The 70,008-nt window shown below is 52.4% G+C and overlaps 3 protein-coding genes across 3 annotated transcripts; all 3 read right to left on the bottom strand.

Annotated features, from left to right (window-relative positions):
• Window positions 1–11,572: 11,572 nt before the first annotated feature.
• On the bottom strand, window positions 11,573–12,561 carry LOC143692550 (olfactory receptor 14J1-like). The gene has a single exon (XM_077172795.1). It carries the CDS (start codon window positions 12,503–12,505, stop codon window positions 11,573–11,575), a length of 933 nt encoding a protein of 310 aa, XP_077028910.1. The 5' UTR covers window positions 12,506–12,561.
• A 9,811-nt stretch (window positions 12,562–22,372) lies between these two features.
• On the bottom strand, window positions 22,373–69,802 carry LOC143692435 (uncharacterized). The gene is made up of 2 exons (XM_077172667.1): window positions 68,562–69,802; window positions 22,373–22,589 (listed from the first exon to the last, which is right to left on the bottom strand). The coding sequence occupies exons 1-2, from the start codon at window positions 69,800–69,802 to the stop codon at window positions 22,373–22,375; spliced, it is 1,458 nt and encodes a 485-aa protein (XP_077028782.1).
• Window positions 61,424–62,356, bottom strand: LOC143692379 (olfactory receptor 14A16-like). Its single transcript, XM_077172614.1, has one exon. It carries the CDS (start codon window positions 62,354–62,356, stop codon window positions 61,424–61,426), a length of 933 nt encoding a protein of 310 aa, XP_077028729.1.
• Window positions 69,803–70,008: the final 206 nt, after the last annotated feature.

Raw genomic sequence — 70,008 nt, 5'->3', positions numbered from 1 at the left:
GGCCAGCTCAGCAGCTCTGCAGAAGCTCTCAGTGGTGTCACTTGGTTGTTCCTTTCTCTGGGGATTTTTCCAGCGCTGTCACAGCTTCAGCTCCCTCTGAGGATGTTCAACTTTGGGATGGAGGAGTCAGGCTGGTTTCTGCAATATTCACCCCAAAATCAGCGTGACCCCCCCCCCCCCCTTCATTTCCCACAGGGGCCTTTGCAAACAGGGCCTTGCTGGAGCTGTTGGAGCCCATTGCAGGCAGAGCCTCCTGCTCCAGCAGGAACTGCCTTTCCTGTGCCATCAGCAGGGCAGGTCCCGCTGCAGGAAAAGCCCCAGGCCAGCCCCAGCACAGGGAAGGCCTCGGGCACAAGGGCAGAGTGCCGTGCTGGGAGCTGTGCCAGGGAGAGCCTGAGGCACCAAAGGCACCTTGGCAGCAGCAGCTGCTTGCAGGCCATGGCCAGAAGCCTCCCTTGGCAGCCCGGCCTGGTGGCCACCACTGCAGAGCTGCTGCCTCAGGGCTCATTCCTGGCTGGCCTCTGAAAAGCCACTTCTGCTCCAGGAGCCTGACTAGGAAGTCATTGGCCCCAGCACCCTGGGGACAAGATATCAATGACAAAACTCTTCATGCCAGCAGAGCCAAGGCAGGGGCAGAGGAAAGGGGAGAGCCAGGCCCAGGGGACAGGGCTGCCATGGTGATGGCTGTGAGGGCACTGCCCCTGCAGCAGCCTGGCTGCCCTCAACAGACATTCTGGCCAGAAGCGTTGTGAGGGCACCCAGCACATCAGAGAACCCACACTACAGGAATTCTGTCACTGGGGAGGGCAGGAGATTTCACTGGGTCAGGCTGCCCAAAGCTCATGCTCTTGGACCGTTCCTGGGATGGGGCATCCACTTCTCTGGAAAAACAGCTGCAGTTTTGTGCCGCTGTCATTATTGTAAAATATTTCCTCTTCTAACAAATGCAAATCCACCCTCATTCAGTTTATTGACATTTACCCTTATTCTGTCATGGCAAGATCTGGGAGAAAATAACTTTGATGACTATTTTTCCATTTTCACAGACCTTGGAGAGGACTCAAAAATCTCACAAGATGGGGTTTGGAGGTCTCATCACAAAACCAGCAGGGACAGTCTGCAGGCTCTGGGGTCAGTGGTGTGGAGACTGAGGACAGAACAGGAATAGCCTGGGAGGGATGGAAGGGTGGTTTCAGAGGGGCTGGAGCTATTCTTCATAGTGGGAATGAGCCTGAAGAAGACAGAATAGCACCAAGGGCAGCTGGGGAGGCCCAGAGTGAACACCAGGAGAATGGAATTTCCCTGCCAGGGCAGGGCTGTGGTGCAGCACGTCCCCCAGCAGGAGCCTGGAGCAGCCCAAGGCTTTGTGTGGGCAGGCAGGAGGCAGGCAGGAGGCAGAGCTGTCAGCAAAGGAAGGGGCCAGCCAGGTGGGGCAGCCGGGGGATGCCCACAACCTGCAGGGACAGAGGCGCAGGTTTGCTCAGCACCAGAGACACCTTTGCCTTGCCTGTCCCCAGCTGTCATCACTGCCACCAGTGTTCTGCTCTGCCTGGATCCTGGGGACATTTTCTCAGTCCTGTCCCTCAGAAGGATCTATTTAAAGTATGAGAAACTTCAGTGTTTCACCCTCTGTTTGAGTCCCTGAGAAGTTCTTTGAGCACACTTTGAGGGACTGAGTTCGATGCAAAGATCACCAAAGCCCCAGAGGGTCATTAAAGCCCTTGTGCTGTGTCTGTGCTGCTGAGCTGGGCCAGGCTCCTGGCCCAGAGGCAGCTCCTGGCAAGGGCAGCAGAGCTGCAGAGAGACAGCTCTGGCCAGGAGCAGCTCCTGTGCACAGCCCAGCAGGGCTGGGCCACTGCCAGGGCCCCTCAGGGACACCAGCAGGGCACAGACAGAGCTCCCACGGGCTCAGTACTGGCAGGGGCTGTGGCATGTCCCAGAGGGGGCTGTGTCACAGCAGCTCCTCTGTGGCTGTGTCATGGAGGCACAGAGCAGCTGTGATGTCAGCAAGGGGCTGTGTGACAGCACAGAGTGGGCTGTGTGAGGTCACTGAGCAGCTACAGCATCATAGAGGGGATTCTGTGACATCACAGAGCAGGCTGAAAGATCATGGCATGGCTGTATGACATCATAGAGCCAGGTGCGAGGTCAAAGTGTGTGCTGTGACATTCCAGAGTGGCAGTATGACATCACAGAGGGTTTTGTGACATCACTGAGGGGGTTGTGACATCACCCAGCTGTTTGTGGCATCATAGTGTGAGGCCATAGAGCAGATCTTGCCATCATAGAGTGTGGCTCTGTGACATGAGGGAGTGGGTTGTGACATCACCGGGTGGCTGTGTAACACCATAGAGCAGCCTGTGACATCACAGAACAAACTGTGACATCGCAGTGTGGTGCTTTGACATCAGAGTCTTCTGTGACATCACAGAGCAGCTGTGTAACACCACAGGGGACTGTGTGACCTCACAGGGGCAGTGTGACATCACAGGGGCTGTGTGACATCACAGGGGCTGTGTGAGGTCCCTGGGGAGGTCACTCTGCCCCGGCCCCCCTCACAGTTCCCCCCAGAGCAGTCCAACCCTGCTCGTGCACAGCGGGGTCCCCTGTCCCCCCGGGTCCCCCCGCCCCTGGCGCCGCAGCCTCCCCCAGAGGATGTTCCACGAGATCGACCCCAGAGCCTGACACGGGGACGGGGGGCCGGGGCCCTGGGGGTGGCACAGGGGGACAGGGACCCCCCGGCAGCATCTCCATGTCCCCCAGGGCCAGAGCCTGGGCCAGGGCTCCTTCACCCTGGTACCAATGAGGCCTTGAGAGCACTGAAAAAATCCCCAGCAAGGGGATAATAAATATTAATAATAAACCAGATTTAATATCAAGGGACAGCAGCACAAAGTTCCTTGGCAAGAGTCACTCTGCTCCTTACTGGTCACTTCAGGCACAGCAGGGAAACAAAGCAACAACAAAACCAAACAAGATCCAGGCAATCAAACCAGAAATAGGGCAAGAACTGGGGCTTTTCTTCCTATGGAAAAGAACTGTCCTAGTCCAGGTGCCCATGGCCAGAATTGGGATTTCACCTGCAATATTGCCTGTTGTGAAAGACTGGAGGAGATTTTTGGATCAAAACCTTTTGTGTGTGGGGGAGGAAGGGGCAGGTCCAGCCTTGCCCTGCCCTGGAACACCAGCCCTGCCTTGCCCTGGAACCCCAATCCCCCCAGAGCCTCTATCCCAGCCCAGCAGTGGCTGCCAGTCCCTGGCACAGCACAGGCAATGCTCCACAGCCACCTCTGCAGCCCCCAGCCCAGCTCCTGAGGGACCAAATGAGCCCAAGCCCCACCTGGGGGAAGGGCCCAGGGAGACCAAGGGGTATTGAAGGCTGACCACAAGGCAAGCACACATCTTGACCCTACCTCCTCTTGGAATTTCCATCTGAACTCTGTTGGAATGCAGGAGTTGATAGCTGTGTGTGTGCCTCTCTGCATCTTTTTTGTCTCTCTCTCTTTCTGCATCTTCTTCTATTTCTGTGCTCCTGTAAATTGTTATTAACATGAAATTGAACAGCCCTAGAGTTTGTGAAGTTGAATGGGCCAAGTCAATGCTTTGAGAAGTGTTTTTTGTTGATTGAATATCTGTCCATATTTGACATGAGAAGAATTTTTAAAAGTAATACAAAACTTTTTGTGTAACTGACAATCTGTTAAACCACTGAGATACTGAACACGCCTCTGTGTCGCAGACATCTTTAATGAAAAATCTTTTCTTAAGATTTTTCCTTGTGAGAAGCTGCAGTTTCAGCAACCAAAAGTAAACAATGCTTATCTGCTGCTGTGGAATGCAACAGGTAGACCTGTGATTGGTCTCCTGTGGATGTTTGGATTTACTGACCACTCATGGCAGAGCTGGCTCTTGCTCTCTGTCTGAGACACAGATCTTTGTTGTTCATTCTTTTCTAGTCTTAGCTTAGCTAGCTTCTGAAGAAACCTTTTCCTTTCTATTTCTTTTTATTATAGTCTTAATATAACATATATCATAAAATAATAAATCAAGCCTTCTGATCATAAATTCAACGTTCTCGTCTCTTCTTCATCCTGAAAACCCCTGTGACCACGGTCGCACCTCTGTGAAACACAAATGCTAAAGATGAAAAAACCCAGGAATCTCCTCTTTCTTTTCCAGTCAACAAAGAAGCAGCGGGCCCCGGCCCTGGCCCCCATCTCAACCAAACCAAACCAAACCAAACCAAACCAAACCAAACCAAACCAAACCAAACCAAACCAAACCAAACTAAACCAAGCAACCCTGCCATGGGCTGAGCCCCTTCCCCCCTCCCCAGGCTGCCCCACCCCCATCAGCCCCATTCTGACCAAACCAAACCCCAACAACTCCCAAACAGGAAAACAAAAGAGGCTACAAAATCCCAACCAGAACAAAGCCAACCACAGCTATTAAAATCTCACCATGATCATATAAAAAATATATAAAACCATCAAATCAGTAAAGGAGAAATTAAGTCCCAAATAAAAAAGAAGAAAAAATACCTTAAGCTTAAAACTTAAATCTTCTTGTAAACGATAATGGAACAACTCTTTCTTTATAACACAATAAACTTTTTAAAAAAATTACAATTAATATCAAAAAAACCCTCCATACTAAAATAAACAAATGTTAAAATAACTGTAATTTCATGACAGGTTTAAACAGCAGGGAGAAAAATCCAACTAATCCAGTATTCCCAAGAGAAGATCTCTATTCCCAGAGATAAAAATAATTTTAAAAGTAAAAAATAAAAACTTTTACCCTTAAAGAACCCATCTTTAAAACAGGACCCCATAAGTTGACATGACCCATCTACAAGCTGTAAAAAATCTTGTAGCAATAAAAACAACTTCCCAAGAACAAAGTTCCCCTGACAACTGTTATCCATGAAAGAATTAAGAACCATAAAAAAATATTTTTTTTCTTGTAAAATAATCTCCATAACCTTAACAAGAAAAACTTCTCTCCCGAAGAAAACTAAAAAAAAGACTATTCTAGAAATAGTAAACCAACTAGAAATTTTAAATTTACTTACTTAACATTGTCAGTAAAAAGAAAAAGTTGTAAAGAAAAAAAGTGTTCGAGAGAATTCATTTTAATTCTTACTACCTTTTTTCTTTATAAATTTATTTTAAAAAAATTTTCTATATACCCTTTTAAAATTTTAGGCCTACTTTACTATTCTCATAATACAATCTCACAATAAAAGAAATAGATAAATAATTAACTGACACTAAAACCCCCCATACTCATCAATCCATTAATTAAGAAATGTCAAGAATAGAAAAATCTTAAATTAACAAACCAAAACCACTACAATGTCATAATAAACCTTTTGCCAAAGTTTCTCCAATTTTCCGAACTTCCCAGGGAAGGCTGTTTGGTTGTTTTGAGCTCCTAGAATCTCTTGTACTGGTATTTCTCCAGTGCACCTAACTCAGAGGACACAAACAATTGTAATTCCTTTTAAATGTCTCCTTGAGATAATTGTTTTAGGGATCGAGTCAGGGCTTGTGTGTCCTGCTTGGCCCAGCCCAGGCAGGGCTTTCCCAGCCACATTCCACACTCCATTGCCCAGCTGGAGCCGCTGGTGCCTCTGAGTTGTGCTGCCCCAGCCCCAGGGACGCTCTCCTTGTCTGCCCATTCCCCCACGGTCTCTGGGCAGGGATGGCCTCACTGGGGGCTGCTGACATCCTCAGCAACTTGGAGGCTGCTGCTGAATTTCACTGCTCCAGAGGCTTGTTCAGCCTTCAGCTCTTCAGTGCAGGAATTCAGTGTCCCAGGGCTCATGAACATTCAGAACAGCTGAACAAGCCAAGCCTCTGGGAATCATTTGATTTCAGTTTCCAAATCTTGTGTGGTTAATTCAACAGATTTCAAAAGCCTATTAAAAGTGAATGCATTATATATAAAAAGACAGCAAGTAAATATTTTTAGATCCTGCAATTTATTGTTTTTTTCCTCTTAATTCATTGATATGTGCAATCTCCAATTTACATTGAATCCAAGTACCTCCTCATGCAGTTTGAATGGATATGAAAATCAAGACCCTTCATGGCTGACAATCAATCAGACTCTGTCCCTACCCCCGCCCCACCATTTCCCCCATCCAAGCCCTGGCACTCAGAGCAGCCTTGTGCAAATCTCAGCTCCCTCCAGCCCAGGCTGCACCTGCAGCTTTCAGCTCCTTGGCTCCAACTCCCACCTGCTTTCCTTGCAGAAGGAGCTGCCCGAGACACAGAGCATTTCTTGTCAGCCAACAAAGCCAAGGGAAGGCACAGCCCCATCCAATGCCAAAAGTCATTCTTCTCCGTGGCTCTGCCCTGCCCCTGATTCCCACAGCCTGTCCGGTTTCATTCATTCCTCCTTTGCCAGGCACTTTCTGGGACAAGGGAGCTCTGCTCTGGGGATGGAGGGAGGTCCAAGTGCAGCCACTGGCATGGGAACCACAACTCATCAGGTTTGTGTCCTTTGGGGGTCAGGAACTGGTGAGACTCAGAGGCACAGAAAGGTTTCTCTTCATGGCCAGCATAAAAAATGTGAAATGATAAAATGTAATAAACATCAAAACACTTCTCCCAGCTCCTTCTGACATTGCAGCAGCATCTGACATGTCTGCCATCCACAAGGGATTTCCATACACTAAGGATTTTAGACAAAGATATAAGAAGAGGTGATATAAATGAAAAAACTACAACTAAGGAAATATTTAAACTTCTGAAAGATTGGGCAATTCCCTGAAGCTCAAAGCATGATGGCCATCAAGGGAGATGCATTGGCATGACCAGACAACATCTACAGGAGGCAGTCTTGGAGCAATACGAAAGACATAGGTCCAGCTGCTCTAAATGAAGAGATGTCCTAAGACATGGCCATTTAACCAGGAGGGACGGAAACCCCTAAAGGAAGGGGTTCATGAAATATTAGACTGAATGTTGGTGGCAAAGGGAGAGGGGAAAATCAGTATTTCTTCTTCTGCCATCAGTCAAAGAATCCAGTAGATCGAGAAAATTCCTGTTCCTGGTTGGAAAACTTTGCCATTTCTTAAGAATGCTCAATTGACACAGATAAAAAAGATTTGTTTGTATATTATGAAAAAAAAAAGGCATTAACACCTGTGCCCCTTTCCAGGCAGACATCAGCTGTGTGCCCATGAACAGGCAGTGCCACTTGTGCCCTGAGGGACTGAGCTGGGATTGGATCTCTCTGAGAGCACCTGAGGGAGAGCAGAGCACCTTGCAAGCTGCAGGTCCCTGACAGCCCCGCAGGGCTCCTGTCCCATCAACATCTGCTCTGCTCCAGTCTGAAACAGGGCCCAGCATGGTGCCAGGATCATCAGAGAGCTGAGATGTGTGCTGGAAGTCAATGGCCTCCCCATCCCGCAGCAGCCCTGCATTTCCCTCCTGCAGCCTTGGTCTCCAGCCCAGCCATGGAGGCTCTTTGGGCTCTGGAGTGTTGCTGCAGCCCCCAAGGGCAGCTGAGCTCTGCCTTTGGCACAGTCAGGCCTGGCCAGCGCAGGCCATGCTCAGCAATTGCTTGTGTGTGCCTGGCCTTGCTGTCAGCCCCGGCAGCGGCTGCGTGGCCCCTTTGTGGCCCTGTGCTGGCCCAGCCATGGTGGCCCAGCCCCTGTGCAGGCCCAGCCCAGGCCAGGAGCATTGCGGCTGGCAACGGCCCCTGTGCCGTGGTGCCCACAGCAGCCTTGGGGCTCTGTGCCCCATGGCCTCCCTGCTGGGCAGCCTCTGCCAGCTCCTGCAGAGCCCGTGGCACCTGTGAGGCTGCACAGACAGCCCTGCCCCGGGCTCTGCCGGCCTCTGGGCCAGCAGAGAGGCAGCCAGGGCTGGCCATGGCCGGGAACAGGCCCTGAGCCCCGCAGGAGGATGGAGCTGGGCCACAGCCAAACTCAGCCCAGGTCAAAGCTGGGCTCAGCAGCCAGGGCTGCCAACGCATGGGCACAGAGGCTGGCGCTGACAAATGTCCTGGGCCCCCTCCCTGCTCTGTCCATGCCACCAAGGGCACAGAGCAGCCTCCTCTCTGGGCCACTTGCCTGTTTGCAATGCCTTGCACAGGCGCTGGCCCTGCCCCACAAGGCCTGGCCTGAGTCCTGCCCCTGCACGCTCAGCCAGGCTGAGATGGACACTGATGGTTTCTGGGCCAGGCTCTCGGAGCCCAGCCCAGCTCCCTGCAAGCTCTGCCAGCTGCCCTGAGCTCTGGGCAGCACCAAGGGCCTCTCTGAGCCCAGCCCAGCCCAGCCGGCTCTGGCCCCACAGCTCTGCTCAGGCCAGGCTGCTCTGGGCACTGGCCCCACGGCCTCAGCCCCTGCCAAGGCCACAGCAGCAGCTGCAGCTGCCGCAGGACTCAGCCCCAGCCATGGGGGAAGGTGCTTGGCCAAGGCCAAAGGAGGCTCCCTGGCTGCCCTGCTCCCCTCGGCCTGAGGTGCTGAGAGCTCTGCAGCCTCTGCTGCCATCCCATCTGCCCAGGGCAGCACAAGAGCCCCGGCCTTGGGGTCCTCAAGAGCTGCTCCTGCTCCAGGCCCAGGGCCCATGCCAAAGCTGGGGCAGCCACAAAGCTGTGCCCATTTCTGTTCATTGCTGCTCTCATGGGCATGGATCCTCAGCCACTTGGAGGTTGCTGATGAGTTTTACTACACCAGATGCCTCTTCTTTCTTGAATTCTTCAGTTCAGGAATTCAGTGAGGAAAGCTCATAAACATTTGTGCAAAAACTCCAGAACAACAAAAGCCACAGGGAATATTCTACGTATTTATTTATTCTGTGAATAATTAGACAGATTTCAGAAGTGTATTCTAAGTGAATACACTGTATTGAAAACAATGCAGAAAGAAGTGTTTTGTCATGTTTTCTTTTCCTGTTTATGGTTTGGTATAATCAATGTCCAATTGATATTGACCCCCAGCACCTTTTAATCCAGTGTGAACAGATATGATAATCAAGACCCCTCCAGGCTGATAATCAATCAGACTTTGTCCCCACTCCCTCCCCACCATTTCGCTCATCCAGCCCCTGGAATTCCAATGGATCAGGAGTGGTGTGGCCAGCAGGGGCAGGGCTGTGATTCTTCCTCTGTGCTTGGCATTGGTTCTGCAGCACCTCAAGTGCTGTTTCCAGTTTTGGGCCCCCCAATTTAGGAACGAGACGGAGGGGCTGGAGTGTGTCCAGAGAAGGGCAACATGGCTGGTCAGGGGTCTGAAGCACAAGTCCTGTGAGTAGCAGCTGAGGGAGCTGGGATTGTTTATCCTGGAGAAGAGGAGGCTCAGGGGAGACCTCATCACTCTCTACAACTCCCTGACAGGAGGGTGCAGCCAGGTGGGGGTCAGGCTCTTCTCCCAGGGAACAGGGACAGGACAAGAGGACACAGCCTTCAGCTGCACCAGGGGACATTTAGGCTGGACATTAGGAAATATTCTCCACACAATGGGTGATTGGGCAGTGGAATGGGCTGCCCAGGCAGGTGGGTGAGTCACCGTCCCTGGAAGTGTTTAAGGAAAGACTGGATGTGGCACTCAGTGCCATGGTCTGGGTGACAAGGTGGTGTTGGGTCCCAGGTTGGACTTGATGCTCTCCAAGGTCTTTTCCAGCCTGGTTGGTTCTCTGATGATTGTGACACTGCAGGGCCCTGGGGAAGCAAGGAGCCATTGTGACACTGCAAGGCCTGGTGGCACTAAAAGGACCATGGTGACACTGTGTACAACATGGCAGCACAGAGCCAAGGGGCCATTGTGACACTGTGGAACTAAGGAGAGCATTGCTGCACTGCCAGACCTCATGGAACCAAGGATCCATTGTGACACTGCAAGGCCTGGGGGGATGAAGGGCCATTGTGACACTGCAGGGCCCAAGGATCCAAGGGACTTTGTGACACCAAGGGGTCCCATGTAACCAAAGGGACATTGTGACACTCGGAAACCTCATGGAATCATGGAGAACATTGGAACACTCAGGGGCCTCATGGAACCATGGTGAACCCAAGTTGGCTGGGAGAGTGGATCTGCTGGAGGGTAGGAGGGCTCTGCACAGGGCCCTGGACAGGCTGGATCCAGGCCCCAAATCCAACAAGGTGAGGTTTAACAAGTCCCGGTGCTGGGCCCTGCACTTTGGCCAACACAACCCCTTGCAGCACTACAGGCTGGGGACAGAGTGGCTGGAGAGCAGCCAGGCAGAAAGGGACCTGCAGGGACTGAAGGACACCAGGCTGGACATGAGGCAGCAGTGTGCCCAGATGGCCAAGAAGGCCAATGGCTCCTGGCCTGGCTCAGTAATGGTGCGGCCAGCAGGATGAGGACAGAGATGGGCTGTTGGCAGGGGAGGGAACAGGGCTGGGCAAGAGGAAGAAATTTGCACCAGGGAAGAGTAAAGAAGGCAAAGGAAAGGCAGAGGAAATGCTCAGGGCAGTTTGGGGGTGGCTGCCAGGCAGCCCTGGCTCTGAGCAACAGCGTCTGCAGTGGCACAGGAAACTCCCAGCTGATGGGAACAAACTTTCTGGCTGACTGCAGAGGCCAGGACAAAGCTGAGTGGTTTCCCTGGTGTCCCGCAGGCCTTGCTGGCCCCAGGGGCTGATGGCATTTGTGCTCCCTCAGGTTCATGTCCCCACAGCAACAGCATGGGGGTGCTGGCCCTGCTGTGTGCAATGCAAACAGGGGCTGCTGAGGCAGTGCTGCCGTGTGTGTGCCTGCAAGGATGGGGCACCTGTGTGAGCTGGGGGAGAGGCCAGGGCTGCAGAGGGGGGATGTTGTTGGCAGCTGCATGAGGACGCTCTGGGACGCTGCCCTGGGCTGTGCAGCGCACTGGGCATGGATCAGCCCCTGCTCTGCTGCTCCTTCCCGTCTGGCCCAGGGCCCTTGCAGAGCCCCAGCCATGCTGTTTGCCCCCAGCCTGCCCACGGCCAGCCTGGGGCTGCTGACGGGGGTTTCTGTGCTGAGCATTGGCCTGGCCGTGTTCTTGAGAGAGCCTGGGCAAGGAGCCTGGAGCCCCCAGGGCCTGGCCTGAGGCGTCAGCGCTGCCCCAGCAGTGCCCATGGCCTGTCCCTGCTGCAGCCCCGGCACTGCCACCCCCAGGGCTGTGCCCGGCCCCGAGAGCACTCAGGCCCTGCAGCAACACCAGGGCCACCAGGGCAGCGGGGCAGGGCCACGGCAGCAGCACTGGCAACACCAAGTGCTGCTGCTGCTGCTGCTGCTGGGCACAGCTGCTGGGCCAGCACTGATCTGCCCCAGCTCTGCACACAGACATTGCTGCTGCAGCTCCAGAGATGGCAACAAAAGAGCATCTCTGCAGAAAACTCTGCTGGGACATCCTTTAGTTCCTTTAAAGCCACCAAGAGTGCAGCCCCTCACAGACACAGTCTGTGGCCACAGGGAAGGTGGAGAGAAACAGAATGAGAAAGGGCACAAAGATTGACATTTCTTTTTGGACAATATGAAAATACGAAAACAAAGGAAAAAATACCTCCAAAATTAAATCAACAAGAAGTATCAAAGATAACTTTTATTACAAGTGATTTGTAGAAATTGGCCAACAGTTTAATGTTTCTGAAACCATCCAGTCATCAGTCTCCACACTGCAGCCTTGAGCTCCTGGTTCCTCAGGCTGTAGATGAGGGGGTTCAGGGCTGGAGGCACCACCGAGTACAGAACTGACAGGGCCAGATCCAGGGATGGGGAGGACATGGAGGGGGGCTTCAGGTGAGCAAATATGGCACTGCTGAGGAACAGGGAGACCACAGCCAGGTGAGGGAGGCAGGTGGAAAAGGCTTTGTGCCGTCCCTGCTCAGAGGGGATCCTCAGCACAGCCCTGAAGATCTGCACATAGGAGAAAACAATGAACACAAAACAGCCAAATGATAAACAGGCACTAAAAACAATGACCCCAAATTCTCTGAGATAGGATTTGGAGCAGGAGAGCTTGAGGATTTGTGGAATTTCACAGAAGAACTGGCCCAGGCCATTGCCATGGCACAGGGGCAGGGAAAATGTATTGGCCGTGTGCATAAGAGCAGTGAGAAAGGCACTGGCCCAGGCAGCTGCTGCCATGTGGGCACAAGCTCTGCTGCCCAGGAGGGTCCTGTAGTGCAGGGGTTTGCAGATGGACACGTAGCGGTCGTAGCACATGATGGTCAGGAGGAAATACTCTGTTCCAATGAAGAACATAAAGAAAAATACTTGTGCTGCACATGCAGTGTAGGAGATGTTGCTGGTGTCCCAGAGGGAATTGTGCATGGCTTTGGGGACAGTGGTGCAGATGGAGCCCAGGTCGCTGAGGGCCAGGTTGAGCAGGAAGAAGAACATGGGCGTGTGCAGGTGGTGGCCGCAGGCTACGGCGCTGATGATGAGGCCGTTGCCCAGGAGGGCAGCCAGGGAGATGCCCAGCAAGAGGCAGAAGTGCAGGAGCTGCAGCTGCCGCGTGTCTGCCAATGCCAGCAGCAGGAAGTGCCTGATGCAGCTGCTGTTCGACATTTGCTGTGCCTTGGCATGGGGACCTGTTCATTGAAAAAGGACAGTGAAGAGTTAGGGGAGATACCTGTAACCAAAATCAAAGCCATTTCCCATAGACCCTCTTCTGTAACACACATGGACATGGTTCTTTTTTTTAGAGTTCTAGAGTTTTCTTTTTAAGCTGTCCCCATGTCTCTCCTGGTATTCTAGGATATCAGAAACCCTCAGCATTTCTACTGCCCTCTGGTAGAACAGAGTGAGTTCACTGAGGAAAGATGGTAAGTGAAGACTGTGGGGAGATGGTCCCTCACTTGAGTCTCTCTGGAGTTTTTCTGGGCTTTCACTTTTCACAAATGGAGGATGTTCACACTCCCAAGTTTTCTGTAAAGATCAACAGGTACTGCTTAGAGCAGATGGATCCAGCTCAGCCCAGCTCCACTTTTGTTGCCAAGGACTCATGTTGCTCATTTCACCAACCCAGCAACATTTTCAGTGTCACAACACCTCTGCCTTTCCCCATCCATCTTATAACTCAGAGATGCTCTAGGACAGGTTTGCACCCTGGACTGAAGCTCCCAGCTTGGACTGAAATCTCAGGGAGACTCCCAAGTGTCCTTCTGATGGCATTGGATTGAGGGAGATGCAGCTCCTTCCCTGGCTGCACTGACAACATTGCCCAGAGCCGGGCACTGGGGACAGCGTCACCCTGAGCCAGCTGTGCCCCCTGCCAGAGCCCCCAGGGCCGGGCAGCTGCTCCCAGCCCTGTGCTCTGCAGAGGGAACTGGGCCCGGGGCTGCAGAGCTGCCCCACGGCTCTGCTGCAGCTCTGCCTGCACAGGAGGGGCTGCACGCCTTGGAGCCCCGGCCCTGAGGGCAGAGGCTTGGCTGGGGCACAGGAGGGAGGGGGCTTGTTCAGAGGGAGGGGCTGCACTGCAGGGGCTCCTGTGGGCATCTCTAAACTCTCCCTGCCACAGCATTGCTGGGGTTTGTTTTCTCTCATTGCCTGATCTTCTCTCTGCCTCCTGGAGATTTTCCTCCTGCAGGTGTTTCCCTGTGCCTGATCTCTCCCTGCCAGCACTCACAGACCCCAAATCTCTGTGCACTCTCCTTGGCCCTCAAGAACCCTGCCTATCTGCAGGGCACTGGCTGGGGGCAGGTTCTGTTTGCAGCTTGGAGAAAGGAGAGCTCAGACTGAGCCTGATGGCTCCAGCAAAGGTGATGCTGCTGCTGTCCATGGGCAGAGTGGCTGAAAGCACATTAGGGATCTCCTGTGAACCTATTGATCACTAAAAATAACAGTTTGGGTGTCTTGGGAACTTTTAAAATTTCATAATTAATAATTCATAAGCAAAATTTACCAGGTCAGATATTACAGGCAATTGTCAAAATTTATAATCATCCTTTAATATTTATCACCACCTCCCTACCATTCTTCAATAGTAGGAAACTGAATAAAAAGTCTTAAGAAATTTCTTATATTTTATCAAAGTCCTTGTCTTGGAAATATTCTATGACTGATCAGAACCCCTCAGCATGTCAGGGCTCCATGAGCATTTCACCTCCCCTGCACCGGAAATACCCAGAGTTGTACTCACAGGCTCTGCAGGCATTGGCATGTTCCAGCTGCAGGAGATGGCTCCAGGAGCTGCAGCTGCACTGTCCTGCAGCCAGAGGTTCCTGTGCCAAGGGCTGGCAGTGATTGTGCCCCAGGCACTTCTCAGCCCCTTCCCAGCCCTGACTGATTGAAGCTCTCTGTGCCTCTGGGCTGTGCCCGGGCTGGCTGCAGGCAGTGCCCCAGCCCTGCTGGGCTGGCACAAGAGCTGCTCATCCAGAGAAATGTGCTTTTGAAGCTCTTCCTGGTGAGCAGGAGCTGCCTCTGTGCCAGGAGCCCAGCCCAGCTCAGCAGCACAGACACAGCACAAGGACTTTAATCAGCCTCTGGGGCTTTGTGCTCAGGCCCTGGACATCAGTCCCTGAGAGGGAGCTGAAGAAACCTCTGCAGAACTCCAAGGCAGAATCCAACTCCAAAGTTTCTTGGACTTTTAATGGGTCCCAGAGAGGGACACGACTGAGCAAGTGTCCCCAGGCCCCAGGCAGAGCAGAGAACTGCAGGCAGTGATGACAGGTGGGGACAAAGAGAAGCCAAGTCTGGGTGCCCTGGGGCACAGCAGGGTCTGTGCCAGCAAGGGCTGGGAGGAGACACCTTGTCCTGAGGCCCTGGGGCCTCCTGGCACAGCCCCAGCCAGGCTGGGCACTGTCAGCCCCTTGTGCTGCCCTCAGCATCCCCCCCTAGCCCACATCCCAGTGGCCCCAAGGATCTGCTGCAAGGAGTCCCTGGGGAGCCTTGCTCAGCAATGGCCCTGGGGGCTCCTTCATGCTCCCTGCAGGGACTGCAGGTTTTTCAAAGGACTTTGGGTTTGGCTTTTGCCTTGGACTCTCTGAGAGGTTTGTGCAATCATGGCCTCCAATTATCTGCTGTAATTAGTCCCTGGAGAGGCTTTGTCAGTAACAACACTCAGTGGGGCTCATTAATACTTCAGGGTACTTGAGTTATTTGAAGGTACTTGGTGTTTCCCTTTTGATACAGACTCTGTGAGAGGTTTGTGCAATCATGGCCCCAGTTATCTGCTTTAATGAGTCCCTGGAGAGCTTTGTACTCACACTCAGTGTGGCTCATTAATGCCTTGAGATACTCAAGGTTTTTAAGGTACTTTATGGATTTAAGAATACTTTTAGGTACTTTTAACGATTTTCCTTCCCACACTGAGTCTCTGAGAGGTTCTTGTGCCATCCTGGCCTCCAATTCTCTCCTCCAAGGAGTCCATGAGGAGCCTGTGTTGGGTATCTTCCCCCTTTCTATTTTACAACAAAGATGGAACTGAAAGAATTTTGTAAGACTTTCTAAAAGCATCCAAACAAACATGGGACAATTAACAATACAACAACAACCACTAAGAGATTTAATAGTCCTGTTTTAGGTAGACATCATCAAACCCTTTAGTCCCTTGGATTGGAAGAGTTTATTGACCCAGTCTTTGTTTTCCACTTGAAGCTTCTTGCACCCTTCCTTCAGTACCTGAATGCTCTTGTGGACTGACTCGCTGTGGCTGGAGAGGTTCATGCAGCACATGCCCTCAGAGTCTACACAGCCATGCCCATGTGCCCAGAGTAAAAACTCTATCGCTGTTCTGCAAGGTGGCGTGTCTGATGGTCTCTGTGTCTGAGAGCAGCCACTCAATGTGAGGGAGGCAGCATTGGTTTGCTTACTCAACAGGCACCCAGGATGGTCTGATTGTCCTAAAGCTTTAGCTACAGCCACCCAAGGTAGTTCAAATTGCGGGTGCTACCATCCAATACCTGGATTCAAGCTTTCAAAGCCATCTCTTTGATATCATCCGATACTTCTCTGGGGATACCTGCTGCTTGATCATCTGGTAGGCTGTGTTGTCCTTCTCCAGCTCGATGGTTGATTGTCAATTCTACCCTTGCCTCATTATTAGCATAGTCTGCTATTAATGGATTTAGTAAACACTTCCATGCCCCTTCCCACAGGGTGTATTCTGTAGGTGACAACAACATGGGCATAATATATTTTAAATCATAGGGAGTTAAGACATGTGCTGTAAACATGGCCCTCATTAGGCCATTAAAACAAGGTAAGTCCTTCCTATGGTCTTTAGCTGCCCTACAGATCCTTGATTTCCCCATAAACCAATGGCTGATACCTGGAATTCTACCCCCTTCTTTCCTAACATACCAGGGCAATGAGGAGTTTCGAGGTTATTTGCCAGTCTCCTTCCTTAACTAGAGGCATGGCCCAGGGTGGAGGTGGAATGATTGACAGTGGGGGCGTGACCCACAGGTTTGGGGGTGGAGTCTGGAGGTTCGTTCAGGGCGGAAGAGAAGGTTGTGGTAGCAGGAAGTGGAGGAGCCAAGATGGAGGGAGGATGCTCCAGGTCCCGAGCCACATTCGGGGTCCTTTCATCTTGAGTCTCCAGGGCATAATACTCCAAGATTTTGTGGCCATTTCCATCTTGGACCATTGTGGAAGGTCTGAGAAAGGCAGGTTTGAGGGGAGGTCCCGAGTTAGGAGTGACCAATGGATTGAGTTTTCAACACACTGCTTGCTGGTGAAGGGTCTCAAGGATGGTGTGGAAGATGGGGAGCATGCAGGGTGCAACGGGGTCACTTTTAACTCCCACGGAGTCCCAAAATTCAGTGGTATGGATTTCATCATTAGAGTCGTCTGGAAAATTTTTAATGATCCACCTCATGATTGATTTATTGATTTTAATTCGTACTTTGAAAATATTGTGTCATGATCAGTGAGAATTAAAGCATCCATATATGCTCCTTTCTACTTTGGACATCTGACTGCCCTTTTTTTTTTTCTCTGCCTTATGGGGAAGAGCCACCAGAACACCCCAAATCAATTATGGGACATGGGTGCATATTGTAAAAACACAGTGGCAAAATGGGCAATAAATGTCTTGCATTTCCCCAAACCCACCTGCAATCCTATGCAGGTGAAACTGTCGTTGTCCCTGCTGATCCTGGGCAAGGTCCCTTGAAGCAACGATGAATCCACTGGGCCCAGCACAATCCAAAATCCCGGGGAGCCCTGGCCTATCCATCAGCTAACCCCAGCTGACGTGACTGACACAGGGAGCCCTGAGTGTCATGGTCCCTGTTCAGGCGCCAAAGGTCACAATGAGGGTGGCTGTGACAAACCTCTCTGGTTCCCTGACTTCAGGGCAAGGGTGGTGAAAATGAAAAGGTGCGGGTTTGATGGAGGTGCCCAAAAAGAACTTTAATAATAGGGTGAAAAACAATAAACATGGAGAAGTCGAGCACAGTATGAGGGGCAGGATCCTAAGACCTGAGAAAAAGGGGAAGCAACAACATAGACACTTGGGGCTAGAAAACTAGAACAATAACCATATAGAAGAAACAAGTAACCAATAGGGGAGTAGAACTTGGACAACTTAGCATAACAACACTAAAGGCTTTTTGGAGAACTTTCAAGCTCACCCTAAGTTAAACAAATGATTCCTAGGACTTGAAACTCATGCCTTCCGGGGTAAAATCTGTCTGACTCTGAGTTACAGCTGGACTAACTCCCACACTGCTGCTTTGCTCTGCCCCCTTGGGACCATGTGGCCCAGCAGAGCCACAGGGATGTCCTGGGTTCCACGAGGCCCCACAGTGTCACAATGGTCCCTTGGATCCATGGTGCTCTGCAGTGTCACAATGGCCCCTTCATTTCACAAGGCTCCCAAGTGTCACCTTGGTCTGCATAGGAAGGAAACCATGGAACCTCCATGTTTCAGGAGCTGATGAACAGCAGCGACCAGAGGCCAAGGCAAGCCTGATCTGTCTGTTCTGGCAGGTTTGCTTGGAGCAACCCTTGGATATTTGAAATTATGAATGTGGAGTCCTAATTTAAAACATTTGTGCCTGGAGAAGAGGGATGGGGGTTTTTTTCATAAAAAGAAAAGCACAGAGCCCTTTCCAGTGTTTGCAAAACAGGTGAGTTCTGGCACTCAGGAGTCAAAGACCAGCCAGACCTGTCTGTCCTGGCAACTTTTGTCTGGGAGCAATCCTTGGATACATAGAAATTTGGAGGTGAAATCCTAATTTTAGCCATGGATGCCTGGAAAAAATGGAAAGTTCTTTTCCATAAAAAGAAGAGCCCAGAGCCCCACTGTTTCAGGAGCAGATTGGAGTGGCCTTCCACATTCCAAGGTCAGCCAGACCTGTCAGGTGAGCCCTGGGAGACCAAGGCAGCCACACCTGTTTCATGTTCCCTTGGTTCCACAGGGCCCTGCAGTGCCACAATGGCTCCTTGATTCCATGAGGCCTTGCAGTGTCACAATGGTTCTCTTGCTTCCATGGTGCCCTCGGGTGTCATAATGGCCCCTTGGTTACACAAGTCCTTAAGGATCTTTATGGTCTCCATGGTTCCACAAGGCCCCACAGTGTCCTGATGCTCTATTGGTTCCATGAAGCCTGGCTGTGTCCAATGGCCCCTTGGTTCCATTAGGGCCACGTAGGGCAACAATGATTCCTTTGGTTCCACAAGTTCCCAGAGTGTCACAATGATCCCTTCCTTCCACAGGGCCCTGCAGGGTCACAATGATCCCCTTGGTTCCACAAGTTCCTACAGTGTCACAGGTTCCACAAGGGCCTGCAGTGTCACCATGGCCCATTGGTTCCACAATGCTCCACAGTGTCACAATGGTCTCCATAGGAAGGAAACAAGTGAGCCCCAGTGGTTCAAGGTCAGATGAGAGGCAGCCACCAGAGGCCAAGGCTGGCCAGACTTGACTGTACGGGCAGATTCTTTCTGGGAATAACCCTTGGATATAGGGAATTTTACACAGAATCCCAATTTCTACCATGGGAGCCGAGACAAGAAAGGCAGTTCTTTCCCATAGGAATAAAAGCACAGAGCCCCAGTGCTTCACGGTCAGATGGGAAGTGGCCCTTGACATGCCAAATTCAGTGGGACCTGTCAGACAGCCCCCAGGAGGCCAAACCAGGCAGACCTGTCCCATGTTCCATTGACTTCATGGGTGCCCACACTGTCACAGTGTTCTCCTTGATTCCATGAGGTCTGGCAATGTCACAATTGCTTCTTGGTTTCATGAGCCCCAACAGAGTCACAAGGGTCCATTGGCCCCACGCAGCCCCGCTGTGAAGCAATGGCTCCTTGTTTCTATTTTAAATCAATCACAATCAAACAGCAGTTTGATCGTTGATCCTTGCTTCCATAGGGCCCATGATTTGCACAATGGTCTCCTTGATTCCATGATTCCTGGATTCCACAGTCTCACCATCGTTTCCTTGGATCTCCATTGTCACAACTGAGCCATGGCTCCATGAGGTTCCGTAGTGTCACCGTGGTCGCTGTCAGAGGCTGGATGAGATCCATGTCCCGAGACACCTTGGGATGCTCGGAATGCCCGTGTGGGGCCAGGGCCGGGTCAGGCCTTGGTTTGTGGTGGGACAGAGCCCCACCCCCAGCCCTGGCCTGGCAGAGCTGCCAATCACACAGCAGGGGGTGATGTTAACCCAGCTCTGATTGGCCCAGGTGTCAATCAATCAATCAATCAATCACACACCAGCAGCTGGTGCTACCCTGTCTCTGATTGGACAAGCAACTGGCAGTCCCACCCCAGGGGCGGGGCCATGAAGGCCCAGGGGTTTAAAAGCTGGAGCACGAGGCCAGCCCAAGGTCTGGATCCTGCCTTCTGCTGGGGTTCCTCTGTTGGTGATGCTGGAACCCAAGCAGTTGGTACCCATGTGTGTGTCTTTCTCTGGATCTTCTGTCTTTCTGTTGTTTTCTATTTCTTCTCCTTCTAATCATACTTGCCTGGATCATTTTTGGATAACTTAAAATCTTTAAAGTATTTTACGTTAAAAGTGTGGGAATCCAGGGTACAGGGAATATTTCTCTGTCTGCTCTGAGGAATCCTGACCCCCAGAGAAACACTGCCTTTAACCTTCACCAATGGAGAGGACTTCCAGGACTTTGAGATAGATTGGAATTTACCAAAGTGTAAAATAGATTAGAGGCTAGTTTAGCATGTCACTTGGGTGAGAAATTTAGGTTTTGGGATTTTTATTATGGTGTAGATAGGAAGCAAGATGGAGGAATTTGGGTGCAGTCCCTGTCTTCTTCTTCATCTACTCCATTTTCTGCAGTGTTGGTGGCACAGGGTGATTGGTCAAGAAAAGCAAAGTGCAGAGGTTATGTGGACAGTTAAGGGATGAGTTATTGGTAGATAAATAGAAATAATGAAGCTTTTAAAAGTTAATTGCATGAGACAACTTTAAAGGACCTTGAAACCGTACATTTCAGAGCCATTTTGCGGTCTTTCTCCAGCACGCGGAGCCTGCTGTGCACAGCACGCAAAACTTTAGATAAGATAACAATAAACAAGAAGCTGAAGACTGAAAAAGTCCCATGCATCTCCTTTTACCTGGCACAGAACTGCTATAGGAGGTTTCTCCCATCCAGGGAGCCCCCAGAAGGGCCCAACATAAAAGAAACATAAATAACGGGTTCCCTGAAAATGTTTGTAATAAGTTGGCTCTTTTCCATAAAGTTGTTTACTGAAGGGTTTTTTATTAACTGGCCAATCATGTGAAATGCGTTGATTAAAGGACCAGTGAGGACCACCTGTACCAAACCAAGGCACAAAAGAAAAGGATAAAAAAAAATAGGTGGCTTTTAGCCCTTACCGTTCTGATCTGGGTCTGTGTCATCTCTGACTCCACACCGACATTTGGGGATCTGTGGGGGCTATTGGGGATCCTTTCTGTATTTTGTGACCCAACAGGAGCTCCTCTTATAAAATGTTGCCTGAAGCTCCCACTGTGCCCATGACAGGAACCCCTGTGAGTGTCTGGGACATCCCGGCTCTTTGGCAGCCTGGGGACTCCTAGGATGTCACCGTGGAGCCCCCATGAGTGCCTGTGACAGATGGGTGCCTTTGCAGCCCAAGGTGCCCTGGGATGTCACCATGGAATGGCTGTGACTGCCTCTGACATCAGGGCTCTTTACCATCCTAGAAAGCCCTGGGAGGTCTCCATGGAGCCCCTGTCTCTGCCTGTGACATTCCAGCTCTGGAACAGCCTGGAGACTCTTGGAAAGATCCCCATGGAGCCCCTCTGAGGGCCTGTGACAAATCTGATCCTTAGCAGGCAACCATCACCAGGCCCCTGTTGCTATGGTCAGTTTCCATGGCAACCATCACCAGCCCCCTGTTGCTATGGTCAGTTTCCATGGCAACCATCCCCAGCCCCCTGTTGCTATGGTCAGTTTCCATGGCAACCATTGCCAGCCCCCTGTTGCTATGCTCAGTCCCTTGGCAGCTCCATGGAGACCCCATGCCAGGGCTGGTTGCCATGGACACCAGCTCAGGCCTGCAGCCAGAGCCCGTTGCCATGGCAACCATTGGCAGCCCCATCCCCAGGCTGATGGGATCCCAGAAGCACAGAATTGGCTGAGCTGGGAGGGACCCATCAGGATCCTCCAGTGCAACTGCTGGCCCTGCACAGGACACCCCAACAATGCCAGCCTGGGCCTGGCAGCGCTGGCCAAACGCTGCTGCAGCTCAGAGAGCCCTGGAGCTGGGACCCTTCCCTGGGGAGCCTGGCCAGGGCCCCAGCAGCCTCTGGCCAAAAACCTTTTCCTGACATCCAACCTGAGCCTGCCCCAACTCAGCTGCAGCCACTCCCTCCACTCCTGTCCCTGGGCACCAGAGGGAAGAGGTTCCCACAGCCCCAGCCAGGGACCCGCTCCCAAGGCTGCTGCCATGGCCACCAGGGCTGGCACCAGCTGGGATGCTCGGTTTCCACGGGCCGGGCTTCAGGAATGGGATTCCCCAATTTCCTGCTCCCGCTAAAACCGCGCTGCCCTCGCTGCCCTCCCGCCTCCCATGGAAAGCACAAAAGGCAAAGATCCCGTGCTGGGATGAGAACAATTTATTGGGAACAGCAATGAGATAAGGAAACAAACAGGAGCAGAAACAATATTGATAACAGAAGGGATAGGTAAAACTATTTACAGAGAAAACTACAACATCAACAACTAGTTCTTCCTGGCAATGTATGGAAAGGACACCGTTCTCCTCAGGGAGAGAGAGAGAGAGAGAGTCCCTTTCCTGCTCCTGGCAATGACCTGATGTGGGCGTGAATGTAATGACACGGCCATGGCCAGACCCTCATGTTTTTCAATGCCACATCATGTCATTGGAAGGGGCAGAAAAAGGTACAGGTGTCTTCCCAGCATGGATCACAGGGAAAATGGAACACCAGGGCTCTTCCCAATGTGGATGCTCCCATGAGGGAAAAAGCTGGAGCAGTGCATGAAGCTGTTCCTTCAGTCGGGGCATTTGCAGGGCTTCCCTTGCTGGTGGCTCCGTTGGTGTCTTGTCAAATGAGAGCTCTTGGAGAAGCTCTTCCCGCACTGGGGACACTGGTAGGGCCTCTCCCCAGTGTGGATGCGTTGGTGGATGATGAGGGCAGAGCTGCAGCTGAAGCCCTTCCCACACTCCCCACACTTGTAGGGCCATTCCCCAGTGTGGATCATCTGGTGGCTGATCAGGCTGCTGCTCTGCCTGAAGCTCTTCCCACACTCCAAGCACTTCTGGGGCTTCTCCCCATTGTGAAGCTGCCCATGGACCACCAGCTCTGAGCTCTGGCTGAAGCTCTGACCACCTTCCTGGCTCAGCGTAGGTCTTTCCTCCTCAGAACACACTGGGCTGGGTTTGCAGCCCCTCCTCCTGTGTAATCTCTGGGGCTTTTCCTCCACGTTGGAATTCTGCACCGTGGAGCCACTCAAAATGGCCTCTTCCAAGATGTTCTGCTGTGGGGATTTGTCCTCCCTGGTCCCCATCCTCAGCTTCTTCCCTGGGGGAGGAAGGACAAGGAGAGGATGGGATTTGCCTCCATGCCAGAGGGAAGGGGAAGGAGATCCCCCCAGTGAATCCCCGGCAGGACAGGGTTGGCAGCAGGGTTGTCCTGCAGCCGGGGGCTGTGCTGGGCTGGGAGATGGAGCAGGAGAGAGGGGGAAAGGGGCACTGACTTCCTCCTCACCTGCCTGGCTGTCCCAGGGCATTGTGTCAGTTTGAAAAGACAGGTGTCTGCTAAGGAAGGCCGGAGACTCCCTTGAAATGGAAAATGTTAATCCCTTCACTTGGAATTATAATTTTCAAAACAAGAGGCTGTCAAGCAAAGTCTATGGGAATAGGAATAACAGTTCTTCAGAAGGAAAATTAAAAATACAAATGCAGTAGTACTAAAAACTACTTACAGAGTAAGAATATGACCTGACACCCTGTGGGTCAGAGTGTTGGTAGCACTCCTGTTAAATGGTGGCTGCAGTGCTCCTGCAGGGACAGGTGTGGCTCTGTTGGAGCAGTGATCCTGTCAAAAGGTGGAGTTTTCCTCTGAAGGTCCAGTTGTGGTGTCGATTGGCCTGGTCTTCCTCTGGGATCCAGTGGAGCTGAAAGCTGCTCTTCTGGGAATCCTGTGGGAGAAGGCTGACTCTGTTGTTCACATTCTCAGATTATATCCAGCTAGGAATGCTTGGCTCCTCCCTCTGGGCAGATCTTCTCACAATGGGATGATGGAATTTTTATCAGTGACACTCAATGGCCCATTAACAGAAGATATCTCCCTGGAGGGAGGATTCATGTGGAAGAGATAAAGTAAACTGCTCAATTAACAGATGATAATTTCCCCAGCTTTAACAGAGGGTAATTGAATACACACCCAGCTAAACCTGAGACACTGTTCCAGCCTTGGAAAGCAGGATTTGGTACCAGGATTCTTTAGGGAATGCAACCCTGATTGAAGGCAGAGATAGAATCTCCAGAGCCTGCAGCCAGAAATGGACAGTTGCGTGATACTCATTTCAACATCTTCTCTTTTGGAATTATTTACTAATGATTATTTGCTTTGCCTACCTAATATTTTTGTAATTTTTTGCAAATTTGCATTATCTAAATTACACTGTTCCTTAAGTTAAGTTGGTGTCTGTGTCTTTGGTGCGGGCCCTGCCCACTGGCGAAACAGGGCCCAATCCTGCCTAAGTGTTACCTGGGGAGACAAAACCCTGACTGCAAATGTGCCCCCTTCCTCCTTGTTCCCCACACTTCATGCACTGATCATGATGTCCTATGGTCTGGGCTATCCCTGGGGTCAGCTGGGATCTCCTGTCCTGGCTGTGTCCCCTCCCAAGCTCCCCCACACCCTCAGCCCCACCCCAGCGTGGCCGAATGAGGGGCAGGACAGGCCTTGGCTCAGTGCGAGCTCAGCAAGAACAAAACCATCTCTGCGTTCTCAGCCCTGTGCTCAGCCCCCGGGCCCAGCATTTCCTCCACTGCCACCCCAGACCCCCCTTTCCCACCCCTCTGCCCCACGGCCGCCGCAGCACCGGCTGACAATAGAAGCAATTCTGTGGCAATTCCAAGTTTCCTTGGTTCCTGCACAGCTCCAGCTCAGCTGCTGGCAGGTTACAATTAAAGAAAAGTGCAAATTTGGCCCAATACAGATATTATTAAAAGGAAGGGAAAGCTCTGTGTAGCTGTCACGAAGGTGACAGGGATGAAGAGAAAAATGATTCTCACATTTGGAAAAAACCCAAGCCTGGGAATTCAGTAGTTATTTGGGAATTTAGCTACTTGAGCTGGGCTTCTTGTGGGACTTTTAGCAGCCTTGTGTTCCTCACCATGTGGTGAATGAACCTTGTCAGTCTTGCTGGTATCATTTGCTCCATTTCCTCCAGTGATTTTAACAAACTTTTCAAGGAGGGACAACAAAATATTTTCTTTACACTCCAGTCCCAAAACAGCCATTTTCCTCATCAGTTCTCCCATAGGTCGCTCAGACGAAGCTGCATCCAAGTTTCCAAGAGTTCCTCCAGGGAGACCCACAACCTCCTCAGAGGAAGGAACCATGCTGTAGTCAAAGGCAACTGGGGTCAAAGGACAGTGCCCTGAACTCACTGTGCCAAAATAATTTCACAATCTGGTTAAGAAAATATTAGAGAGATGCCATTTGCCCTGGAGCAGGGCAAGTGTGACATTGTCCCCTGTGTGTGTGTGGCCTTCCAAGGGTGGGGGTTTTACACCTGAGCCAGTTTGGGTAAGGGGGGTGGTGTTCACCCCCTGAGCAGGGATTCCCCCACTGTTTCAGGCTGCAATGTAAGATGGAACCAAATGCATGTTTTCAATGCCCATCTTCATCAACTGCTCTAAACAGGTGGGGCAGTGTTCTTGATCTCCTCCATGACTCAGCCCTGATAACGCCCTCCAGGGGAGATATCTTCTGGGAATGGGCCATTGAGTGTCACTGCAGGACTGATCAAATTCCATCATCCCATTGTGGGATGCTCCGCCCAGGGGGAGGATCCAAGCATTCCTACCTGCATATAAGGTGAGCCTTGCAACACCAGGAGCAGCTTGCCTACTGGATTCCCAGAGGACAAGAGCTCCAGAACCACCCCTGGACCTTCAGAGGAAGACCAGACCCTTCTACAGGATCACTGCTTGGACAGAATCACGTTCATCCCTCCAACAGGACTGCAGACACCATTTAATGGGACTGCTGCCACCACCCTGACCAGCAGGGTGTCAGGTTATATCCTGACTCTGTCAGTTTAAGGCAGTGTTTCTGTATCATTGCCTTGATCTTCATTTTCTTATTAAATTGTAATTCTGGCTTAGACTCTCCCCCAGGTTTGCCTTGTAACCAGAAAAAAAGACAATGTGTGCACCCTTTGTTTGGTTCCCAGAACAGGATTTCCCATTCCCAAACCTTGACTGGATGGAGGAGGAGGCTGCGAGAAACAGAAGGGAGCCATGGGATACCCAGGCAGGTGAGGAGGATGTCAGTGCCCCTTTCCCCCTCTCTCCTGCTCCATCTCCCAGCCCAGCATGGCCCCTGGCTGCAGGACAACCCTGCTGCCAACCCCGTCCTGCTGGGGATGCACTGGGGGGATCTCCTTCCCCTTCCCTCTGGCATGGAGACAAATCCCATCCTCTCCTTGTCCTTCCTCCCCCAGGGAAGGAGCTGAGGATGGAGACCATGGAGGAAAAATCTCCATGGCAGACCCTTGTGGAAGTGGCAGTTTTGAGTGACTCCACAGTGCAGAATTCCAATGGGGAGGAAAATCCCCACAAATCCCCCATGAGAATGGGCTCCGAACTCAGCCCAGTTTGCTCTGAGGAGGAAAGACCCACCCTGAGCCAGGAAGGTGGACAGAGCTTCAGCCAGAGCTCAGAGCTGGTGGCCCATGAGCAGCTTCATGATGGGGAGAAGCCCCACAAGTGCTTGGAGTGTGGCAAGAGCTTCAGCAAGAGTAACCACCTGATCCGCCACCAGATGATCCACACTGGGGAATGGCCCTACAAGTGTGGGGAGTGTGGGAAGGGCTTCAGCTGCAGCTCTGCCCTCATCATCCACCAACGCATCCACACTGGAGAGAAGCCCTACGAGTGTCCCCAGTGTCAGAAGAGGTTTAGGACCAGCTCCAATCTCTACAAGCACAAGCGAATTCACTCAGAGGAGAGGCCCTTCCTCTGCCCTGACTGTGGGAAGGGCTTCAAGCGCAACTCCCTCCTCATCAGGCACCAGCGCATCCACACTGGGGAGAGGCCCTACGCGTGCCCCACATGTGGGAAGAGATTCCAGACCAGCTCCAATCTCTACCTGCATGAGCGCATTCACATGGATGAGAGGCCCTTCCGCTGCTCTGATTGTGGGAAGGACTTCAAGAAAAAATTCACCCTCATCAGGCACCAGCGCATCCATATTGGGGAGAGGCCCAATGAGTTCTCCACATCATGGGAAGAGCTCGTCCATGAGCTTTCACTTGATCAGACACCAATGGAGTCGCCAGTAAGGGAAGTTCTGCGAGTGCCCCAGCTGCAGGAAGAGCTTCATGCGCCACTCCAGCTTCTTTCCCCATTGGGGGTCCCATGTTGGGAAGAGCCCTGGGGATCCATTTTCCCTGTGATCCACGGTAGGAAGACACCAGTCCCTTTTCCTGCCCCTGCCAATGACCTGATGTGGGATGGAAGAACATGCGGGTCTGGCTATGGCTGTGACATTACATTCACTCCCACCTCAGGTCATTGCCAGTGGCAGGAAAGGGACTCTCTCTCTCTCTCCCTCCTGACAAAACGGGTGTCCTTTCCAGGCAGGGGAAAATTGTAGCCGGGAAGAGACAGTCAGTTGTGTTGTAGTTTTCCCTTTTTCTTATCACTTGTGTTATCAGTATTGTTTCTGCTCCTTTTTGTTCCGTATCCCGTTGCTGTTCCCAATAAATTGTTCTTATCCCAGCCCGGGATCTTTGCCTTTTGTGCTTTCCATGGGAGGCGGGAGGGCAGCGAGGGCAGTGCAGTTTTAGCGGGAGCAGGAAATTGGGGAATCCCATTCCTGAAGCCCGGCCCGTGGAAACCGAGCATCCCAGCTGGTGCCAGCCCTGGTGGCCATGGCAGCAGCCTTGGGAGCGGGTCCCTGGCTGGGGCTGTGGGAACCTCTTCCCTCTGGTGCCCAGGGACAGGAGTGGAGGGAGTGGCTGCAGCTGAGTCGGGGCAGGCTCAGGTTGGATGTCAGGAAAAGGTTTTTGGCCAGAGGCTGCTGGGGCCCTGGCCAGGCTCCCCAGGGAAGGCTCCCAGCTCCAGGGCTCTCTGAGCTGCAGCAGCGTTTGGCCAGCGCTGCCAGGCCCAGGCTGGCATTGTTGGGGTGTCCTGTGCAGGGCCAGCAGTTGCACTGGAGGATCCTGATGGGTCCCTCCCAGCTCAGCCAATTCTGTGCTTCTGGGATCCCATGAGCCTGTGGATGGGGGGCTGCCAATGGTTGCCATGGCAACGGGCTCTGGCTGCAGGCCTGAGCTGGTGTCCATGGCAACCAGCCCTGACATGGGGTCTCCATGGAGCAGCCAAGGGACTGAGCATAGCAACAGGGGGATGGGGATGGTTGCCATGGAAACTGACCATAGCAACAGGGGGCTGGTGATGGTTGCCATGGAAACTGACCATAGCAACAGGGGGCTGGGGATGGTTGCCTGCTAAGGATCAGATTTGGCACAGGCCCTCAGAGGGGTTCCATGGGGACTTTCCAGGAGCTGGAATGTCACATGCAGAAACGGGGGCTCCATGGAGACCTCCCAGGGCTTTCTGGGGATGGTAAAGAGCCCTGTGGTCAGAGGCAGTCACAGCCATTCCATGGTGACATCCCAGGGCACCTTGGGCTGCAAAGGCACCCATCTGTCACAGGCACTCACGGGGGCTCCACGGTGACATCCCAGGAGTGCCCAGGCTGCCAGAGAGCCGGGATGTCCCAGACACTCACAGGGGTTCCTGTCATGGGCACAGTGGGAGCTTCTGGCAAAGTTTATTAGAGAAGCTCCTTTTGGGTCACAAAATACAGAAACGATCCCCAATAGCCCCCATAGATCCGCAAATGTCACTGTGGAATCAGTGTTCCATGCTTTCTTTCCAATGGAAAACAACCATCCTTCTCTTCCAGGTGTCAATGTCTGAAATTGGGATTCCACCTCTAAAATTCTGGATATGCAAGGGTTGCTCCCAGGCACAATCTGCAAGTACCATCAAGCCTGGCTGCCCTTGGCCTCTGGTGGCTGCCCCTGCAACACTGGGGCTCGGTTCTTCCCTTCCCATGGAGATCACTGGGACACTGTGGGGACCCCATGGAACCAAGGGGATCATTGTGGCACCACTGGAGCCCATGGAACCAAGGAGCCATGGTGACCCAGCGGGGCTTCATGGAACCCAGAGACCATTCTGGCTCTGTGGGGCCTGATGGAACCATGGAGACCATTGGGACTCGTCAGGGCCTGGTGTCACCAAGGGGGCATTATGACTCCTCAGGGCCTCAGGGAAGCAAGGGACCATTGGGACAATGTGGGGCCCCATGGAACTGAGGGAACATGGAACAGGTCTGGCTGGTTTGGCCTCCCAGGGGCCACCTGAAAGGTCTGGCTGATGTCAAGGGCTGCCTCTCATCAGCTCCTGGAGCACTGGGGCTCCATGCTCTCCTTGCTATGGAAAGAACCATTTGGCTTTTCAGATGCTGTAAGAGATGGTCTGAAGTTTCCCTCATTTGCCTCATGACTGTCCCAAGGACAGAGACCAGGACCCTGAGGACCCTGACTGGAGCTCTGGCCTGGCTGCGGTGGATGCTCACCAAGGGATTGTTTGCAGGTGTGTTTGCAGTGCTGCCATGGTCGCTGCTTTGAGCAGGGGGCTGGCAAAGGAGCAGCTCACCCTATATGCTGGCACCTGCTTCATGACAATAGCCCATGAATTTCACCACCTCTTGGCCAAATGAACTTTCTGGGGTAACTTTGGTGGTCCCCCATGGAAAATCCTTCATCTGCTTCATGACCACCGTGATGGATGGAGATTGAAGCCCCCTCCCAAGGACTGAGACTGAGACCCCTATAACCCTAACACAGGGAGGGGTTGGCCTGATTGAAGTGAGATGTTTGCCCAGGTGTGGTCACTGGACCAAGAAAACAATTGCTCTCACTCACTGCTGAGATTGACTTATCCTGTTATGGAACATGGACTGTCTGTACCTGTTTTCAATAGACTTATTCTTCATTGTCTTTTACCTGTTCCCCCCTCAGCAGAGGACTATAATAGACCCCTGAGTTAACCAAGACTTTGAGATTCTCCCTGACCTGACAAGACAGATCTATTGGCTGGACCACATGAGGATTTAGTCTCTCTGTTTGGTAGCTATATCCACCCCCTCTCTTTCTCTCTCTCTCTATCCTTTATCTCCTTTCTATATCCCTCTATTGCATTTGCTGTGGGCACTCAATAAAAGGTGCATTTATTTGATTAATACTGAAATGCCCTTCGTGTTGTTTTTTGCACTCCGAGATCAGTTAACGAACCATCACGACCCCCACTTTTATGAGCGGATTGTGACCATTGCCAAACTTGGTACTCTCCCTAAACAATTTCCTTAATGCAATGGTATCTCCCAGAAAAAAACGTGCCAGCTCTGGCTGGCCTTGGCCTCTGGTGGCCACCTCTCATCTGCCCCTGAAACACTGGGGCTCTGTTCCTTCCTTCCTATGGAAAAGAAACGGATTTCATGTCCAAGGGCCATGGACAAAAATTAGCATTTGGCTTCCCAAATTCCATATATCCAAGGATTGCTCCCAGACAAAAGTAGCTAGGACAGACAGGTGAGGCTGGCCCTGTCGTCTGGTGATTGTCTTAGACTCTGAGCTGAATGTTTTCATTTGAAAACACCTTGGAGAGGGCCCAGAGATCTCCTAAGGAGGGGTTTTGAGGCCTTGGGCACATGAGCACTACATATGGACAAAGGAGCTCTGTGCTCTGTGCTGTTGTGGTGGTTTTGCATCACAGAAGTGATGTCCTAAGAGAAGCTGATAGCAGTTTCATCCATGTCTGACAAAACACCAATGAGTAATCAGCTTTGAGAATTGACAATCTGTTAAACCATGAAGGAAACTGTACACACCTCTGTGAAGACACATGTTCAAGATGAGAAAGCCTGGGAGGGTCTCTTTCCCTTCTGGCTGGCACAGAGGTAACAAGGCCAGCCCAGCTCCCCATCTCAGCCAGCGTGGGCCATGTGGGTTCTCTGCTTGCTTTTTCTACTTCTCTTGGGCTTGGGATTGAAGGCACTTGAGATGACAGTACGTGTTCAGACTCAGGTGCTTATTGTTTCTTACCCATGTTACATTCTTAAGGCCGTGAGTTCTGCACTCTTTCATTAGCAGGGCACAAAATGGCTAAGTATCTCTTGTTATAAGGTCTTTTAAGGCTAAACTATCCAATTAAGAAAAGATACCTAAATTATTTTCCCTTTTAACCCAATAATTGATCATTTGAAGCCTGCAATGCAGACTTTTATGTCCAATTACAAAATACCACCCAAACCCATGAAGAAAAAGGAAGAAGAAGGTGAAGAAGAAAGAAGAAGGTAAAGAAGAACAACCCATCTCCACCCTAAAACCTCCATCTGGCCTCATATTTATTATTATCTTCTAAAACCCAGAAGTCTTAAGATTTTTCTGTGATATTATACACTTCTAACCAACTACACACCCATAATCCCAATGCTATTGATCAATTTTGGAAGCCTTCTCCACAGCCTCAGGTCAAATGCAGTGTTCTCTTGCGGGTCTCTGCCTTTCAGCAGAGAAAGTTTAAATTTCTCAGCATCCAGGATTCCAGCAAGGCCGGGCGGCTCCTGCCGTGGGGCCGGGCCCCTTCCCAGGGACCCCGCCAGGCCCCATCGGCTGCCAGGCAGGGCAGGGGAGGCCGCGGGGCCGAGGCCGGGCCGGGCCATGGCTGCAGTTGGGAACATCTGGGCCCTGCTGAGCCCTGCCCCGCCGCCAGCCTGGGCCCAGCCAGGATCCGCCGGGCCCCAGGAGCAGCCCCGGGCCGGGCCGGCTCGGCCAAGATTCTGCCACCCTTGGGCTTCAGCCGCAAGCCCCGGGCAGGGGCAGGAGAAGCCATCGGCCCCGGCCGTGCTGCTGCTGTGCTCTGGCCTGGCTGCTGAGATCCTGGCCCTGCCCCAGCGCGGCCCATCCTGACACAGCCCCAGCGCAGCCGCTGCAGAAACCTCCATCGTAAAACAGCTCCGGCCGCAAGCACCGAGCCCGGCCGGGGGCACGGAACCATCTGCAGGCCCCGGGTGAGATATGAACTCTTTCAGTGCTTCCATCCTCCCTCCAGTGAGAGAAAAGGACAAAGTGCAGGCACACAGAGGAGCAACATCAAGACACCGAGGTCACTGAAGGGGAAGCTGAGTCCCAGATGGGAGGAATGAGGAGATGCCTTGATCTTGGGGCTGAAATCCTCTTGTAAAGCTATGAAGAAAAATGTAATTAATATTTCAGACTCTCTTTTTCCCTATAACTAATTGAAAATATGGACAGATGATCTGTTCAGCAAAGGCCTCCATGCTAAATTAAGCAAATGTTGAAGTAGCTGTGATCCTATGAGAAGTTTAAACAGAGAAAGAGAGTAGAGTAATGAGATGTGCCTGTGCCCTCAGGGAGAGAAGAAGAAGATCTCTGTTCCCAGAGATGAAGATGATTTCAGAAATAGATGAAGAGAATCTTTGCTCTTGAACAGCTCATCTTTAAACTCATACCCCATACATTGACATGGCCCATAAAAACAGCTGTGGGAAAAGCTATGAAAAATGGGAGGGACTTGACAATTGCAGATTTTCTGGGCAGCTGCTCTCTGTGGGAATTGAGAGCCATGGGAGAACTGTTTTCTTATGGAGAAGTCTCCATAGCATGAAAGAGAGACTCCTCTCCCTAAGTGAACAGCAGAAAGACTGTTCTAGATGGTGTAAACTGACTGAAACTTTCAGGTTTTGTCTCCTTGCATTGTCAGTAAGAAAGAAAAGGTTGTAGGGAGAGGAGAAGTGTTCAGATTCTTATTACTCTTTCTTCTATTTACTGGTAATAAACTTTTCTATATACCCTTTTAAAATTTTGAGCCTACTTTGCCTTTCTCCTAATCCCATCTCACAGCAGGAAATGAGTAAATATATTCCAGTGAGTGCAATGGTAATTAGCCAACACCAATCCCACTGCACTAATAGGTGCATTGGCTGAGAAATCTCAAATTAGCAAACCAAAATCACTCCAGATAGGTTCCTGATAAACTGCATAAGAGCAGAGGGAAATCAAGGCAGAGCCATGGTTTGTCAGGACTTGCTGCATCCTGATGAGCCCTGTGGTGCATTTGGAGCTGAGCCCTTGAACCTCAGGGCCTGAGAGGAGATTGCACAAACCTTTCCAGAAGTCAAAGTCAGAAGAAACACCCAAAGTGTCTCAAAGCATGAATGGGTCTCAGTGAGGTCCATGCCCAACACAGGCTCCTCATGGACTCCTTGGATGAGACAATTGGAGGCCAGGATTGACCAAAAACATCTCAGAATCTCAATGTGGAAAGGAAATTCCAAACTACCTTAAAAAATTTGAGTATCTCAAAGCATTACTGAGCACCACTGAGTGTCAGTACAAAGCTCTCCAGGGACTCATTAAAGCAGATAATTGGAGCCATGATTGCACAAACCTCTCACAGAGTCTCTATCAAAAGGGAAACACCAAGTACCTCAAAATAACTGGAGTACCCTGAAGCATTAATGAGCCCCACTGAGTGTTGTTCCTGACAAAGCCTCTCCAGGGACTAATTACGGCAGATAATTGGAGGCCATGATTGCACAAACCTCTCAGAGACTCCAAGGCAAAAGCCAAACCCCAAGTTCTTTGAAAAACCTGCAGTCCCTGCAGGGAGCATGAAGGAGCCCCCAGGGCCATTGCTGAGCAAGGCTCCCCAGGGACTCCTTGCAGCAGATCCTTGAGGTCACTGGGATGTGGGCTAGGGGGGGATGCTGAGGGCAGCACAAGGGGCTGACAGTGCCCAGCCTGGCTGGGGCTGTGCCAGGAGGCCCCAGGGCCTCAGGACAAGGTGTCTCCTCCCAGCCCTTGCTGGCACAGACCCTGCTGTGCCCCAGGGCACCAAGACTTGGCTTCTCTTTGTCCCCACCTGTCAGCACTGCCTGCAGTTCTCTGCTCTGCCTGGGGCCTGGGGACACTTGCTCAGTCATGTCCCTCTCTGGGACCCATTAAAAGTCCAAGAAAGTTTAGAGTTGGATTCTGCCTTGGAGCTCTGGAGAGGTTTCTTCAGCTCCCTCTCAGGGACTGATGTTCAGGGCCTGAGCACAAAGGCCCAGAGGCTGATTAAAGTCCTTGTGCTGTGTCTGTGCTGCTGAGCTGGGCTGGGCTCCTGGCCCAGAGGCAGCTCCTGCTCCCCAAGAAGAGCTTCAAAAGCACATTTCTCTGGATGAGCAGCTCTTGTGCCAGCCCAGCAGGGCTGGGGCACTGCCTGCAGCCAGCCCGGGCACAGCACAGAGGCACAGAGAGCTTCAATCAGTCAGGGCTGGGAAGGGGCTGAGAAGTGCCTGGGGCACAATCACTGCCAGCCCTTGGCACAGGAACCTCTGGCTGCAGGACAATGCAGCTGCAGCTCCTGGAGCCATCTCCTGCAGCTGGAACATGCCAATGCCTGCAGAGCCTGTGAGTACATTCTCTGCTTGTCTCTTGTGCAGAGCAGCCAGGGGTGCCCAGGGCTGTCCTGCAGAGCAGGGTCCTGCAGCCCAGGGCGCTGTGCTGGGGCAGGGACTCTGCTGCCTGCCAGGGACAGCTCTCAGCCAGCCCTGGCAGCTGCTGCCAGCACTGGGGGACAAGATCTGGGTGGGAGGAGACAGCTGGTGAGGCTTGGAAGTGTTCTCCTTGTGTGGGGAGGATGCTGCATTGTTCAGGAGTGCTCCCAGCATGGCATTTAACTGCAGAACATTTCCAAGTAGATTATACAGGGTGCACAGCAAGGTAGGGCCTGAATAAAAGGGAAAATCCTGCTTTATTAATCTACTGCTCTAGGTTGCATGGATGGGAAATTGCAAACAGATAATCATCCCTCAGTTCAGGTAGAGAAATTTTTTATATCAGATCTTACAAAACCAGGCAGTGAAAGAAATCCGCCCTTAGGGGCAGCATCAGTGTCACTTTTCCAATAGCTCAAGGTTTTTATCATGTTTCTAGCAGAGCCTGCAGAGCCAGAGCTGGCTCTGGGCAGTGCCTGAGCTGGGAGGGCTCTGCAGGGCAGAGCTGAGCCCCCAGGGCTGGGCTGGGCTCTGGCAGCACTGGCAGGGCCCAGCCCTGGGCACAGGGAAGCAGCTGCTGGCAGGGACAGCTCCAGGCAGCAGAGCCCTGGGAAGGCAGTGGGGGGAAAGTGCCCCCAGGCTGTGCTGGGATATTTTAAGTCCTCTCCAAACCCAACTATTTTATGATTACTTTTTTTACAGATCCCCATGCCAAGGCTCCTTAAATGTCCAACAGCAGCTCCATCAGGCACTTCCTGCTGCTGGCATTGGCAGACACGCGGCAGCTGCAGCTCCTGCACTTCTGCCTCTTGCTGGGCATCTCCCTGGCTGCCCTCCTGGGCAATGGCCTCATCATCAGCGCCGTAGCCTGCGGCCACCACCTGCACACGCCCATGTTCTTCTTCCTGCTCAACCTGGCCCTCGCTGACCTGGGCTCCATCTGCACCACTGTCCCCAAAGCCATGCACAATTCCCTCTGGGACACCAGGGACATCTCCTACACAGCATGTGCTGCACAGCTATTTTTTTTTGTGTTCTTCATCTCAGCAGAGTATTTCCTCCTGACCATCATGTGCTACGACCGCTACGTGTCCATCCGCAAACCCCTGCACTACGGGACCCTCCTGGGCAGCAGAGCTTGTGCCCACATGGCAGCAGCTGCCTGGGCCAGTGCCTTTCTCAATGCTCTCATGCACACAGCCAATACATTTTCCCTGCCCCTGTGCCATGGCAATGCCCTGGGCCAGTTCTTCTGTGAAATCCCACAGATCCTCAAGCTCTCCTGCTCCAAATCCTATCTCAGGGAACTTCGGCTTCTTGTAGTTACTGCTAGTTTATCATTTGTTTGTTTTGTGTTCATGGTTTTCTCCTATGTGCAGATCTTCAGGGCTGTGCTGAGGATCCCCTCTGAGCAGGGACGGCACAAAGCCTTTTCCACCTGCCTCCCTCACCTGGCCGTGGTCTCCCTGTTCATCAGCACAGGCACGTTTGCTCAGCTGAAGCCCCCTTCCCTGTCCTCCCCATCCCTGGATCTGGCAGTGTCAGTTCTGTACTCAGTGGTGCCTCCAGTCCTGAACCCCCTCATCTACAGCCTGAGGAACCAGGAGCTCAAGGCTGCAGTGTGGAGACTGATGACTGGATGGTTTCAGGAACCATTAAAATGATGGTCAATTTCTGCAAATCATTCATAATAAAAGTCATCTTTGATACTCATTTTGGTTTGGTTGTGGGTTTTTTCTTTTGTATTACTTTTATTAATATTGTCCATAACGAAATATAATTCCTTGTGCCATTTCTCATTTTATTTCTCTCCACCTTCCCTGTGGCCACAGACTGTGTCAATGAGGGGCTGTGCTCTTGGTGGCTTTAAAGGAATTAAAGGATCTCCCAGCAGAGTTTTCTGCAGAGATGCCCTTTTGTTGCCTTCTCTGGAGCTGCAGCAGCAATGTCTGTGTGCAGAGCTGGGGCAGATCAGTGCTGGCCCAGCAGCTGTGCCCAGCAGCAGCAGCAGCAGCAGCACTTGGTGTTGCCAGTGCTGCTGCCGTGGCCCTGCCCCGCTGCCCTGGTGGCCCTGGTGTTGCTGCAGGGCCTGAGTGCTCTCGGGGCCGGGCACAGCCCTGGGGGTGGCAGTGCCGGGGCTGCAGCAGGGACAGGCCATGGGCACTGCTGGGGCAGCGCTGACGCCTCAGGCCAGGCCCTGGGGGCTCCAGGCTCCTTGCCCAGGCTCTCTCAAGAACACGGCCAGGCCAATGCTCAGCACAGAAACCCCCGTCAGCAGCCCCAGGCTGGCCGTGGGCAGGCTGGGGGCAAACAGCATGGCTGGGGCTCTGCAAGGGCCCCGGGCCAGACGGGAAGGAGCAGCAGAGCAGGGGCTGATCCATGCCCAGTGCGCTGCACAGCCCAGGGCAGCATCCCAGAGCGTCCTCATGCAGCTGCCAACAACATCCCCCCTCTGCAGCCCTGGCCTCTCCCTCAGCTCACACAGGTGCCCCATCCTTGCAGGCACAGACACGGCAGCACTGCCTCAGCAGCCCCTGTTTGCATTGCACACTGCAGGGCCAGCACCCCCATGCTGTTGCTGTGGGGACATGAACCTGAGGGAGCACAAATGCCATCAGCCCCTGGGGCCAGCCAGGGCTGGGGGACACCAGGGAAACCACTCAGCTTTGTCCTGGCCTCTGCACTCAGCCAGAAAGTTTGTTCCCATCAGCTGGGAGTTTCCTGTGCCACTGCAGATGCTGTTGCTCAGAGCCAGGGCTGCCTGGCAGCCACCCCCAAACTGCCCTGAGCATTTCCTCTGCTTCACCTTTGCTTTCTCTACTCTTTCTGCTACAAATTTCTTCCTCTTGCCCACTCCTGTTCCCTCCCCTGCAAACAGCCCATCCCTGTTTGCCCTTTCCTCTCTGGCCCCACTCCCCATTGCAGTCCCTGACTTGGCCCCATGGGAACGTCCCTTGGGCAGCAGGATCATCCTACAAGTGCTGCAGGAATTGTCTGCAGGCTCCTGCAGTGCCTGCTGCTGCTCCCTTGCCAGAGGCACCCCAGGCCAGCGGGGCACATCTGGGCTGCTGTGTCTGCCTCTGGGGCTCCTTGTTCTGGGCAGTGAGGAGGAGCTGCAGAGGCTCTGCAGGACTGACAGGATGGGCTTTGGGGCTGCCAGGAGAAGCTGAGGGACCTGGGCTGCTGGAGCTGCTGAAGAGGAGGCCCAGGGCTCATCCTGCAACTGCTCCAGGGGTGCTTTCAGGGAATCCCAGATTCAGCAAGGTTGGAAAATCAAGGTTGGAGATCATCAAGTCCAACCTGTGCCCTGACATGGCCTGGTTTCTCCTGAGCCTCCTCTTCTCCAGGACAAACAACCCCAGCTCCCTCAGCCACTCCTCACAGGACTTGTGCTCCACACCCTTCCCCAGCCTTGTTGCCCTTCTCTGGACATGCTCCAGCCCCTCCATGTCCTTCCTAAATTGGGGGGCCCAGAACTGGACACAGCACTCGAGGTGCTGGCCAACCAGTGCTGAGCACAGGGGAAGAATCCCTGCCCTGCTCCTGCTGGCCACACCATTCCTGATTCAGGCCAGGAGCCATTGGCCTTCTTGGCCACCTGGGCACACTGCTGCCTCATGTCCAGCCTGCTGTCCATCAGTCCCTGCAGGTCCCTTTCTGCCTGGCTGCTCTCCAGCCACTCTGTCCCCAGCCTGTAGTGCTGCAGGGGTTGTTGTGGCCAAAGTGCAGGACCCAGCACTGGGACTTATTAAACCTCACCTTGTTGGATTTGGGCCCTGTGCAGAGCCCTCCTACCCTCCAGCAGATCCACACTCACACCCAGCTTGGTATCATCTGCAAATTTGCTCACGCTGAACTCAATCCCCTTATCCAGACCATGAATGCAGTTATTGAAATCCACGCTGGCTGGCTCTGATCCCTGGGCCATCCTGTGGGTGCCCTGGGATGGCACTCAAGGTGATCTGTTCCATAACCTTGCCAGGCACCCAGGTCAGGCTGACAGGCCTGGAGTTCCCCAGCTCCTCCTTCCAGCCCTTCCTGGGGATGGGCTCACACTGGCACCTCCAGTGCTCTGGGCCCTCCCTGCTGAGCCAGGACTGATGGTAAATGATGGAGAGCAGCTTGGGGAGCTCATCCACAGCTCCCTCATCCCCCTAGGATGGATCCCATCTGCTCCCAGAGACACCTGTGAGCATCTGAGTGGCTCAGCAGGTCAGCAGCTGCTTCCTCCTGGATTCCAGGGGGCTGTTCTGCTCCCTGTGCCCATCTACCAGCTCAGGAGCACACTTGTCCTGAGGACAGCCTGTCCTAATATTGAAAATTGACAAACAAGATATTAAGTAGCTTTGTCTTTTACTTATCTTCAGTTGCTCTATTTTTAACTGCATCCAATGAAGAGTAGAGGTTCTCCTTCTCCCTCCTTTTGCTATAATTGTTTTTATAAAAACATTTTTTATTCTTTTTACAAGCCGCCAGTTTAAATTCTAATTGAGCTTTCATTTCTTCACATCACTTTCTTCATAACCTAACAACATCCTTAAACACTTCCTGCATTGCTGGTCCTTTTTTCCCCTGAGTTCCCAGAAAAGCTCCATCGGCAGCCAGGACAGTCCTTTTCCTCTCTAGATCATGTTTTGGCACACTGGGACAGGTTGCTCCTTCCCCCTTAAGATTACTTTCTTGAAATTTGTCCATCCTTCCTGGATCCCTTTGTTTTAAAGGGCTCTTTCCTTTCAAAAAATCAGTACCAGATTTGGTACTCCCCAAAGTCTGGGGAGGGCCAAAGTCTGCCCTTCCTAATGCCAGTGTAGAAGTTTTGTTGCTGCCCCTCCTTCTTTCATAGAACATTGAAAACTTGATTATTTCATGGTCACTGGGCCCCAGGCAGCCTCCGTGTGAACAGCAGCAGACAGAGCTTTCCTTGGGAGTGTCACCAAAAATCCGGCAAAACAGAAAACTCCTTAACCCCAATGTAGCATTAAGAAGCAGCATTCTTTATTCAGCTGGATGCACGGGGGAGAGCTCCTCCCAAAGCTGTGCATGCTGAGTACAGGAAAGTTTCTGTTTATTTTCTGTATTTTGCTCACATATTCATTGATTGTCTTGGACTAAACACACATCTGATAATCATTTCCCCAAAATCATTAGCATATTTCCTCGCCCCTTTACCCATGTGTTCTTCTTTCCTGGGGGGTCTCTCTGGTGGTCCCTGGTGGTCGTGGACCCCAATGTTCCAGTGGGCCTGGCTGAGCTGGCAGGACACTGAGGCTGCTGAACTTCCAGTTCCCCTTCTCACACAATGGGCCTTGTGTGGTTTCCATAGGCCTGGGGATGTGGAGAACAAGCTCCAGGTGTCAGCTCACCTGGTGTAGGCAATTGATCATCTGGTAACATGAGGTCACAGAGTGGGCTATGACATCACAGAGTGGGTCATGTGACATCATTGAGTAGCAATGACATCATTGAGTGCCTCTGTGACATCACAGAGCCAACTGTGACATCACAGGGCAGATGTCTGACATCACAGAGCAGACTATGACATCACTGAGTTGGCTGACATCAGAGACCAGCAGTGTGACATTAGAGAATGGGCTGTGACATCCCAGAGGGGCTGTGTGACATCCCAGAGGGGCTGTGTGCCATCCCAGCAGGGCTGTGTCAGGTCACTGGGTTGGTCACTCGGCCCCAGCTCCCCCTCACAGTTTCTCCCAACAAGTCCAATGCTGTCCGTGCCCAGCAGGGTCCCTGTCCCCCGGGATCCCCCCGGCCCACCTGGAGCCACAGCCTCCACCAAAGGATGTTCCACAGGATCCACCCCAGAGCCTGACATGGGGACAAGGGGCCAGGGCTGTGTGACCAGGACATCAAGGACGGGGATTCTCCAGGTCACTGTGGCCTGGGTTGGGTTGCCCAGGGCAGGAAAGATGTCTGGCAGCTGGAGCAGGGTCTGGGAAGGGCCTCCAAGGTGGGGCTGGAGCCCTTGGGCTGTGAGCAGAGGCTGAGGGAGCTGGGCTTGTCCAGCCCAGAGCAGGGAAGGCTGAGGGGCTCCTCATCCCAGCCTGGCAGTGCCAGCGAGGAGGAGATGGAGAACACAGAGCCAGGCTCTTCACCGGGGGCCTGGTGGGAGACAAAAGCCAATGGGTGGAAGGGGAAAGAGGGGAGATCAGCCAGGACCAGAGGAGATGAAATGAGTCAGGCTGGTTTGAGCATTTCCTCAGCACCAAGAGCAGCCTGACCTCCCTTCTCCATCCACCACTGACAGCTTTGCAAATCAGGAATTGTTGGAGCTGTTTTGTCCCCACTCCAGGACGAGCATCCTGATACAAGAACATAATTGTGTTTATATCTATTACAGGATCATGTTTGTCTAAAATTAATTCTAGTATAGAAATCCCTTGTGGATGTTGGACTCATCAGGCACTGCTGGGACATTGCACATAGCTCAGGGAAGAGTGAGATTGTAATTAAATTGTGTCCTGTTCAACTGTGGTCTGTTGGCCATGAGGAGAAACTTTCTGTGCCTCTGAGTCTCACCAGTTCCTGACCCCCAAAGGACACAAACCTGATGAGTTGTGGTTCCCACTCCAGTGGCTGCACTTGGACTTCCCTCCATCTCCAGAGCAGAGCTCCCTTGTCCCAGAGAGTCCCTGGCAATGCAGGGATGAAGGAAACAGGACAGGCTGGGGGGATCAGGGGCAGGGCAGAGCCAGGGAGAAGAATGACTTTTGCATTGGATGGAGCTGTGCCTTCCCTTGGCTTTGTTGGCTGACAAGAAATAAACATCCCTCTGTGTCTCGGGCAGCTCCTTCTCCAAGGAAAGTAGGTGGGAGTTGGAGCCAAGGAGCTGAAAGCTGCAGGTGCAGCCTGGGTTGGAGGGAGCTCAGATTTGCACAAGGCTGCTCTGAGTGCCAGGGCTTGGATGGGGGAAATGGTGGGGTGGGGGTAGGGACAGAGTCTGATTGACTGTCAGCCATGAAGGGTCTTGATTTGCATATCTATTCAAACTGCATGAGGAGGTACTTGGATTCAGTGTCAATTGGAGATTGCACATATCAATGAATTAACAGGAAAACAAATCTAAACAGGACCTAAAAAATGTTTTCTCCCTGTCTTTTTAAATATCATGTATTCAGTTTCAATACACTACTGAGATCTACTTAACCACAAAGGATTTGAAAATTAAAATCAAATGATTCCCAGAGGCTTGGCTTGTGCAGGTGTTCTGAATGTTCATGAGCCCTGGGACACTGAATTCCTGCACTGAAGAGCTGAAGGCTGAACAAGCCTCTGGAGCAGGAACATTCAGCAGAAGCCTCCAAGTTGCTGAGGATGTCAGCAGCCCCCAGTGAGGCCATCCCTGCCCAGAGACCGTGGGGGAATGGGCAGACAAGGAGAGCGTCCCTGGGGCTGGGGCAGCACAACTCAGAGGCACCAGCGGCTCCAGCTGGGCAATGGAGTGTGGAATGTGGCTGGGAAAGCCCTGCCTGGGCTGGGCCAAGCAGCACACACAAGCCCTGACTCCCATCCTTGAAAAAACTCTCTCAAGGAGACATTTAAAAGGAATTAGAATTGTTTGTGTACTCTGAGTTGGACTCCCTGGAGAAATACCAACAAGAGATTCTCAGGAGCCCAAAACAACCAAACAGCCTTTACTGGGAGCTTTAGAAAATCAGAGAATCTTTGGCAAAAGGTTTGTTATGACATTGTAGTGGTTTTGGTTTGTTAATTTAAGATTTTTCCAATATTGAGATTTCTTAATTAATGTATTGATGAGTGTGGTAGGTTTTAGTGTCAGTTAATTATTTATGTATTTATTTTATTGTGAGATAGGATTAGGAGAAAGGTAGGCTTAAAATTTTTAGAGGGCATAAAGAAAATTTGTTTAAAAGTAACTAAAAGAACAAAGGTAGTAAGAATTAAATTAAAATCTTTGGAATACTTTTTCTTTACAACTTTTTTTTTCTTACTGACAATGTAAAGAAAGTAAATTTAAAATTTCTAGTTGGTTTACTATTTCTAGAATAGACTTTTTTACTTAGAGAGAGAAGTTTTTCTGCTTAGGTTTATGGAGATTTTTTTACAAGTGGAAAAAATAGGGTTTTTGTGGTTCCTGGTTCCTAATTTTTTCATGGATAGGAGTTTGTCTGGGGAACTTTGTTATTGTGAATTTGTTTTTATTGCTACAAGGTTTTTAAAGCTTGTGTATGGGCCATGTCAACTTATTGGGTATTATTTAAAAGATGAATTATTTAAAGGTATAAGTTTTAGTTATTTACTTTTAAAATTATTTTTATCTCTGAGAATGGAGATCTTCTCTTGGGGATACTGAATTACTTTTTTTTTCTCTATTTAAACTTTTTATGAAATTACAGTCATTTTAACATTTGTTTCTTTTAGTATGGAGGTTTTTGTTTGATATTAATTTGATTTTTCCTAAGTTTTAGGTATTAAAAAGGAAAAGAGTTTTTTCTTTATAATTTATAAGAGGATTTTAGTTTCCAAATTAAGGTATTTTTTTCTTCTTTTTTATTTGGGATTTAATTTCTTCTTTACTTACTTTGATGGTTTTATGTTGGTTTTTTTAGGTATTTTTTTCTTCTTTTTTATTTGGGATTTAATTTCTTCTTTACTTACTTTGATGGTTTTATGTTGGTTTTTTTATATGCTTAGATTTTTTTTTCTTTTACTTCAGGCAGGATTGAAGTATTGAAAGGGTTAACACCTGACCCGATGGTAACTTGTGGTGGAAGTTATGGTTGGGTTGTGTAAATTGGTTTTATGGCTGGTTTTGGGCTTTTTTGTGTTTATTTTTAGTTGTAGGGTTATTTTGTATGGTTGTAGGTTGTAGGGGTTTTTGGTTTTAGTTGTGTAGAGGGAGGGGACTTGATGGTGAGATTTTAATAGCTGTGGCTGACTTTGTTCTGTTTGGGGTTTTGTAGCCTCTTTTGTTTTCCTGTTTGGGAGTTGTTGGGGTTTGGTTTGGTCAGAATGGGGCCGATGGAGGGGGCAGCCTGGGGAGGGGGGAAGGGGCTCAGCCCATGGCAGGGTTGCTTGGGTTTGGTTTGGTTTGGTTTGGTTTGGTTTGGTTTGGTTTAGATGATGGCTGGGGCCTGCTGATTCTTTGTTGATTGGAAAAGAAAGAGGAGGTTCCTGGGTTTTTTCATCTTTAACATTTGTGTTTCACAAAGGCATGTTCAGTATCTCAGTGGTTTAACAGATTGTCGGTGACACAAAAAGTTTTACATTACTTTTAAAAATTCTTCTCATGTCAAACTATGACTGCTATTCAATCAATGAAACAACACTTCTCAAAGCATTGACTTGGCCCATTCAAATTCACAAACTCTAAGCCTGTTCAATTTTAAGTTAATCAAAATTTGCAGGTGTAGAGAAACAGAAGAAAAAGACACAGAATGTGAGAAAGACTAAAAAGATTTAGAGAGGCACACAGAGAGCTACCAGCTCCTGGATTCGAGCAGAGTTCAGATGGAAATTCCAAGAGGATGCAGGGTCAAGATGTGTGCTTGCCTTGTGGTCAGCCTTCAATACCCCTTGGTCTCCCTGGGCCCTTCCCCCAGGTGGGGCTTGGGCTCATTTGGTCCCTCAGGAGCTGGGCTGGGGCTGCAGAGGTGGCTGTGGAGCATTGCCTGTGCTGTGCCAGGGACTGGCAGCCACTGCTGGGCTGGGATAGAGGCTCTGGGGGGATTGGGGTTCCAGGGCAGGGCAGGGCTGGGGTTCCAGGGCAGGGCAAGGCTGGACCTGCCCCTTCCTCCCCCACACACAAAATCCTTTGAGCCACAATCTCCTTCAGTCTGTCACAAGAGGCAGTGTTGGGGGTGAAATCCCAATTCTGGCCATGGGCACCTGGAGGAGAAGGACAGTTCTTTTCCACAGGAAGGAAGGCACAGATCTCCAGTTTTTCAGTAGCAGATGAGAAGAGACCCTCCTCATGCCATGGTCAGCTGGACCAGTGAGGTGGCCCTGGGATGTCAAACAAGCCACACCTGTGCTATATTCTCCTGGTTCCATTGGCCCTGCAGTGTCACAATGGTCTCTGTGGTTCCACAGACCCCAAAATGTCACAATGGTCTCCTTGGTCCTATGGATCCCCCCAGTGTCACTCTGGTGCCCTTGGTTCCATGAGGCCCCATGGTATCACAATGGGTCCTTGGTTCCATGGTGCCACACAATGTCAGAATGCTCTACTTGGCTCCATGGGACCTCATTGTGTCACAATGGTCTCACTGGTTCCATGTAGCCCTGCAGTGTCAGAACATGCTCTTGGTTTCTGAGGCTCACAAGGGTCTCCATGATTCCATGGTGTCCCACAGTGTCACAATGGCTCCTTGGTTCCATGACACCCCAAAGTGTCAAAATGGTCTCTATGATTCCATGAGGCCCCACAGTGTCACAATGGTCGCCTGGTCTTACAAGGCCCCACAGTGTCACAATTGTCCCTTGGTCTCACAGGGCCCCCAGGGTCACAATGCTCCCTTGGTTCCATGGGCCCTGTTCTGCTGCATTCCCCCCTCCCCTTCTCAGGCCGCCCTGCCAGCTGAGAAATGCTCCTTGGGCCTTGGCCTTGGCCAACAGCCCCTGGGCTCAGCTCCTCTGCAGCTCATCACAAACACTGTCTGCTCCAGGCACTGCTGCTGCCCAACCAGCTCCCGCTTTCTGGAGGAGCAGCCCTGGGAACTGGTTTTGTTCCCTCAGTGGCACAACATCCCTGTTCTCACACTGCCAAAGAAAGCTGTTGGTGCCAGGGGTGGCCAGGATGAACCATTGCTGGGACTGAAGCCCCTCTCTTGGGGCCCTACAAACAGCACTCCAAAAGGAGCCCTTGGAGCTCTCCTGGGCCAGCGACTCCCTCTGAGTGGGGCCTCTCCCAGCCGGGAACTCTCCCGTTTGCTGCACTCGGGGATCCCCAACAACGACGGAGCCTGGGCCGATCCCCCCACTCCTCCAGGCTCAACCCTTCACCTGCTGGGGAGATACCAAAGGATGCACAGGGAGCATTTCCTGCCCTGAGGGGAATTTCTCCCAGGTGCCTTGCACTGACTCTTTGTGTCTGTGTGCACACAGGAGTGCCTGTGCTGGGGAAATGTGGCAGAAATGCTGCTCTCTGAGGGGTTTGAGTGCCTTGGATGGCTGAGTCACTCAGATATCCAGATATCAGTAAGTAAGGTTAAGTCAGGAGATCTAAGCTAAGTTAAATGCTGCTAAGAGTTGTTCTTTTGCTAAGTTGTTAAGTTTAATTCAAGTTATTAGCTAAGTTTTTTTAAGTGCTATTCCTGTGTTAAATTATTGTGTCATTGGTTTTAAGTTAGGGTAAGTACTGTTAAGTGCTGTTCTTTTGCTAAATTGTGAAGTTGATGGTATCAGTTAAGATTAAGTCCTTTTAAATTTCACCTCTGTTAACATTTCGGGCTGTATTCCTTTTATCCTTGCCCTCCCTGTCCTTATGTCACACACACACAAACAGGGACAGTTCTCGGCTCATTTCAGGTTTGATTGCCTGGATTTTATTTGGTTTTGTTGTTGCTTTGTTTCCTTGGTATGCCTGAAGTGTCCAGTCAGGAGCAGAGTGGCTCTTGCCAAGGAACTTTGTGCTTCTGTCCCTTAATATTCAATCTGGTTTTTTGCTGATCCCTTGCTGGGGATTTTTTCAGCGCTCTCAAGGCCTCGTTGGTAGCAGGGTGAAGGAGCCCTGGCCCAGGCTCTGGCCCTGGGGGACACGGGGACGCTGCCGGGGGGTCCCTGTCCCCCTGTGCCACCCCCAGGGCCCCGGCCCCTGTCCCCGTGTCAGGCTCTGGGGTCGATCTCGTGGAACATCCTCTGGGGGAGGCTGCGACGCCGGGGGCGGGGGGACCCAGGGGGACAGGGGACCCCGCTGTGCACGAGCAGGGTTGGACTGCTCTGGGGGAAACTGTGAGGGGGGCTGGGGCAGAGTGACCTCCCCAGTGACCTCACACAGCCCCTGTGATGTCACACAGCCTCCTGTGATGTCACACAGTCCCCTGTGACATCACAGCGCACTCTGGGATGTCAGACAGCACCCCTGTGACATCACAGAGCCAAATCTGGGATGTCACCCTGGAATGTCATGCAGCTGCACTGTGATGTCACAGTGATGTGATGTCGCAGTGATGCCAGAAAGCCACCATTTGATGTCACTGTCTGTTCTGTGATGTCATAGCCAGGTCTATGGTGTTACACAGCCAGCCAGTGATGTCACAACCCACTCTCTGATGTCACAGAGCCACCCTCTATGAACGCAGGATCTGCTCTATGACCTCATACTATGATGTCACAGACAGCTGTGTGATGTCACAACCCTCTCAGTGATGCCACAAAGCCCTCTCTGTGATGTCATACTGCCACTCTGTGATGTCACAGCACACACTTTGACCTCACAGCCAGCTCTATGATGCCATACAGCCATGCCATGATGTCACAGCCTGCTCTGTGATGTCACAGAACCCCTCTATGATGTCATACAGTTCCCTCTATGATGCTCTAGCTGCTCAGTGACCTCACACAACAAACTCTGTCTTGTCATAGCCCAATCTGTGACCTCACACAGCCCACTCTGTACTGTCACACAGCCCCATGCTGACATCACAGCTGCTCTGTGTCTCCATGACACAGCCCCAGAGGCGCTGCTGTGACACAGCCCCCTCTGGGACATGCCACAGCCCCTGCCAGTGCTGAGCCCCTGGGAGCTCTGTCTGTGCCCTGCTGGTGTCCCTGAGGGGCCCTGGCAGTGGCCCAGCCCTGCTGGGCTGTGCACAGGAGCTGCTCCTGGCCAGAGCTGTCTCTCTGCAGCTCTGCTGCCCTTGCCAGGAGCTGCCTCTGGGCCAGGAGCCTGGCCCAGCTCAGCAGCACAGACACAGCACAAGGGCTTTAATGACCCTCTGGGGCTTTGGTGCTCTTTGCATCAGACTCAGTCCCTCAGAGTGTGCTCGAAGAATTCTCAAGAACTCAAAGTTACGTTGAAACACTGAAGTTTCTCATACATAAAATAGATCCATCTGAGGGACCAGATTGAGAAAGTGTCCCCAGGTTCCAGGTAGAGCAGAACCCTGGAGGCAGTGATGACAGTTGGGGACAAGCAAGGCAAAGATGTCTCTGGTGCTGAGCAAACCTGGATGTGATTCAGGAATGCAAAGGACCAAGGCCTGAGCCCCAGCCCCTGGCCAGGCAGATCCTGTCCCTCCCTCATTGCTCAGGGCTCTTCCCGGGATGGGCACTGGGATGTGGGGATGGGCAATGCCAAGGGCAGGAGCATGGGACAGCCCCTGCCAGGCTGCTGAGCAGGGACAAGGAGGCAATGAGGCCCCAGGCCTGCAAGGGTCACTTGTCCCCTGCTGGCCTCAGGCCCAGGGCCAGCAGCCATGGCCAAAGTGCTGCCCAAGTTGGCTCTGGCAGGGCTGTCTTGCAGCTGCTGCCCATCCCTGTGCCCTGTGCAGCCCAGGCTGTCCTACGGTGTCCCTGCCCTGCGCCTCTGTCCCTGCAGGCTGTCGGCATCCCCTGGCTGCCCCACCTGGCTGGGCCCTTCCTTTGCTGACAGCTCTACCTCCTGCCTGCCTCTGCCTGCCCACACAAAGCCTTGGGCTGCTCCAGGCTCCTCCTGGGGGATGTGTTGCACCACAGCCCTGCCCTGCCAGGGAAATTCCTTTCTCCTGGTGTCCAGCCTGGACCTCCCCAGGTGCCTTTGGAATTAATGCTTTCTTTCGCTGGCTGTTTTCTATTATGTCAAAAGGATCCACCATCTCTGAAACCACCCTTCGATCCCTCCCAGGGCTCTCGTCTACTGTCCTCAGTCTCCACCCCACTGAGCACAGAGCTCCTGTGTCCCTATAGAGTGGTCAAGTGCTTGAGGCCAAGAGCACCTGGACAAGAGGGACAGTTCTTTTCTATAGGAAGGAAACCACAGAACCCCAGGGTTTGAAGGCAGATGAGAAGCAATCACCAGAGGCCAAGGCCAGCGAGACCTGTCTGTCCTTGCAGCTTTTGTCTGAAAGCAGCCTTTGGATATAAGGGGAGTTTTGGATGTGGAATTCCATTTCAGCCATGGGTTCCTGGACTGGAATGACAGTTCTCCACAGGAAGGAAAGGACAGAGCCCCAGTGTTTCAAAGGCTGATTAGAGGCAGCCCCAAGGAGGCCAAGGCAGCCAGATCTATTGTTAGGGACGTATCCTTGGAGAGACAGAATTTGGGAGGCCAAACCCCACTTTTATCTATTGGGCTCTGGACGAGAAGGACAGTTCTTTTCCATAGGAAGGAAAGTGCAGAACTCCAGTGCTTCAAAGGGAGATGAGAACTGGCCCTTAGGAAGCCGAGGGAACCTAGATAGTCCTGGAAACTTTTGTCTGGGAGCTATCTTTGGATTTAAGGAATTCTGGAGGCGAGTTCTCAGTTTTGGCCATGGATGCCTGGACTTGAAAGAGGTTTTTCTCCATGAGAAGAAAAGCACAGGCCCCCGGTGTTTTGAAGGCAGATGAGAGGTGGCCCCCAAGAGGCCAAGGCCAGCCAGAGCTGTCTGTCCTGACAGGTGACATATAGGAATAATCCTTGGATATAATCAAATTTGGAGGAGGAATCCCACTTTCAGCCATGAACCCCTGGAGGAGGACAGTTCTTTCCCACAGGAAGGAAAGCACACAACTCCAGGGTTTCAGGGGCTGATGAGAAGTGACCCTCAACATGCCAAGGTCAGCTGGACCAGTTGGGCAGCCCCCAGGAGGCCCAGCCAGCCAGACCCTGTTCCATGTTCTTGGATCCTTGGGGCCCTGCAGCACCACAATGGCCCCTTGGTTCCATGAGGCTCTGTAGGATCACAACAGATCTTTGTTTCCATGAGGCCCAGTGATATAACAATGGTCTCCTTGGCTCCACAGTGGCACAATGGCCCCTTGCTTCCATGAGGCCTTCAATTGTCAAAATGGTTTCCTTGTTTCCGTGGGACTGAGAATGCCACAATGGCCCATTGGTTTCACAAGATCGCAGAGTCTCAAAATGGCCCCTTGGTTCTATTGGGTTCCCCAGGATCACAATGGTCCCTTGGTTCCACCAGACCTGGATGTGTCACAATGGTCCCTTGCTTCCATGGAGACCCACAGTGTCACAATGGTCTCTTGTTTCCATGAGACCTTGCAGTGTCACAGTGGTTGCCTTGGTTCTATGAGGCCCTCTGGTGTCACAATGGCCCCTTGGTTCCATGGGGACTCAGAGTGCCAGAATGGTCTCATTGGCTCCATGAAGCCCCTCAGTGTCACAATGGTCTCTTTTGGTTCCACAGTATCACAATGGCACCTTGGTTGTGTAAAGCCCTGAAGTAAAGAATGGCCCCTTGGTTCCATTGGGCTCCTCACTGCCACACGAGTTCTCAGTTCCACGGAGCCCTGCAGTGTCACAGTGCTCTCCTTGGTTCCATGGTGCCACACAGGGTCACAAGGGCCCCTCAGCTCTACAAGACCCATAGTGTCACAATGGCCCCTTGCTCCCATGAGGCCGTGCCATGTCACAATGGTATCATTTGTTCCACGAGGTCCTGCACCTCCACAATGGCCCTTGAAGTGTCACAATAGTCTCAGCAGGTTCCCCGACTGGATCACAATGGCCTCCTTGGTTCCATGATGCCCCATAGTGTAACAATAGTATCCTTGGTTTCACAGAATGGTCCCATGGTCTCATGGAGCCCCACAGCCCCTTATAGAGCCCCACAGCCCCTTGTGGAGCCCCACAGGGTCATGAATGAACCCTTTTGGTATCAGCCCAAGGCTTTGTGTGGGCAGACAGGGGCAGGCAGGAGGCAGAGCTGTCAGCAAAGGAAGAGCCCAGCCAGGTGGGGCAGCCAGGGGATGCTGACAGCCTGCAGGGACAGAGGCGCAGGGCAGGGACACCGTAGGACAGCCTGGGCTGCACAGGGCACAGGGATGGGCAGCAGTGGCAAGACAGCCCTGCCAGAGCCAACTTGGGCAGCACTTTGGCCATGGCAGACACAAAGAGCACCAAAGCCCCAGAGGGTCATTAAAGTCCTTGTGCTGTGTCTGTGCTGCTGAGCTGGGCCGGGCTCCTGGCCCAGAGGCAGCTCCTGGCAAGGGCAGCAGAGCTGCAGAGAGACAGCTCTGGCCAGGAGCAGCTCCTGTGCACAGCCCAGCAGGGCTGGGGCACTGCCAGGGCCCCTCAGGGACACCAGCAGGGCACAGACAGAGCTCCCAGGGGCTCAGCACTGGCAGGGGCTGTGGCATGTCCCAGAGGGGGCTGTGTCACAGCAGCTCCTCTGTGGCTGTGTCATGGAGGCACAGAGCAGCTGTGATGTCAGCATGGGGCTGTGTGACAGCACAGAATGGGCTGTGTGAGGTCACAGATTGGGCTATGACAAGACAGAGTTTGTTGTGTGAGGTCACTGAGCAGCTAGAGCATCATAGAGGGAACTGTATGACATCATAGAGGGGTTCTGTGACATCACAGAGCAGGCTGTGACATCATGGCATGGCTGTATGGCATCACAGAGCTGGCTGTGAGGTCAGAGTGTATACTGTGACCTTACAAAGTGGCAATATGACATCACAGAGAGGGTTTTGTGATATCATTGAGGGGTTTATGACATCACACATCTGTCTGTGACATCACAGAGTACGGTGTGAGGCCATAGAGCAGATCCTGAATTCATAGAGGGTGGCTCTGTGACATCAGAGAGAGCATTGTGACATCACTGGCCAGCTATGTAACATCATAGAGCAGGCTATGACATCACAGTACAGATTGTGACATCACAGGGTGACTTTCTGACATCACAGAGTCTTCTGCGACATCACAGTGCAGCTGCATGACATTCCAGTGTGACATCCCAGATTTGGCTCTGTGACATCACAGGTTGCTGTGTGAGGTCCCTGGGGAGGTCACTCTGCCCCGGCCCCCCTCACAGTTCCCCCCAGAGCAGTCCAACCCTGCTCGTGCACAGCGGGGTCCCCTGTCCCCCCGGGTCCCCCCAACCCTGGCGCCGCAGCCTCCCCCAGAGGATGTTCCACGAGATAGACCCCAGAGCCTGACATAGGGACGGGGGCCGGGGCCCTGGGGGTGGCACAGGGGGACAGGGACCCCCCAGCAGCGTCCCCGTGTCCCCCAGGGCCAGAGCCTGGGCCAGGGCTCCTTCACCCTGGTATGAATGAGGCCTTGAGAGCGCTGAAAAAATCCCCAGCAAGGGATCAGCAAAAACCAGATTGAATATTAAGGGACAGCAGCACAAAGTTCCTTGGCAAGAGTCACTCTGCTCCTGACTGGACACTTTAGGCACACCAAGGAAACAAAGCAACAACAACAACCAAAAAAATCCAGACAATCAAACCAGAAATAAACCAAGAACGGTCCCTGTGTGTGTGTGACACAAGGACAGTGACAGCAAGGATGAAAGAAAAATGGCCCAAAAGCTTATCAGAGCTCGATCTTAACAGGATTTAACTTATACCTTAACCTAAACTGATACCTTCAGTTTCACATTTTAGCAAAAAAGAGCTTTTAGCAGGATTAATCTAACTTGTAACCTATGACTTTGCAATTTAACAGCGGAGAAACATTTAATAAGCTGTATTTAACTCAGCTTATAACTTATATTAAACATAACTACTTAGGAAAACAGTAACTCTTAGCAGTGTTTAACTTCACTTAGACCTTGTGACTTACCCTTACCTACAGGCAATGTAAGTAAGGTTAAGTCATCCTGGCCACACTTGGCATCAACAGCTTTCTTTGGCAGTGTGAGAACAGGGATGTTGTGCCACTGAGGGACCAAAACCAGTTCCCAGGGCTGCTCCTCCAGAAAGCAGGAGCTGGTTGGGCAGCAGCAGTGCCTGGAGCAGACAGTGTTTGTGATGAGCTGCAGAGGAGCTGAGCCCAGGGGCTGTTGGCCAAGGCCGAGCCCCAAGGAGCATTTCTCAGCTGGCAGGGCGGGCTGAGAAGGGGAGGGGGGAATGCAGCAGCACAGGGCCCATGGAACCAAGGGAGCATTGTGACACTGTGGGGCCCTGTGAGACCAAGGGACCATTGTGACACTGTGGGGCCTCATGGAATCTTGGAGAGCACTGTGACATGGCTGGGCCTCATGGAACCAAGGGGACCGTACTGACACTGTGTGACTTCATGAAAATGTAGGGACTGTAGTGTCACTGAGAGACCCCATCAAACCAAGCGTCCATTGTGACACCGCAGGGCCTCATGGAACTGTGGAGACCATTGTGAGGCTTTGAGGTGCCATGGAACCAAGGGACCATTGTGACACTGTGAGACTCAGTGGAGCCAAAGCTCCATTTTGATATTGCAGGGGCTCATGTAACAATGGAGGCACCATTAAGAGTTGGCAGCCTCATGGAACCAAGGGGCCATTGTGACACTGTGGGGCACCATGGAACCAAGGAAACCATTGTGACACTGAAGGGACTCATGAAATCATGGAGACCATTGTGACACTATGAGGATCCATGGAATAAGCAAAGCATTGTGACACTGTGAGGCCTCATGCAACCAGTGAGACCATTGTGACCCTGAGGGTGCCCATAAATCCAAGATGACCATTGTGATACTGTGGGGCCTCATGAAACCAAGAGGCCTTTGTGACACTGCAGGGCTGCATGGAACCAAAGGTCCAGGGTGACACAGAGGGGCCTTGTGTCATCAGTGGTCCATTGTGACACTGTGGAGCCAAAGGAGACCATTGGATCACCACAAACCCCCAGGGTCCAAAGGTCCATTGTGACATTGCAGGGCTCATGGAACAGAGGAGTCCCGTGACACTGTGGGGTCTGGGGAATCACGGAGACCATTGTGACACTGCAAGGCCTCATGGAATTGTTGGGACCATGATAACATTGAGGGGTGCCATGAAATTGTTGGGGCCATTGTGAAAATATTGGGCCCCATAAAAGCAAGGGAACAAGAACAGGTCTGGCTGGTTTGGCTTCCCAGGGGCCACATGACTGGTCCAGCTGAGCTTGGCATGTTGAGGGTCTCTTCTCATCTGCTACTGAAACACTGAGGCTCCGTGCTTTCCTTCATATGGAAAAGAATTGTCCTTCTCCTCCAGGCATGCATGGCCACAACTGGAGTTTCACTTCCAAATTTCCTTATATCCAAGGATTGTTCCCATAGGAATATTGCCAGGACAAGACTGGCTGGCAGTGGTTTCATAAGGGTCAGCTCCCATCTGTCCCCAAAGCACTGGGGAAGGCTCCGTGTTTTCCTCTCTATAGGAAAGAACTGTCCTGCTTCTCCAGGTTCCCATGGCCGAGATTGGGTTTCCACCTCCAAATTCGCTATATCCAAAGACTGCTCCAGATAAAATCTGCCATTCCTGGCAAGTGTGGCTGGCCTTGACTTTGTGAGGCTCTCACCTGCCTTCCAAACACTGGAGCTCTGTGCTTTCCTTCCTATGGAAAAGAACTGTCCTTCTCATCCAAGTGTCCATGGCCAGGAATGGCGTTCCACATCCAGCATTCCCTGTTGTGACAGCCTGGAGGAGATTGTTGGCTGGAAATACTTTGTGTGTGGGGGAGAGGTGGGGGCAGGTCCAGCCCTGCCCTGCCCTGGAATCCCAGCCCTGCCCTGCCCTGGAACCCCAATCCCCCCAGAGCCTCTATCCCAGCCCAGCAGTGGCTGCCAGTCCCTGGCACAGCACAGGCAATGCTCCACAGCCACCTCTGCAGCCCCAGCCCAGCTCCTGAGGGACCAAATGAGCCCAAGCCCCACCTGGGGGAAGGGCCCAGGGAGACCAAGGGCTATTGAAGGCTGACCACAAGGCAAGCACACATCTTGCCCCTACCTCCTCTTGGAATTTCCATCTGAACATTGCTGGAATCCAGGAGTTGGTAGCTGTGTGTGTGCTTCTCTGTATCACATTTTTCTCTCTTCCCGTGTCTTCTATTTTTGTTCCCTTGCAAATTTTGATTAACTTAAAATTGAACAAGCTATGAGTTTGTGAAGTTGAATGGGCCAAGTCAATGCTTTGAGAAGTGTTTTGTGTTGATTGAATGTTGTATTAAACCTTTTGCCAAAGTTTCTCTGATTTTCTAAAGTTGCCAGTAAAGTCTGTTTTGTTGCTTGGAGCTCCTGACAATCCCTTGTTGGTATTTCTCCAGCACATCCAACTCAGAGGACACAAACAACTGTAAATTCCTTTTAAGTGTCTCATTGAGAGAGTTGTTTCCAGGATAGGAGTCAGGGCTTGTGTGTCCTGCTTGGCCCAGCCCAGGCAGGGCTTTCCCAGCCACATTCCACACTCCATTGCCCAGCTGGAGCCGCTGGTGCCTCTGAGTTGTGCTGCCCCAGCCCCAGGGACGCTCTCCTTGTCTGCCCATTCCCCCACGGTCTCTGGGCAGGGATGGCCTCACTGGGGGCTGCTGACACCCTCAGCAACTTGGAGGCTGCTGCTGAATTTCACTGCTCCAGAGGCTTGTTCAGCCTTCAGCTCTTCAGTGCAGGAATTCAGTGTCCCAGGGCTCATTAACATTCAGAACACCTGCACAAGCCAAGCCTCTGGGAATAATTTGATTTAATTGTCCAAATCATTTGTTCAGCCTTCAGCTCCCCAGTTCAGGAATTCAGTGTCCCAGCGCTCATTAACATTCAGAACACCTGAACAAGCCAAGCCTCTGGGAATCATTTGATTTTAATTTTCAAATCCTTTGTGGTTAAGTAGATCTCAGTAGTGCATTGAAACTGAATACATGATATTTAAAAAGACAGGGAGAAAACATTTTTTAGGTCCTGTTTAGATTTTTTTTCCTGTTAATTCATTGATATGTGCAATCTCCAATTGACACTGAATCCAAGTACCTCCTCATGAAGTTTGAATAGATATGGAAATAAAGACCCTTCATGGCTGACAGTCAATCAGACTCTGTCCCTACCCCCAGCCCACCATTTCCCCCATCCAAGCCCTGGCACTCAGAGCAGCCTTGTGCAAATCTCAGCTCCCTCCAGCCCAGGCTGCACCTGCAGCTTTCAGCTCCTTGGCTCCAACTCCCACCTGCTTTCCTTGCAGAAGGAGCTGCCCGAGACACAGAGGGATGTTCATTTCTTGTCAGCCAACAAAGCCAAGGGAAGGCACAGCTCCATAAAATGCAAAAGTCATTCCTCTGCTGGATATTAAATCCACTTTGCACAGCAGACAGTCTCAGAGCAATGGAAAACACCTTCTGTGCCCAGCACAGATCCCAAGGTCCCCCCCCAAACCCTTCCTGCCCCGATTCTACCCAGATTTGCTCTTTGCAACACAAGTCACAGGCTGAAGTCAGGAGCTCCCTCCATGCCCAGAGGGAGGAAAAGAGAGAAAGGGGATGAAGAGCTCTCCTGTGCAGAGCCAAGGTCCAAGTGCAGCCCCTGCAGTGGGAACCACAACTCATCAGGTTTGTGTCCTTTGGGCTCAGGGCCTGGTGACACTCAGAGGCACAGAAAGGTTTCTTGCCAACAAACACGAGTTGAACATTTGAACAGTTTAAGAACCATCACAGCTCTTCCCTCAGCTCTCTGGGATGTCCCAGCAGCATCTGACATGTCCAGATCCCCAAGGGATTTCCAAAAAGGAAAAGTTCTAGACAAGGACATAAGAAAACATAATTTTGTGATTGATATAAACACAATTAAGATGTTGACTAATATGGTATTTATTTTAACATCAGAAAGACTGGGCAACTTTCTGGAGCTTAAAGCATGAAACCAGTCAGTTGAGAGGCACTTGAATGACCAGAGAGCATCTGGAGGACGAAATCTGGGAGCAATGGAAAGGACATAGATCCAGCCGGTCTAGTGAAGAGATGGCCACTTAGACATGGCCATTTCAAGAGGAGAGCTAAAAACACCTGATAAAAAAAAGCAGTTAAAAAATTAGACTGAATATTGGTGACACAATTAGATGGAAAGACCAGTAATTCTTCTCCTGCAATTAGAAGAACAATCCAGTAGATCCAGAAAATTTCTGTTCATGATGGGAAAACTTTGACATTTCTAAAAAGAACTCAGATTACCTAGATAACAAAGATTTTCTGGTATATTAGGAAACTAACAGGCGTTAACAACTGTGCCCCTTTCCAGGTAGACATCAGTTGTGTGCCCATGAACAGGCAGTGCCACTTGTGCCCTGAGGTGCCCAGCTGGGATTGGATCTCTCCCAGAGCACCTGAGGGAGAGCAGAGCACCTTGCAAGCTGCAGGTGCCTGACAGCCCCACAGGGCTCCTGTCCCATCAACATCTGCTCTGCTCCAGTCTGAAACAGGGCCCAGCATGGTGCCGGGATCATCAGAGAGCTGAGGTGTGTGCTGGAATTCAATGGCCTCCCCATCCCGCAGCAGCCCTGCATTTCCCTGCTGCAGCCTTGGTCTCCAGCCCAGCCATGGAGGCTCTTTGGGCTCTGGAGTGTTGCTGCAGCCCCCAAGGGCAGCTGAGCTCTGCCTTTGGCACAGTCAGGCCTGGCCAGCACAGGCCATGCTCAGCAATTGCTTGTGTGTGCCTGGCCTTGCTGTCAGCCCCGGCAGCGGCTGCGTGGCCCCTTTGTGGCCCTGTGCTGGCCCAGCCATGGTGGCCCAGCCCCTGTGCAGGCCCAGCCCAGGCCAGGAGCATTGCGGCTGGGAACGGCCCCTGTGCCGTGGTGCCCACAGCAGCCTTGGGGCTCTGTGCCCAATGGCCTCCCTGCTGGGCAGCCTCTGCCAGCTCCTGCAGAGCCCGTGGCACCTGAGGGGCTGCACAGACAGCCCTGCCCCGGGCTCTGCCAGCCTCTGGGCCAGCAGAGAGGCAGCCAGGGCTGGCCATGGCCGGGAACAGGCCCTGAGCCCCGCAGGAGGATGGAGCTGGGCCACAGCCAAACTCAGCCCAGGCCAAAGCTGGGCTCAGCAGCCAGGGCTGCCAACGCATGGGCACAGAGGCTGGCGCTGACAAATGTCCTGGGCCCCCTCCCTGCTCTGTCCATGCCACCAAGGGCACAGAGCAGCCTCCTCTCTGGGCCACTTGCCTGTTTGCAATGCCTTGCACAGGCGCTGGCCCTGCCCCACAAGGCTTGGCCTGAGTCCTGCCCCTGCACGCTCAGCCAGGCTGAGATGGACACTGATGGTTTCTGGGCCAGGCTCTCGGAGCCCAGCCCAGCTCCCTGCAAGCTCTGCCAGCTGCCCTGAGCTCTGGGCAGCACCAAGGGCCTCTCTGAGCCCAGCCCAGCCCAGCCGGCTCTGGCCCCACAGCTCTGCTCAGGCCAGGCTGCTCTGGGCACTGGCCCCACAGCCTCAGCCCCTGCCAAGGCCACAGCAGCAGCTGCAGCTGCCACAGGACTCAGCCCCAGCCATGGGGGAAGGTGCTTGGCCAAGGCCAAAGGAGGCTCCCTGGCTGCCCTGCTCCCCTCGGCCTGAGGTGCTGAGAGCTCTGCAGCCCCTGCTGCCATCCCATCTGCCCAGGGCAGCACCAGAGCCCCGGCCTTGGGGCCCTCAAGAGCTGCTCCTGCTCCAGGCCCAGGGCCCATGCCAAAGCTGGGACAGCAGCCACAAAGCTGTGCCCATTTCTGTTCATTGCTGCTCTGATGGGGATGGATCTGCAGCCACCTGGAGGTTGCTGAAGAATTTTCCTACTCCAGAGGCCTTGTCTTTCTTGAGCTCTTCAGTTCAGGAATTCAGTGAAAGAAGCTCATAAACATTTGTTCAAAACGCCTTAAGAAGAAAAGCCCTTGGGAAAAATTTAAGTTTTCAATTCTTCTGTGGCTAATTAGTCAGATTTCAGAAGTATATTCAAGGTGAAATAAAATATTGAAAACATTGCAGAGAGAACTGTTCTGTCCTTTTACCTTCTCCGGTTTATGGATTGATATCAGCAATGTCCAGTTGATATTTGTCCCTAGCACCTCCTCATGAAGTTTGAACAGATATGAAAATCCAGACTGGTATGAAAATCCAGACGCTTCATGGCTTACAATCAATCAGACTTTGTCCCTACCCCTACACCACCATTTGCCTCATCCAATCATCCAATCCCTGCCACTCAGAGCAGCTCAGAAATGGAGTCACATTCAGGGTTGTCCCCACGGCTCAGGGTTGGGGCCTGGTTAGTTCAATCTCTTTATTGCTGACACTGCAATTAGGAAGGGCAGACTTTGGCCTGTTCAGGATGCTGATTTGGGGAGTACCGAATCAGGTACTGATTCTTTTAAGGGAAAGAGCCATTAAAAAAAAGGGGTCCAGGAAGGATGGACACCTTTCAAGAAAGTAATCTTAAGGGGGAAGGAACAGTCGGTCCCAGTGTGGCAAATGATGAGCTGGTGAGGAAAATGACTGTCCTGGCTCCACATGGAGCTTTTGTGGGAACTCAGAGGATAAAAGGACCATTAACTCAGAAAGTGTTTAAGGATGTAGTTAGGTTATACAGAAAAAAAAGTTGAGAGGTGAAAGCTGAATTAGAAATTAACCTGGCAGCATCTGTAAAAAAAATGTTAAGTAGTTTTTATATAAAATTTACTAGCAAAAAGGAGGGAGAAGGAGAACCTCTACTCTTTATTGGATAAAGGGGAGAAAATGGTAACTAAAGACAAGGAAATGGCTGAGCTACTTAACACCTTGTTTGTCTCAATTTTCAATATTAGGACAGGTTGTCCTCAGGACAAGTGTTCTCCTGAGCTGGTAGATGGGCACAGGGAGCAGAACAGCCCCCTGGAATCCAGGAGGAAGCAGCTGCTGACCTGCTGAGCCACTCAGATGCTCACAGGTGTATGGGATCAGATGGAATCCATCCTAGGGGGATGAGGGAGCTGTGGATGAGCTCCCCAAGCTGCTCTCCATCATTTACCATCAGTCCTGGCTCAGCAGGGAGGGCCCAGAGCACTGGAGGTGCCAGTGTAAGCCCATCCCCAGGAAGGGCTGGAAGGAGGAGCTGGGGAACTCCAGGCCTGTCAGCCTGACCTGGGTGCCTGGCAAAGTTATGGAACAGATCACCTTGAGTGCCATCACAGGGCACCCACAGGATGGCCCAGGGATCAGAGCCAGCATGCATTTCAAGAACTGCATTGATGATCTGGATGAGGGGATAGAGTCCATCATCGTCAGCAAATTAGCAGATGATACCAAGCTGGACAGGCTGGATCCAGGGCCCAAATCCAACAAGGTGAGGTTGAACAAGTCCCAGTGCTGGGTCCTGCACTTTGGCCACAACAACCCCTGCAGCACTACAGGCTGGGGACAGAGTGGCTGGAGAGCAGCCAGGCAGAAAGGGACCTGCAGGGACTGATGGACAGCAGGCTGGACATGAGGCAGCAGTGTGCCCAGGTGGCCAAGAAGGCCAATGGCTCCTGGCCTGGATCAAGAATGGTGTGGCCAGCAGGAGCAGGGCAGGGATTCTTCCCCTGTGCTGGGGACTGGTTCGGCATAACCTCAAGTGCTGTGTCCAGTTCTGGCCCCCGCAATTTAGGAAGGCCATGGAGGGGCTGGAGCGTGTCCAGAGAAGGGCAACAAGGCTGGGGAGGGATCTGGAACACAAGTCCTGTGAGGAGTGGCTGATGGAGATTGGGTTGTTTATCCTGGAGAAGAGGAGGCTCAGGGGAGACAAGGCAGCGCCAGGGCACAGGTTGGACTTGATGATCTCCAAGGCCTTTTCCAAACTTCCTAATTCTGGGATTCCCTGAAACCACCCTTGGAGCAGCTGCAGGATGAGCCCTGGGCCTCCTCTTCAGCAGCTCCAGCAGCCCAGGTCCCTCAGCTTCTCCTGGCAGCCCCAAAGCCCATCCTGTCAGTCCTGCAGAGCCTCTGCAGCTCCTCCTCATTGCCCAGAACAGGGAGCCCCAGAGGCAGACACAGCAGCCCAGATGTGCCCCCCTGGCCTGGGGTGCCTCTGGAAAGGGAGCAGCAGCAGGCACTGCAGGAGCCTGCAGACAATTCCTGCAGCACTTGTAGGATGATCCTGCTGCCCAAGGGACGTTCCCATGGGGCCAAGTCAGGAACTGCAATGGGGAGTGGGGCCAGAGAGGAAAGGGCAAACAGGAATGGGCTGTTTGCAGGGCAGGGAACAGGGCCTGGCAAGAGGAAGAAATTTGTTCAAGAAAAGAGTAAAGAAAGCAAAGCTGAAGCCAAGGAAATGCTCAGGGCAGTTTGGGGGTGGCTGCCAGGCAGCCCTGGCTCTGAGCAACAGCGTCTGCAGTGGCACAGGAAACTCCCAGCTGATGGGAACAAACTTTCTGGCTGAGTGCAGAGGCCAGGACAAAGCTGAGTGGTTTCCCTGGTGTCCCGCAGGCCTTGCTGGCCCCAGGGGCTGGTGGCATTTGTGCTCCCTCAGGTTCATGTCCCCACAGCAACAGCATGGGGGTGCTGGCCCTGCTGTGTGCAATGCAAACAGGGGCTGCTGAGGCAGTGCTGCCGTGTCTGTGCCTGCAAGGATGGGGCACCTGTGTGAGCTGGGGGAGAGGCCAGGGCTGCAGAGGGGGGATGTTGTTGGCAGCTGCATGAGGACGCTCTGGGACGCTGCCCTGGGCTGTGCAGCGCACTGGGCATGGATCAGCCCCTGCTCTGCTGCTCCTTCCCGTCTGGCCCGGGGCCCTTGCAGAGCCCCAGCCATGCTGTTTGCCCCCAGCCTGCCCACGGCCAGCCTGGGGCTGCTGACGGGGGTTTCTGTGCTGAGCATTGGCCTGGCCGTGTTCTTGAGAGAGCCTGGGCAAGGAGCCTGGAGCCCCCAGGGCCTGGCCTGAGGCGTCAGCGCTGCCCCAGCAGTGCCCATGGCCTGTCCCTGCTGCAGCCCCGGCACTGCCACCCCCAGGGCTGTGCCCGGCCCCGAGAGCACTCAGGCCCTGCAGCAACACCAGGGCCACCAGGGCAGCGGGGCAGGGCCACGGCAGCAGCACTGGCAACACCAAGTGCTGCTGCTGCTGCTGCTGCTGGGCACAGCTGCTGGGCCAGCACTGATCTGCCCCAGCTCTGCACACAGACATTGCTGCTGCAGCTCCAGAGAAGGCAACAAAAGGGCATCTCTGCTGAAAACTCTGCTGGGAGATCCATTAGTTCCTTTAATGCCACCAAGAGTGCAGCCCCTCATTGACACAGTGTGTGGCCCCAGGGAAGGTGGAGAGCAACAAAATGAGAAATGGCACAAACAATGACATTATTTGTGAACAATATGAAAAAGCTACAACAAAGGGGAAAAAATTCATAATCAATCCAACAAGAAGAATCGAAGAAGATTTTTATTACAGGTGGTTTGCAGAAATTGGCCAGCAGTTTAATGTTTCTGAAAGCATCCAGTCATCAGTCTCCACACTGCAGACTTGAGCTCCTGGTTCCTCAGGCTGTAGATGAGGGGGTTCAGGGCTGGAGGCACCACCGAGTACAGAACTGACACAACCACATCAAGGGATGGAGTGGAGGTGGAGGGGGACTTCAGGTTAGCATAGATGCCAGTGCTGAGGAACAGAGAGACCACAGCCAGGTGAGGGAGGCAGGTGGAAAAGGCTTTGTGCCGTCCCTGCTCAGAGGGGATCCTCAGCACAGCCCTGAAGATCCGCACATAGGAGAAAACAATGAACACAAAACAGCTAAAAAACAGAAAAACACTACCCAGAAGAGGACCAAGTTCCCTGAGGTAGGATTTAGAGCAGGAGAGCTTGAGGATCTGAGGGATTTCACAGAAGAACTGGCCCAGGGCATTGCCATGGCACAGGGGCAGGGAAAATGTATTGGCCGTGTGCATGAGAGCAGTGAGAAAGGCACTGGCCCAGGCAGCTGCTGCCATGTGGGCACAAGCTCTGCTGCCCAGGAGGGTCCCGTAGTGCAGGGGTTTGCAGATGGACACGTAGCGGTTGTAGCACATGATGGTCAGGAGGAAATACTCTGCTGAGAGGAAGACCAGAAAGAAAAAGAGCTGAGCAGCACATCCAGTGTAGGAGATGTTGCTGGTGTCCCAGAGGGAATTGTGCATGGCTTTGGGGACAGTGGTGCAGATGGAGCCCAGGTCAGCGAGGGCCAGGTTGAGCAGGAAGAAGAACATGGGTGTGTGCAGGTGGTGGCCGCAGGCTACGGCGCTGATGATGAGGCCGTTGCCCAGGAGGGCAGCCAGGGAGATGCCCAGCAAGAGGCAGAAGTGCAGGAGCTGCAGCTGCCGCGTGTCTGCCAATGCCAGCAGCAGGAAGTGCCTGATGGAGCTGCTGTTGGACATTTGCTGGGGCTGCACATAGGGATCTGTAAGAAAAGTAATCATGGAATAGTTGGGTTTGGAGAGGACTTGAAATATCCCAGCACAGCCTGGGGGCACTTTCCCCCCACTGCCTTCCCAGGGCTCTGCTGCCTGGAGCTGTCCCTGCCAGCAGCTGCTTCCCTGTGCCCAGGGCTGGGCCCTGCCAGTGTTGCCAGAGCCCAGCCCAGCCCTGGGGGCTCAGCTCTGCCCTGCAGAGCCCTCCCAGCTCAGGCACTGCCCAGGGGCAGCTCTGGCTCTGCAGGCTCTGATGGCAATGTCAGAGCAACCCTGAGGAGGCTGAAAAAGCAACACTGATGCTTTCGCTCAGGGGCCCTCTGTTGATCTCTGTAACTGCAAAGTATATTCAGATCTAAGAGAATTTTTAAATTTATTTTTCTCAGCCTTAACTGAGAGATGAATATCTATGGGCAGTTTCTTTTCCAGGCAACCCAGAGCAGTAGATTAAAAAAGCAGGATTATCCCCCTTATGCAGCCCCTGCCTTGCTGTGCTCCCTGAATGATCTACTTGGAAATGTTCTGCAGTTCAATGCCATGCTGGGAGCAGTCCTGAACAATGCAGCATCCTCCCCACACAAGGAGAACACTTCCAAGCCTCACCAGCTGTCTCCTCCCAGCCAGATCTTGTCCCCCAGTGCTGGCAGCAGCTGCCAGGGCTGGCTGAGAGCTGTCCCTGGCAGGCAGCAGAGTCCCTGCCCCAGCACAGCGCCCTGGGCTGCAGGACCCTGCTCTGCAGGACAGCCCTGGGCACCCCTGGCTGCTCTGCACAAGAGACAAGCAGAGAATGTACTCACAGGCTCTGCAGGCATTGGCATGTTCCAGCTGCAGGAGATGGCTCCAGGAGCTGCAGCTGCATTGTCCTGCAGCCAGAGGTTCCTGTGCCAAGGGCTGGCAGTGATTGTGCCCCAGGCACTTCTCAGCCCCTTCCCAGCCCTGACTGATTGAAGCTCTCTGTGCCTCTGGGCTGTGCCCGGGCTGGCTGCAGGCAGTGCCCCAGCCCTGCTGGGCTGGCACAAGAGCTGCTCATCCAGAGAAATGTGCTTTTGAAGCTCTTCTTGGGGAGCAGGAGCTGCCTCTGGGCCAGGAGCCCAGACCAGCTCAGCAGCACAGACACAGCACAAGGATTTTAATCAGCCTCTGGGGCTTTGTGCTCAGGCCCTGAACATCAGTCCCTGAGAGGGAGCTGAAGAAACCTCTCCGGAACTCCAAGGCAGAATCCAACTCCAAAGTTTCTTGCACTTTTAATGGGTCCCACTGAGGGACACGACTGAGCAAGTGTCCCCAGGCAGAGCAGAGAACTGCAGGCAGTGATGACAGGTGGGGACAAAGAGAAGCCAAGTCTTGGTGCCCTGGGGCACAGCAGGGTCTGTGCCAGCAAGGGCTGGGAGGAGACACCTTGTCCTGAGGCTCTGGGGCCTCCTGGCACAGCCCCAGCCAGGCTGGGCACTGTCAGCCCCTTGTGCTGCCCTCAGCATCCCCCCCTAGCCCACATCCCAGTGGCCTCAAGGATCTGCTGCAAGGAGTCCCTGGGGAGCCTTGCTCAGCAATGGCCCTGGGGGCTCCTTCATGCTCCCTGCAGGGACTGCAGGTTTTTCAATGGACTTTGGGTTTGGCTTTTGCCTTGGAGTCTCTGAGAGGTTTGTGCAATCATGGCCTCCAATTATCTGCTGTAATTAGTCCCTGGAGATTCTCTGCCGGTTGCAGCATTGATTGGGACTCATTAATACTTCAGGGTACTTAAGTTTCTTAAGCTACTTCCTCTTTCCCTTTTGATACAGACTCTATGAGAAAGATTGTGCATTTACAGGTTCCAATTATCTGCTTAATGAGTCCCTGGAGAGCCGTTATCAGTAACAACATTTAGTGGGCTCATTAATGCTTCAAGGTACTTCAGTTATTTTAAGGTACTTGGTGTTTCCCTTTTGATACAGACTCTGTGAGAGGTTTGTGCAATCATGGCCCCAATTATCTGCTTTAATGAGTCCCTTGAGAGCTCTGTACTGACACTCAGTGCTGCTCAGTAATGCTTTGAGCTTCTCAAAAATTTTAAGGTAGTTTGGAATTTCCTTTCCACTCTGAGTCTCTGAGATGTTTTTGGTCAATCCTGGCCTCCAATTCTCTCCTCCAAGGAGTCCATGAGGAGCCTGTGTTGGGGATGGACCTCACTGAGACCCATTCATGCTTTGAGACACTTTGGGGTTTTCTTCTGACTGACTCCTGGAAAGGTTTGTGCAATCTCCTCTCAGGCCCTGAGGTTCAAGGGCTCAGCTCCAAATGCACCACAGGGCTCATTGGGATGCATCAAGTCCTGACAAACCATGGCTCTGCCTTGATTTCCCTCTGCTCTAATGCAGTTTATCAGGAATGTATCTGGAGTGATTTTTGGTTTGCTAATTTGAGATTTCTCAGCCAATGCATCTATTAGTGCAGTGGGATCAGTGTTGGCTAATTACCATTGCATTCACTGGAATATATTTACTCATTTCCTGCTGTGAGATAGGATTAGGAGAAAGGCCAAGTAGGCTCAAAATTTTAAAAGGGTATACAGAAAAGTTTATTACCAGTAAAAAGAAGAAAGAGTAATAAGAATCTGAACACTTCTCCTCTCCCTACAACCTTTTCTTTCTTACTGACAACGTAAGGAGACAAAACCTGAAAGTTTCAGTCAGTTTACACCATCTAGAACAGTCTTTCTTCAGTTCACTTAAGGAGAGGAGTCTCGCTTTCATGCTATGGAGACTTCTTCATAAGAAAAACATTTGCTCGTGGCTCTCAATTCCCACGAAGAGCAGCTGCCCAGAAAATCTGCAATTGTCAAGTCCCTCCCATTTTTCATAGCTTTTCCCACAGCTGTTTTTATGGGCCATGTCAATGTATGGGGTATGAGTTTAAAGATGAGCTGTTCAAGAGCAAAGATTCTCTTCATCCATTTCTGAAATCATCTTCATCTCTGACAACAGAGATCTTCTTCTTCACTCCCTGAGGGCACAGGATCTCACCGATCTTCTCTCTTTCTCTGTTTAAACTTCTCATAGGATCACAGCTACTTCAACATTTGCCGACTTTAGCATGGAGTTTTTTGCTGAACAAGTCATCTCCCCATATTTTCAAATAGTTATAGGGAAAAGAGAGTCTGATATATTAATTCCATCCTTCTCCATAGCTTTACAAGAGGATTTCAGCCCCAAGATCAAGGCATCTCCTCATCCCTTCCATCTGGGACTCAACTTCCTATTCAGTGACCTCGGTGTCTTGATGTTGCTCCTCTGTGTGCCTGCACTTTGTCCTTTTCTCTCACTGGAGGGAGGATGGAAGCACTGAAAGAGTTCATATCTCACCCGGGGCCTGCAGATGGTTCCGTGCCCCCGGCCGGGCTCGGTGCTTGCGGCCGGAGCTGTTTTACGATGGAGGTTTCTGCAGCGGCTGCGCTGGGGCTGTGTCAGGATGGGCTGCGCTGGGGCAGGGCCAGGATCTCAGCAGCCAGGCCAGAGCACAGCAGCAGCACGGCCGGGGGCCGATGGCTTCTCCTGCCCCTGCCCGGGGCTTGCGGCTGAAGCCCAAGGGTGGCAGAAGCTTGGCCGAGCCGGCCCGGCCCGGGGCTGCTCCTGGGGCCCGGCAGATCCTGGCTGGGCCCGGGCTGGCGGCGGGGCAGGGCTCAGCAGGGCCCAGATGTTCCCAACTGCAGCCATGGCCCGGCCCGGCCTCGGCCCCGCGGCCTCCCCTGCACTGCCCGGCAGCCGATGGGGCCTGGCGGGGTCCCTGGGAAGGGGCCCGGCCCCACGGCAGGAGCCGCCCGGCCCGGCCTGGCTGAGACGGGGCCGGGTCAGCCTTGTTACCTCTGTGCCAGCCAGAAGGGAAAGAGACCCTCCCAGGCTTTCCCATCTTTAACATGTGTCTTCACAGAGGCGTGTACAGTTTCCTTCGTGGTTTAACAGATTGTCAGATCTCAAAGCTAATTACTGATTGGTTTTTTGTCAGACACAGATGAAACTGCTAGCAGCTTCTCTTAGGACATCACTTCTGTGATGCAAAATCACCACAACAGCTCCTTTGTCCATATGTATCGGTCATGTGCCCAAGTCCTCAAAAACCCTTCTTGGGAGATCTCTGGCCCCTTTCCAAGGTTTTTTCAACTGAAAGCATTCAACTCAGAGTCTAAGAAAATCACCAGCAGACATGGGCAGCCTGACCTGTCTGTCCTTACTACTTTTGTCTGGGAGCAATCTTTGGATATATGGAATTTGGGAAGCCAAATTCTAATTTTGGCCATGGACCATGGACATGAAGGTTGGTTCTTTTCTGTAGGAAGGAAGGAACAGAGCCCCAGTGTTTGCCAGGCAGAAGAGAGGTGACCACCAGAGGACAAGGCCAGCCAGAAGTGGCAGGTTTTTTTCTGAGAGAAACCCTTGCATATAGGAAAATTTTTAGAGAGAATACCAATTTTGGCAATGGACATTTAAAAAAAGGGATGGTTCTTTTCTATAGCAAGGAAAGCACGGAGCCCCAGTGTTCCAGGAGCTGATGAGAGGCATTCCTTGACATTGCAACATCAGCCAGAGCTGTCAGGTGGCCCCTGGGAGGCCAAACCAGCCAGGCCTGTTCCATGTTCCCTCAGTTCCATGGGGCCCCACAGTGTCCCAATGGTCCCTTGCTTCCCTGAGGCCCTGAGGAGTCATAATGCCCCCTTGGTGACACCAGGCCCTGAAGGGTCCCAATGGTCTCCATGGTTCCATCAGGCCCCACAGAGCCAGAATGGTCTCTGGGTTCCATAAAGCCCCGCTGGGTCACCATGGCCCCTTGGTTCCATGGGCTCGAGTGGTGCCACAATGATCCCCTTGGTTCCATGAGGTCCCCACAATGTCCCAGTGATCTCCATGGGAAGGGAAGGACCCAGCCCCAGTGTTGCAGGGGCAGCCACCAGAGGTCAAGGCCAGCCAGGCTTGATGGTACTGGCAGATTGTGCCTGGGAGCAACCCTTGGATATCCAGAATTTTGGAGGTGGAATCCCAATTTCAGACATGGACACCTGGAGGATAAGGATGGTTGTTTTCCATTGGAAAGAAAGCACGGAACACTGATACAGTGACATTTGGGGATCTATGGGGAGCATTGGGGATCGTTTCTGCACCTCATGACCCAACAGGAGCTTTTCTAATAAATGTTGCCTGAAGCTCCCACTGTGCTCATGACAGGAACCCATGTGAGTGTCTGGGACATCCCGGCTCTTTGGCAGCCTGGGGACTCCTGGGATGTCACCATGGAATGGCTGTGACTGCCTCTGACCACAGGGCTCTTTACCATCCCCAGAAAGCCCTGGGAGGTCTCCATGGAGCCCCTGGCTCTGTGTGTGACATTCCAGCTCTGGAACAGCCTGGAGACTCTTGGAATGTCCCCATGGAACCCTTCTGAGGGCCTGTGACAAATCTGATCCTTAGTAGGCAACCATCACCAGTCCACTGTTGCTATGGGCAGTTTCCATAGCAACCATCACCAGCCCCCTGTTGCTATGCTCAGTCCCTTGGCAGCTCCATGGAGACCCCATGCCAGGGGTGGTTGCCATGGCCACCAGGGCTGGCACCAGCTGGGATGCTCGGTTTCCACGGGCCGGGCTTCAGGAATGGGATTCCCCAATTTCCTGCTCCCGCTAAAACCGCGCTGCCCTCGCTGCCCTCCCGCCTCCCATGGAAAGCACAAAAGGCAAAGATCCCGGGCTGGGAAAAGAACATTTTATTGGGAACAGGAACGAAATAAGGAACAAACAGGAACAGAAACAATATTGATAACAGAAGGGATAAGTAAAACTATTTACAGAGAAAACTACAACATCAACAACTAGGTCTTCCTGGCAATGTATTTCCTCCTGTCTGGAAAGGACACCCTTCTCCCTGGGGAGAGAGAGAGAGAGAGTCCCTTTCCTGCCCCTGGCAATGACCTGAGGTGGGAGTGAATGTAATGACAGGGCCATGGCCAGACCCTCATGTTCTCCAATCCCACATAAAGTCATTGGTGGGGCAACCAAAGGTACAATTGTCTTCCCAGCATGGATTACAGGGAACATGGATCACCAGGGCTCTGACCAACGTGGGATCTCCAATGGGGGATGAAGCTGGAGCAGTGCAGGAAGCTCTTCCTGAAGTTGAGGCACTTGCAGGGCTTCATTTACTGGTGCCTCTGTTGGTGTCTGGTCAAGTGAGAGCTGCTGGTGAAGCTCTTCCCACACTGGAGACACTCGTAGGGCCTCTCCCCAGTGTGGATGCGCTGGTGGGTGACGAGGGTGGAGTTGTGCTTGAAGCCCTTCCCGCAGTCAGGGCAGAGGAAGGGCCTCTCATCCGTGTGAATTCGCTGGTGCTGGAGGAGCTGAGAGTTGGTGTGAAACCTCTTCCCACACTCGGGGCACTTGTAGGGCCGCTCCCCTGTGTGGATCATTTGGTGGATGATCATTTGGGGCTTCCTACTAAAGGTCATCCCACATTCCCCACAGTTGTATGGCCTTTCCCCAGTGTGGATCCTCTGGTGGCAGATCAAGAGAGACTTCTGCCTAAAGCTCTTCCCACATTCCCCACATTCATAGGGTCGTTCCCTGGTGTGGGTCTTGTGGTGGGAGATCAGGTTAGAGTTCTGGCTGAAGCTCATCCCACATTTCCCACACTCGTAGGGCTTCTCCCCGGTGTGCATCCTCTGGTGCCTGATGAGGTGGGAGTTGCGCTTGAAGCCCATCCCACAGTCAGGGCAGTGGAAGGGCCTCTCATCCGTGTGAATCCGCTCATGCAGGAGGAGATCAGAGCTGGTGTAAAACCTCTTCTGACACTGGGGACACTCGTAGGGCCTCTCCCTCTCCCCAGTGTGGATGCGCTGGTGGGTGATGAGGGTGGAGTTGCGCTTGAAGTCCCTCCCACAGTCAGGGCAGCGGAAGGGCCTCTCCTCTGTGTGAATCCGGCGGTGCTTGCAGAGATCAGAGCTGGTCTGAAACCTCTTCTGACACTGGGGACACTCGAAGGGCCTCTCCCCAGTGTGGATGCATTGGTGCCTTATGACAGCAGAGCTGCAGCTGAAGCCCTTCCCACACTCCCCACACTCGTAGGGCCATTCCCCAGTGTGGATCATCTGGTGGCTGATCAGGGTGCTGCTCTGCCTGAAGCTCTTCCCACACTCCAAGCATTTGTGGGGCTTCTCCCCATTGTGAAGCTGCCCATGGTCCACCAGCTCTGAGCTCTGGCTGAAGCTCTGTCCACCTTCCTGGCTCAGGGTGGGTCTTTCCTCCTCAGAGCACCCTGGGCTGGGTTTGGAGCCCCTCTTCCTGTAAAATCTCTGGGGATTTTCCTCCCCATTGGATTCCTGTGCCCTGGAGTCACTCATAATGGCCTCATCCATGAGTTTCTGCTGTGGGGATTTCTTCTTTCTGGTCTCCATTCTCAGGTCCTTCCTGGGGGGAGGAAGGCCAAGGAGAGGATGGGATTTGCCTCCGTGCCAGAGGGAAGGGGAAGGAGATCCCCCCAGTGCATCCCCGGCAGGACGGGGTTGGCAGCAGGGTTGTCCTGCAGCCGGGGGCCGTGCTGGGCTGGGAGATGGAGCAGGAGAGAGGGGGAAAGGGGCACTGACTTCCTCCTCACCTTCCT

Source organism: Agelaius phoeniceus (genome assembly GCF_051311805.1).
Source record: "Agelaius phoeniceus isolate bAgePho1 chromosome W unlocalized genomic scaffold, bAgePho1.hap1 SUPER_W_unloc_1, whole genome shotgun sequence".
In the NCBI taxonomy this organism is placed as follows: Eukaryota; Metazoa; Chordata; class Aves; order Passeriformes; family Icteridae; genus Agelaius; species Agelaius phoeniceus.
The sequence above is the reverse complement of the archived record's forward strand: the minus strand, read 5'-3'. Positions and strand labels throughout refer to the sequence as shown.

Coding starts and splice junctions, on each gene's coding strand:
- LOC143692550 (XM_077172795.1), bottom strand. CDS start 12,505: ATGTCGAACAGCAGCTGCATCAGGCACTTCCTGCTGCTGGCATTGGCA.
- LOC143692379 (XM_077172614.1), bottom strand. CDS start 62,356: ATGTCCAACAGCAGCTCCATCAGGCACTTCCTGCTGCTGGCATTGGCA.
- LOC143692435 (XM_077172667.1), bottom strand. CDS start 69,802: ATGGAGACCAGAAAGAAGAAATCCCCACAGCAGAAACTCATGGATGAG. Junction 22,590..68,561: donor TTGACCAGACACCAACAGAG/GCACCAGTAAAT, acceptor CAGCCTGATCAG/CCACCAGATGATCCACACTG.